This window comes from Salvelinus alpinus, chromosome 35, assembly GCF_045679555.1.
Source record: "Salvelinus alpinus chromosome 35, SLU_Salpinus.1, whole genome shotgun sequence".
NCBI lineage: Eukaryota > Metazoa > Chordata > Actinopteri > Salmoniformes > Salmonidae > Salvelinus > Salvelinus alpinus.
Window position 1 is genome coordinate 23,504,240 of NC_092120.1, and position 72,089 is coordinate 23,576,328.

General features: G+C 42.5%; 2 protein-coding genes across 13 annotated transcripts; one reads left to right on the forward strand and one right to left on the reverse strand.

Annotated features, from left to right (window-relative positions):
- The first annotated feature begins 2,088 nt into the window (after nt 1-2,088).
- On the forward strand, nt 2,089-42,509 carry LOC139563915 (polycomb protein SCMH1-like). Of its 11 annotated transcripts, none has more exons than XM_071382927.1 (18): nt 2,089-2,200; nt 2,701-2,774; nt 3,523-3,749; nt 6,390-6,457; nt 6,719-6,799; nt 8,290-8,360; nt 10,544-10,778; nt 11,434-11,522; nt 20,179-20,425; nt 35,681-35,916; nt 36,177-36,353; nt 36,498-36,624; nt 36,891-37,091; nt 37,391-37,558; nt 37,738-37,863; nt 38,456-38,587; nt 38,807-38,940; nt 40,168-42,509. In XM_071382927.1, the coding sequence occupies exons 4-18, from the start codon at nt 6,433-6,435 to the stop codon at nt 40,294-40,296; spliced, it is 2,178 nt and encodes a 725-aa protein (XP_071239028.1). In that variant the 5' UTR covers nt 2,089-2,200; nt 2,701-2,774; nt 3,523-3,749; nt 6,390-6,432; the 3' UTR covers nt 40,297-42,509. The 11 variants fall into 11 exon arrangements, with proteins under 11 accessions (XP_071239028.1, XP_071239036.1, XP_071239037.1 ...); XM_071382935.1 differs by having other exon boundaries at nt 35,684-35,916; XM_071382936.1 differs by having other exon boundaries at nt 20,182-20,425.
- A 13,323-nt stretch (nt 42,510-55,832) lies between these two features.
- Nucleotides 55,833-58,627, reverse strand: cited4b (Cbp/p300-interacting transactivator, with Glu/Asp-rich carboxy-terminal domain, 4b). 2 transcript variants are annotated; one of them, XM_071383670.1, is made up of 2 exons: nt 58,432-58,627; nt 55,833-57,465 (listed from the first exon to the last, which is right to left on the reverse strand). In XM_071383670.1, exon 2 carries the CDS (start codon nt 57,454-57,456, stop codon nt 56,707-56,709), a length of 750 nt encoding a protein of 249 aa, XP_071239771.1. In that variant the 5' UTR covers nt 57,457-57,465; nt 58,432-58,627; the 3' UTR covers nt 55,833-56,706. The 2 variants fall into 2 exon arrangements, with proteins under 2 accessions (XP_071239771.1, XP_071239772.1); XM_071383671.1 differs by having other exon boundaries at nt 55,833-57,461; nt 58,432-58,610.
- Nucleotides 58,628-72,089: the final 13,462 nt, after the last annotated feature.

Genomic DNA, 72,089 nt, shown 5'->3' on the forward strand with positions numbered 1-72,089 from the left:
TCCAGCCAACAGCAGGCCAGTGGTAAAAAATAGGTCACTGATGAAAGAGGACAAAGGAGGCTGACACGAATTGTGCAGAGAAACATACGGGCTACAGTTAGTCAACTGACAGGCCAGTACAACATTGGTGCCCAAAGGCCTATAAAAGAATGGACAACTTGTCGTACCTTGACACGAATGGGGTATGACAGCCGAAGACCTTACAGAGTTACACTTTTTTCAATAAAAAACAAGAAACTGCAGTTGCAGTGGGCAAAGGAAAGAAAACACTGGAGCATTGGAGAAACATTGCCTGGTCTGATGAATCATGGCCAACATTTTTGAGAATGACACAAATATTAATTTCCACAAAGTTTGCTGCTTCATTGTCTTTAGATATTTTTGTCAGATGTTACTATGGAATACTGAAGTATAATTAGTACAAGCATTTCATAAGTGTCAAAGGCTTTTATTGACAATTACATAAAGTTGATGCAAAGAGTCAATATTTGCAGTGTTGACCCTTCTTTTTCAAGACCTCTGCAATCCGCCCTGGCATGCTGTCAATTAACTTCTGGGCCACATCCTGACTGATGGCAGCCCATTCTTGCATAATCAATGCTTGGAGTTTGTCAGAATTTGTGTGTGTTTGTTTGTCCACCCGCCTCTTGAGGACTGACCACAAGTTCACAATGGGTTTAAGGTCTGGGGAGATTCCTGGCCATGGACCCAAAATATCGATGTTTTGTTCCCCCGAGCCACTTAGTTATCACTTTGCCTTATGGCAAGGTGCTCCATCATGCTGGAAAAGGCATTGTTCGTCACCAAACTGTTCCTGGATGGTTGGCAGAAGTTGCTTTTGGAGGATGTGTTGGTACCATTCTTTGTTCATGGCTGTGTTCTTAGGCAAAATTGTGAGTGAGCCCACTCTCTTGAATGAGAAGCAACCCCACACATAAATGGTCTCAGGATGCTCTACTGTTGGCATGACACAGGACCGATGGTAGCGCTCACCTTGTCTTCTCCGGACAAGCTTTTTTCCGGATGCCCCAAACAATCAGAAAAGGGATTCATCAGAGAAAATGACTTTACCCCAGTCCTCAGCAGTCCAATCCCTGTACCTTTTGCAGAATATCAGTCTGTCCCTGATGTTTTTCCTGGAGAGAAGTGGCTTCTTTGCAAGGCAGAGGCAAAAAGCCTGATATGGGCAGTGATGGTGCAGAGATGGCAGGAGCAGTGGAAAAGAGATACTAAGGTCAGGCATTTATTTCAAGTACATAAGAAAGCAAGGGAGGGGAGGACGGCAGGAAGGGACAGAAGAGAGGAGGCTATTTTTACAAGATTAAGGGTGTGTAATAAGCCTGTGTGTAGCTGGTGTAGAGGAGTCAGGTGCAGAACAACAGATATGAGTAATAAACGTAATTTACTCAAAGAATCAATAATACAACGCAATAATCTAGCCAACAATAACGGCCCGTATTACATACAAACAATCACTCACAAACAAACATGGGGGAACAGAGGGTTAAATAATGAACCAGTAATTGGGGGAGTGAAACCAGGTGTGTAAGACAAGGACAAAACAAATGGAAAATGAAAAGTGGATCGGCGATGGCTAGAAGGCCGGTGACGTCGACCCCCGAACGCCGCCCGAACAAGGAGAGGGACCGACTTCGACGGAAGTCGTGACAGGGTGGGACACAGCCAGTTGAATAAGTCCTTAAATGTGATAGGAAAGCATCCAATGGGAAAGTGTGATTATTGACAAGAAACAGAGACTGTGGAGCATGTAAGCATTCTACACCTGTTGTATTTGGCGCATGTGACAAATTAAATTTGATTTGATTTGATGTATTGCTACAGTGTGGGCAGTATCAGGGGAAAGAGAGAGGCTGAGATCTAGTATGAGGGAGAAGGGGATACATGAAATTAGTTTAAAGAGTATATTGTTATCTTTTTTAAGAGCAACGGGGCTGGCAGGTAGGATTTAGTTTCTCCCTGTCTCTGGCCCACACTCCAGTACAGTAGGTGGAGGTAATGCACCATCACGTTGGATGCCAACCGCTGATATATCCCACAGACGAAGAAGAAACCTCACACTGCAGTACAGTAGGTGGCGGTGTATGCATCCGCCAATATAAATTTAAAGAAGAAGAAAAAAAATGGCGGACAGCCACTAGCTCAATCCACATAAAAAAATACACAAACATTTCAAAGCAAGGTAAACAGACTCGAATATATTGTTTCACGCTGTCCTCTTTTTAACAAACACCCTTTTTAGCCGGTAATTTATCTAGCATTTATTGATTTATTTAACGATAGATAGCTAACATAAAGCCTGCACGTTAGCATGCTGTGTTGACGGTGCTAGCTAGCGGTTGTTCGAGCATGCCCATGTTTTTAGGTTGGAGGTAGGTACCGCTTCATATCCTCACTCTTAAATGCACATATTTGCTGGCTGAATTTCTAGCTAACGTGATGCATTGCTTGGCTTTTGCCCCTGAGGGGAGTCCCGTGTGTTGGCTTTGTGTGGAACCTTGATATCTTATGCTAGCTAGGCTAACTTAACAATTGGTATTTTAATCATATTACACGGACTAATGATGGTAGCTCATTTTCCTTATAGCTAGTACAGCATTGACGTGGGTCATTGTCAATAATAGTGGTCGTAGAAGCGAGCTGGTCTAGTAGTTAATCCCGCTGTCATTTTTTTCTTGGAAGGAAAAAGGAGGGAGCTGGGAAAAAGGCGCACTTCTATTCAGAGAACCAACTGAAGACTGTTATGATCTTTTAAGGTTTTTTTATTGCATATTATGATTATTGTTTTTGTGTCTCCTCCATTGCTATAGTCTAGTATTGCATGTTTGAAACCGTTATTTATGACCACTTGTTAGCCCAATGTAAATTTAGCTAATGGTAGCTAGCATGCAAATTTACAGTAACTGAGTTTAAGGCTAGCTTGATTTAAAAGTCTATTTGATTGCCAGCTGAAATTATGTAGCTACCTAGTTTGCTAGCTTGATACAGTTACTGATGCACTGCTGCTGGTGTTTATGAATAATCATCTGTTATTCTAAACCAGTTAGGAGAAAAAACAGTAAGGCTGCAAGGTTACTTTGTTGTTGATATATTTTTAAATGGTTGGTGTGATTAGCGTGGCTACTTGGTAAATATGCATTAATTAGGCAATTTGTCTTTATCTGCTATTCATTTCAATGTCTTGGCTGCATGCATTTGATAAACAATGGATTTGTGAGTAGCTGTGACTGCTGTGTCTTGATGTTAAACAAATCTAGTCAACTTTGAGGACCAATATAATTTCCGCCACTTGTTTGTCTGACCTAATGACCTGTGTCTTGTAGCCAACTGGTAATTATCCTAGGCTCAGGGTTAGGGGCCAAAGCCCCTCAAGTCCAGGATTGCCAGCCAGACATCCCCAGCCTGGTCATCATTGTACATAGGAATTTGTTCTTAACTTACTTGCCTAGTTAAATAAATTAATACCCTATATTGGCTATAATGTTACCCATTCTGTTTCTCCAGTCTGGGTCCTCTTGTTTCGTCAATACCCCAACAGGGATGAGTTGTCTGTGTCAACAGTGAGCCCTGAGTGTGTTTGGGTGGGTGACTGAGGTCTGCTGACAGCTGGGGCCACCTCTTTGTTGTACCCTGTCGTCTGCCTCCAACGCCGACCCCCTGCCTGGCCGACAGAAGGGGAGAGTGTTGAGAGCGAATCCGTGGGAAAGTCAACCTGAGCATCCAAAAATAAAGTTAGTCATTTCCAAATGAAACACATCCATAATTATCCTTACGGTCTATATGTTGGAGTTCATGCTTTTTGAAAATTATAAGTAGGAAATTGTATGAATTTTGACTATTACAGGTGGCCAAGTCTCAAAGATATTTCAGTCGTCGTATTTCATGGCTTTTCGAAAGGGCTCACTGTCAGTGTTTCCCCTATATGTATTCAGCAGCGACGCAACACTGCTGCTAAATCGTTGGCGCCAGTGGGGAAAACACTTTTATTTATTTACTGAACCAAAAATATGTTTCATGAGGTGAAATAAAAGATCCCAGAAATGTTCCATACGCACAAAAAGCTTATTTCTCTAAAATGTAATGGACAAATTTGTTTATATCCCTGTTAGTCAGCATTTCTCCTTTGCCAAGATAATCCATCCACCTGACAGGTGTGGCATATCAAGAAGCTTGCAGTACGTCCAACCAGCCTCAACTGCAGGCCACGTGTATTGCGCCGTGTGGGTGAGCAGTTTACTGATGTCAAAGTTGTGAACAGAGTGCCTCATGGTAGCGGTGAGGTTATGGTATGGGCAGGCATAAGCTACGGACAAAAAACACAATTGCATTTTATCGATGGCAATTTGAATACAGAGAGACACTGATGAGATTGTGAGGGCCATTGTCATGCCATTCATCCGTCACCATCCTCTCATGTTTCAGCATAATGCACGGCCCCATGTCGTAAGGATCTGTACACAATCCCTGGAAGCTGAAAATGTCCCAGTTCTTCCATGGCCTGCGTACTCGCAGGACATGTCATCTATTGAGCATGTTTGGGGTGCTCTGGAACGTGTACGACAGCGTGTTCCAGTTCCTGCCAATATCCAGCAACTTCACACAGACATTGAAGGGGAGTGGGACAACATTCCACAGGCCACAATCAACAGCTTGATCAACTCTATGCGAAGGCGATGTGTCGCGCTGCACACCAGATACTGACAGGTTCTGACCCACGCCCCTACCTTTTTTTAAAAGTATCTGTGACCAAAATATGCATATCTGTATTCCCCGTTATGTGAAATTCATAATTTATTTCAATTGACATATTTACTTAGAAACTGTAACTCAGTAAAATCTTTGAAATGGTTGCATTTATATTTTTGTAGCTTATGCCTTCCCATACCATAACCCCACCGCCACCTTCGGGCACTCTGTTCACAACGTTGACATCTGCTAACTGCTCACCCACACATCCGTAAAGAGCACACTTCTCCAGCGTGCCAGTGGCCATCGAAGGTGAGCATTTGCCCACTGAAGTCGGTTACGACGCCGAACTGCAGTCAGGTCAAGACCCTAGTGAGGACGACGAGCATGCAGATGAGCTTCCCTGAGACGGTTTCTGACAGTTTTCGCAGAAATGTTTTGGTTGTGCAAACCCAGAGTTTCACCAGCTGTCCGGGTGGCTGGTTTCAGACGATCCCACAGGTGAAGAAGCCAGATGTGGAGATCCTGGGCTAGCGTGGTTACACGTGGTCTGTGATTGTGAGGCCGGTTGGACGTACTGCCAAACTCTCTAAAACAATGTTGAAGGCGGCTTATGGTAGAGAAATGAACATGAAATTATCTGGCAACAGCTCTGGTGGACATTCCTGCAGTCAGCATTCCAATTGCACACTCCGTCAACTTGAGACATCTGTGGCATTGTGTTGTGACAAAACTGCACATTTTAGAATGGCCTTTTATTGTCCCCAGCACAAGGTGCACCTGTGTAATGACCATACTGTTTAATCAGCTTCTTGATATGCCACCCCTGTCAGCTGGATGGATTATTTTAGCCAAGTAGAACAGCTTTTTGTGCGTATGGATCATTTCTGGGGTTCTTTTATTTCCGCTCATGAAACATGGGACCAACACTTTACAAGTTGCATTTATATTTTTGTTCAGTATACATGTCATGTCTCAAAATCGATATCTATCTTACCTCTATATTGTTTTATGTCCTCCGGATTTGAGAAGAAAGATAAGTTCAACAGTGAGCCTGTCAGTTTGCCTTAGTTCTCGCACAGCATCCAGCCTAGCTGACGCTATGCTGTTTTCCAGATTTTTGACCACATTTCTTCTCTAGCCTCCGTTGAGTCACCCAAATCTTGGCCAACCTGCAAGAGTAAGAACTCCAATAAACTTTTCATGGATTATGATAGAGACATGTGGACCATTGGCTTTCTTAGAGGAGTAACTACACAGGTAACATACCTGTTGGTCAAAATAAAATAAAAATATTGGATACCGTAGACTCTAACATCCATGACGGTAATTTTTGCTTTATTTCTCCAACATGCCAATATTTAGAAGTCAGTTATTTTGGGGGTATACGCTTCCCTTAAGGGGTACGACAGACATACACATATATTATATTTTGTTTGTCCATTCTGTTAGAAATTAAAGTTTTGATTTTGCGTGCAAATGTAATGTCCATAATGCTGGAATCAACCTTAAAAGGCTAACCAGGCTAGCACTAGTATAGGCTACATCAGACTGGCTTCTTGAACACAACAATGTAGAATAAAGGTCCAAATTGGACCTAAATTCTGACCTAACATGAAGGGGGAAGTATCAAATGGTTTGTGTTTACTTCAATGTTGTTTCCCCCTCTCGTTTCCCTTCTTTAGAGAGTGGACTATTGTGTCTTGAACTTAGTCAGTATTACTGGACATGAGGAAGCCAGTGCCACAAAAAGGTAATGTCATGTTAAGAAATGGAATGCAATTGTCCATTTGAAAAGCATAATGTACATCTTCTAATGATGCTGCTCAAGAAGGGTCCTATATTTAGGCTACTTTAATGTGTGTATAAAAGTCTCAGATGCTGATGTGATAGTTTGGACTCACACATCTCATTGACAGTTGCTAAAGATCAAGTGAATTTCTTCTAGTTATGAATAGATAGTTGATTAATGGAATGGTGTCTCTGAAACGTTGTGCCCTGCTCTCTCCTCTAGCTATTGAGTGGAAAGATGGCAGGCAGATCAAGCATGCCCGAAGTGGCCGTCCCTCCCGGGTCCCATCGCAGTACCAAGGAGGTACATTACCACACACACCAACTTTCTCAGATGAATCACTGCTAAATGAAAACAACATCCTTACTCAAACGCATTCATATTCAGTTATAACCAGGGGTTGGAACCCAAATTATTTTCCAATTGTTTCATTCTGAACAGAAACCGAATTTTTGTTTGTTTCGTTCCACTGTTCCCGACCAGCAAAATAAAGTTCTGAACCGGTTCGAATCCCCAAAAAGTACTGGTTCATATTTTCTGTTCCTTTTTTAACCTGTTAAATCAACTGTTTATTTTTACATTTAGCTCATTATATTATTGCGACTAAAATTTTACGGGGTGGGAAGAGAGCAAGAGAGAGTTGAGGAGGAGGCTTGAAGCACTGAGCATCTTATGACATGCATTATCTGGGTCCCCAGAATTATACCTAGGAGGAGCGGCTTCTATAGAGGAACTTTGACTGTCCTTTGACCTATATGGCTAACAAGCTTGAGCTAGATAATTAACAAGCTTGTGTGTGCAGAGCGGCACCAGAATTAAAAACATGTCTTACCTTTTTGTAGTTAATAAATTCAACGCGAAACGTGATAACTACTACTATAGTATCCTTAACAAGCATTGGAAAAAGCTAATCTATTCTTCTCTAGCTAATACAAAATCTGTCTCCACATCTTCTGAATCACACTTGTAACGTCAGTACAGTAGCCTATGCTTCGGAGGGGGAGGGGCAGGTAGGCTAAACACATACCCTGGCAAAGATTTTCAGCTTGCAAGCAGACACTGGAATATGTTTCTGAGTGAGGGCTTTGTTTTTTTTTGTGGGACTACAAAAAAATGCCTGTTCCCTGAACCAGTTCCAACCCCTGGCTATAACACTGTTCTAAAGGCGTCAGGCAAAAGTCGGCTAGGCAAACCGAACAAGCATTCTACCTTAAAATACATTCGCTTGAAAAATGAGAAAAAAGCGGTAATAGTACTGTTTGTCCATTTTGAGACGCTGTAGCCAGTATACACTTCCTCAAAATAGTCAGAATTAATCTAAGATAATTCAAGAAATCTGTAATTAATTTTGAAGTTTTTGCAGAGGAGATTTTAGTCGTGCAATTTTACATCTAACGTAAGATGTTTGGTGCAGTATTTCTCAATGAAAAATGTGCATGAAAATGAGTCATCTCTCGTTGAATGACAGCAAAGACTTTACTGGAGAATCTTTACTGTTGACCAACGAAGGGGGCGTAGACTTCGGCTACCGACTTCGGCTTGCCTCAAGAAAAAAATGTGTGTCCGAACAACAGAAAAAAATAAACCTTACCGAAGTTCAAAACGAACAAACACGTCCCAAAATGTTGTCATAATTTATGCACAAACTCTTCCGAACGGTTTCGGCTGGGAGGCATGGGGACACCTTAACACTAGCACATACCACAACACTGAACCCCAAAACCACACACATTCACACAAAAACATAACAGCAGACAACAAAAATCAGCCATTGTGCTTTTTCTGTCCCACAGGGCACTTCAGTTGGGACAAATACCTGAAGGAAACGGGTGCGAGTGCTGCACCTGCGCACTGCTTCAGACAGGTAAGCCCCCTTAATCAGACTACAGTATATCCTCCTCACCAAAATGTCAGGGCATGCTACTATCCTATGTGAGCAGCATCTACAGTTGAAGTCGGAAGTTTACATACACCTTAGCCGAATACATTTAAACTCCGTTTTTCACAATTCCTGACATTTAATCCAAGTGAAAATTCCCTGTCTTAGGTCAGTTAGGATCACCACTTTATTTTAAGAACGTGAAATGTCAGAATAATAATAGAGAATTATTCATTTAAGCGTTTATTAATTTCATCACATTCCCAGTGGGTCAGAAGTTTACATACACTCAATTAGTATTAGAACATAGAACATTTATGGGCAAAACTGAAAAGCGTGTGCGAGCAAGGAGGCTTTAAAAACCTGACTCAGTTACAACAGCTCTGTCAGGAGGAATGGGCCAAAATTCACCCAACTTATTGTGTGGAGCTTGTGGAAGGCTACCCAAAACGTTTGACCCAAGTTAAACTATTTAAAGGCAATGCTACCAAATACTAATTGAGTGTATGTAAACTTCTGACCCACTGGGAATATGATGAAAGAAATAAAAGCTGAAATAAATCATTCTCTCTACTATTATTCTGACATTTCACATTCTTAAAATAAAGTGGTGATCCTAACATAAGACAGGGAATTTTTACTAGGATTAAATGTCAGGAATTGTGAAAAACTGAGTTTAAATGTATTTGGCTGAGGTGTATGTAAACTTCTGACTTCAAGTGTATATGTATGTATGTATGTATATACATATATATATCCTCACACACACTACCATTCAAAAGTTTGACGTCACTTTGAAATGTCCCTGTTTTTGAAAGAAAAGCAAGTTTTTTTTGTCCATTAAAATAACATCAAATTGATCAGAAATACAGGGTAGACATTGTTAATGTTGTATATTACTATTGTAGCTGGAAACGGCTGAATACATTTTTTATTGAATTGTACGCCTATGTAGATGAGACCCATTATCAACAACCAGCACTCCTGTGTTCCAAGGGCACGTTGTGTTAGCTAATCCAAGTTTATCATTTTAAAAGGCTAATTGATCGTTTGAAAACCCTTTTGCAATTGTTAGCACAGCTGAAAACTGTTGCTCTGATTAAAGATGGAATAAAACTGGCCTTATTTAGACTAGTTGAGTATCTGGAGCATCAGCATTTGTGGGTTCGATTACAGGCTCAAAATGGCCAGAAACAAAGACTTTCTACTGAAACTTGTCAGTCTATTCTTGTTCTGAGAAATGAAGGTTATTCCATGAGAGAAATTGCCAAGAACCTGAAGATCTCGTACTGGCAAACTGGCTCTAACTAGAATATAAACTGGAGTGGGAGGCCCCGGTGCACAACTGAGCAAGAGGACAAGTACATTAGAGTGTCTAGTTTGAAAAACAAACGCCTCACAAGTCCTCAACTAGCAGCTTCATTAAATAGTACCCGCAAAACACAAGTCTGAACGTCAACAGTGAAGAGGCGACTCCGGGATGCTGGCCTTCTAGGCAGCTCCTCTTACTGATAATGGGCCTCTGTATGCCTATGTAGATATTCCATAAAGAATCTGCCGATTCCAGTTACTATAGTCATTTACAACATTAACATTGTCTACACTGTATTTCTGATCAATTTGCTGTTATTTTAATGGACAGAAAATAGGCTTTTCTTTCAAAAACAAGGACATTTCTAGGTGACCCCAAACTTTTGAACGGTAGTGTATATAATAGAAATCATTAGCTATTTCCATGTGAACATTTTATGGGATGCATTTGCTCCATTGGTTTTGTTTGTAGAACTTTTTGATAGGCCTATATTATACCCTAATAGCCTGCTTGGCCACTGACTAAAACTATCATTAAAGCGGGTACAGCCAGTGTTCACAGTAAACGTGTGCAAGTTGCACAGAATGCTCACAACATTCAAATTTCCACTCACAAGACCTGAAATTTGCTAAGTGGCGGGATTTTTTTGTAGGGAACCATTAGGCTGAGAAGAAATTCCCTCTTGGGTCGAGGGGTGACACTGATTTCAAGTTGCGTGCGGGGCTACCTCGTCACCACAGCGTGAGTTCAACTCACCTTCGATACATAGTCTTGCTTGATGCCGTCTTCCTGTCTCAGCATGTTGAATCTGTCCAGCATCATTGCGTGCCTCTCTGACCTTCCCCTACCTCTCCAGGGCGCAACGCCTCCAGTGAACGAGTTCAAGGCGGGCATGAAGCTGGAGGCGCAGGACCCTCGGAACACAACGTCCACCTGCATTGCTACAGTGGTGGGCCTGACGGGATCGCGGCTGCGCCTGCGCCTCGACGGCTCCGACAACAAGAACGACTTCTGGCGCCTGGTGGACTCGTCGGAGATCCAGCCTATCGGCAACTGCGAGAAGAACGCGGGAATGCTGCAGCCGCCATTGGGTGAGGAGGAGAGAGAAACACACAGTCTCACGCTCCGATACTACATATCCATTATGGATATGATGTGCCCTATTATTATTTTTAAATCTTGGATCATTAAATTGTTTGCTGTCACACAGTGCTACTTACCTTCCTCAATTAGATTTACACCAGACTGATGTATACTGGGGTCTATTAATTAGTGCACACTAGCAAAACGTGCAACGGAAAATATTTTTGTAATGAAAACGAGAGTTTCTTATTGGACAAATTTAATGTAAGTCCCTCACTGTTATCGGCCCATTTGCGTCAGTTTGTTTTCTTGGCTGTATTCTAGGCTGTATCACAACCGGCCGTGATTGGGAGTCCCATAGGGCGGCGCACAATTGGCCCAGCGTTGTCCGGGTTTGGCCGTTGTAGGCCGTCATTGTAAATAAGAATTTGTTCTTAACTGACTTGCCTAGTTAAATTAAGGTAATTAAAAAGAAAAGAAATGCAAATACATACACCTGTGTGTAATAGTGTGATTTGGTGCAATTCCCTAAATGTCCACTAGGTGTCAGCTAATATCAAAAGATGTCTATGGCCCCACCCCCCCATGCACATTAATGAAGGGTCTCGTCTACTGTGCATGGATGAGTTTTTTTTTTTTTAAGTGTCTGTACTTCTCCCACAGGCTTCCGTCTGAACGCATCATCCTGGCCCATGTTCCTTCTAAAAACACTCAACGGTGCCGAAATGGCCCCAGCACGCATCTTTCACAAGGTACCTGTCACAAAGCAGCACACGCTCTCGATATAGACCAGTTTATAAAGCATACCTGTACACATATACACACTCCCTTTCCCAACATATACACCTATGTAGCTAAACTTTCCATTGATGGCCATTTGTATTTATTATGGTTGCAGAAAAACTGATTAAAGTTAACGGTAGAACTAACACCACTGGCTTATGGATCCACTTCTCTAAAAAATAAGTATATTAAATATTTCTATTTAAGCTATTTATGCTACCTTTTATTGATCCTAATGATATAGGCCTAGGTGTAAACGAGGTGATAGCGCAACGATACTGGAATAAAAATCAAAATGTGTATGGATGGAGAGAGGGTTGGTTTTACAGGTTTACTCGTTCTGGTTTCTCAGTACTGCATGTATTCTTGGCTATCATGCTATGGCTGTGTCAGAGTCAATTGTAAGTTTAACTTGTTGTATTCCTTTAAGGGTAGTGTGATGCCTAAGATACGTTTTTACTTGCAGTCATTAGCGGCCGTTAGAATCTGTTTCTTTTTCCTTCGTTTTTTTTGCCTGAATAAAACATGATTTCATGAGGACTACATGAAATATGTCTTGCATGTAATGGAAATAAAGAACTTGTAACGCTCAAAGAGTGAATGGTTGTGGAGTCAGGCGCAGAGAGCAGAGGTTACGGGGAAAAACGCGCTTTAATGTCCAACCAAAAAACGTACAATAGGTAACGCCGAACATAGGCGTAATCCACTCCACCTAAGTACACACTGGTATCTAACCGGACAGCGGAAAACCCATATAAATAAAGAACACCTCTCACATAACACAAACAAGTCCGCACAAACACAAGCGGGCTAATCGAACTTAAATAACACCAACCCAAAAACCACAACAAGGAACAGGTGAAAACAATTAGACAAAAACAAACGAAAAGGGAAAAAGGGATCGGTGGCAGCTAGTAGACCGGTGATGACGACCGCCGAGCGCCACCCGAACGGGAAGGGGAGCCACCTTCGGTGATATTCGTGACAGAACTGGTCTTGCGATATATATACAGTGGCAAGAAAAAGTATGTGAACCCTTTGGATATTCCTGGATTTCTGCATAAATTTGACCTTCATCTAAATCACAACAATAGACACACAGTGTGCTTAAACTAATAACACAAATTATTGTATTTTTCCTGTCTATATTGAATACATAATTTAAACATTCACAGTATAGGTTGGGGAAAGTATGTGAGAGATTTTGGTTAGAGTTGCCCTGCCCCATTAAAAAACACTCACAAAATTTGAGTTTGCTATTCACAAGCAGCATTGCCTGATGTGAACCATGCCTCGAACAAATCTCAGAAGACCTAAGATTAAGAATGGTTACCTTGCATAAAGCTGGAAAGGGTTACAAAAGTATCTCTAAAAGTCAGTCCACGGAAAGACAAATTGTCTATAAATTGAGAAATTTCAGCACTATATATAATTAGCACTATACTATAATTATATATTATAATTCAGAAATGTTCACAAGTTGTTCACTGCTTTCACAAGAGACGGACTGACACACATTTTCTGTTTTGACTGACTTAATAAACACACTTTCCTCAGTCATCAAACCTGATAAAAGAACCAACACATCACTTTATCAACCTCATGGAAATGTGATCAGAAGAGAGGGGTGAGGGAGAAAAATAAAATATTTTTACTACTTTACAATACTACTCACCCTAGGAGTGGCTGTCCTGCAAAGATGACTGCAAGAGCACAGTGCAGAATGCTCAATGAGGTTAAGAGGAATCCTAGAGTGTCAGCTAAAGACTTACAGACATCTCTGGAAGATGCTATCATCTCTGTTGACGAGTCTACAATACGTAAAACACTAAACAAGAATAAAGAAGCCAATGCTGTCCAAAACAAACATTGCTGCACATCTGAAGTTCGCAAAAGAGCACCTGGATGTTCCACAGCGCTACTGGCAAAATATTTTGTGGACAGATGAAACTAAAGATGTGTTTGGAAGGAGCACACAACACTATGTGTGGAGAAAACAAGGCCCAGCACACCAACATCAAAACCTCATCCCAACTGTGAAACTATGGTGCAGGGAGCATCATAGTTTGCGGCTGCCTCAGGGCCTTGACAGCTTGCTATCATCGACAGAAAAATTAATTCCCAAGTTCTATCAAGACATTTTGCAGGAGAATGTAAGGCTATCTGTCCGCCAATTGAAGCGCAACAGAAGTTAGGTGATGCTACAGGACGACAAGACAGAAGTAAATCAACAACAGAATGGCTTGAACAGAAGAAAATACGCCTTCTGGAGTGGCCCAGTCAGAGTCCTGACCTCAACCCGATTTGAGAGGCTGTGGCATGACCTCAGGAGAGCGGTTCACACCAGATATCCCAAGAATATTGCTGAATTGAAACAGTTTTGTAAAGAGGAATGGTCCAAAATTCCTCCTGACCGTTGTGCAGGTCTGATCCGCAACTACAGAAAACGTTTGGTTGAGGTTATTGCTGCCAAAGGAGGGTCAACCAGTTACTAAATCCAAGGGTTCACATACTTTTTCCAACCTGCACTGGGAATGTTTACACGGTGTGTTCAAAAAAGACACGAACAATTATAATTGTTTGTGTGTTATTAGTTTAAGAAGACTGTGTTTGTCTATTGTTGTGACTTAGATGAAGATCAAATTTTATGACCAATTTATGCAGAAATCCAGGTGATTCTAATGGGTTCACATTCAACTGTATCCAGTGAACTAAGCAGGCTGGGCTGACATGCTTATAGCCTTTGCTAGGACTTTCTAAATATGAGCATTATATAAGATTGTGCTGTTATTAATTCTATCAATATTGTCTATTGTTACTATTTTGGGGGGACTGTTTACCTGTGTGTTATTTGGTTAGTTCTCTTAAAAAGCATCATTATGGTAAGTGGGGAAATAAGTATAGCCAGTTATAATTGTAATGGCTTAGCTGATCATAAAAAAATGACATTTTTACGAGGCTAAAAAAGAAAGAATAAAATATATATTGTTTACAGGAAACTCATCTTACAAATATAGATGAGGTTGGGTGGAAAAAGGACCGGGCGGGAGAAATATATTTTTGTCATGGGCAAAGAAACTCAAAAGGGGTGATTAAACTAATTAATGCACATTTTGATCCGATTGTGCAAACAGATCCGCAAGGAAGATTATTATTATTATTTTAAATATTCTATTGGACCAAAAACAGATATGGTTAATTCATCTATATGTGCCAAATAATGATGATCCACACTTCTTTGAAAATGTATATAATAATCTATTGAGATCACAAGCAACGAATCCATCTATTATTATGGTGGGAGATTATAATACGGTTTTAAGTACCTCAATGGATCGTAAAGGAAATCACACTACAAACTATCCCCCTCAAGCACTTAAGGAAATCATGAATACATTAGAACTAGTGGATATATGGAGGCTGTAAAACCCTTAACTAGTGAGATACACATGGAGGAGGCTTCTTGCTGGCATCAAAGTAAAAAAAAAAAAAAAAGTGTTAATAGGAGACCGAATGCGATCGGACCACCATCTAATTGACCTCCTTATAACTCTTATAGAATTTCCACATGGACGGGGATATTGTACATTTTATAAAGCCCTTATTGGATCACAATTTGTTCTTAACTAAGACAAAATAATTCATACATTTTTTGCACCTCATAGGTACAGCAGTTCCCTTATTGTATGGGACACTTTTAAATGTACTTTTAAATGTGCCATTCAATACAATACTCTTCATTAAACAAAAGAAGTTTAGGTCAAAAGAGATGAGACTAATAAAGGAAATAGAGGAAGTAACAGCGCAGGTAGATGTTAATAGAAACTGTACTATAGAGGCACAAAATAGGTTAGAGGAAAAACAAAAAGAAATGGAGGTACTTATTCAAGAACGATCAAGTGTAATGTATTACAAAAATGTATAGCGAATTGGATGGAACATTTGGAAATAGTTTGTTTTTTAAAATCTTGAATCTTCAACATAGAAATGCTACCAAAAAGAATTTACAGAAACTCGTTACAAATGGAGTCATCCATGATTCACCAAATCATATTTTGCAAGCGGAAGCAAATATTTTAGGCAAATGTTTTATTTTCTGTCAACTCCATTTCCACTGAATGATGTTAACTGTAATGATTTCTATAATAATAATAAAAAGTATGTAAAATTAACACATTTACAGAAAGACCTGTGTAAAGGCCAACTTACAGAAGAGGAACTTTCTGAGGCAATAAAATCTTTTCAGTCAGGAAAAACACCAGGGCTTGATGGCATACCAGTAGAGGTACAGTTGAAGTCGGAAGTTTACATACACCTTAGCCAAATACATTTAAACTCAGTTTTTCACAATTCCTGACATTTAATCAGAGTAAATATTCCCTGTTTTAGGTCAGTTAGGATCAACACTTTATTTTAAGAATGTGAAATGTCAGAATAATAGTAAAGAGAATGATTTATTGCAGCTTTTATTTCTTTCATCACATTCCCAGTGGGTCCGAAGTTTACATACACTCAATTAGTATTTGGTAGCATTGCCTTTAAATTGTTTAACTTGGGTCAAATGTTTCTGGTAGCCTTTCCCAAGCTTCCCAAAGATTGGAAAGCAGCTGGGGTCATCCCCATCTTCAAAGCGGGGGGACACTCTTGACCCAAACTGCTACAGACCTATATCTATCTTACCCTGCCTTTCTAAGGTCTTCGAAAGCCAAGTTAACAAACAGATTACCGACCATTTCGAATCCCACCGTACCTTCTCCGCTATGCAATCTGGTTTCAGAGCTGGTCATGGGTGCACCTCAGGCACGCTCAAGGTCCTAAACGATATCTTAACCGCCATCAATAAGAGACATTACTGTGCAGCCGTATTCATCGACCTGGCCAAGGCTTTCGACTCTGTCAATCACCACATCCTCATCGGCAGACTCAACAGCCTTGGTTTCGTAAATGATTGCCTCGCCTGATTCACCAACTACTTCTCTGATAGAGTTCAGTGTGTCAAATCGGAGGGCCTGTTGTCCGGGCCTCTGGCAGTCTGTATGGGGGTGCCACAGGGTTAAATTCTTGGGCCGACTCTCTTCTCGGTATACATCGATGATGTCGCTCTTGCTGCTGGTGATTCTCTGATCCACCTCTACGCAGACGACACCATTCTGTATACTTCTGGCCCTTCTTTGGAGACTGTGTTAACTAACCTCCAGACGAGCTTCAATGCCATACAACTCTCCTTCCGTGGCCTCCAACTGCTCTTAAATACAAGTAAAACTAAATGCATGCTCTTCAACCGATCGCTGCCTGCACCTCCCCGCCCGTCCAGCATCACTACTCTAGACGGTTCTGACTTAGAATATGTGGACATCTACAAATACCTAGGTGTCTGGTTAGACTGTAAACTCTCCTTCCAGACTCACATCAAACATGTCCAATCCAAAGTTAAATCTTGAATTGGCTTCCTATTTCGCAACAAAGCATCCTTCACTCATGCTGCCAAACATACCCTCGTAAAACTGATTATCCTACCGATCCTCGACTTCGGAGATGTCATTTACAAAATAGCCTCCAATACCCTACTCAATAAATTGGATGCAGTCTATTACAGTGCCATCCGTTTTGTCACCAAAGCCTCATATACTACCCACCACTGCGACCTGTACACTCTCGTTGGCTGGCCCTCGCTTCATACTCGTCGCCAAACCCACTGGCTCCAGGTCATCTACAAGACCCTGCTAGGTAAAGTCCCCCCTTATCTCAGCTCGCTGGTCACCATAGCAGCCCCCACCCGTAGCACGCGCTCCAGCAGGTATATCTCACTGGTCACCGCCAAAGCCAATTCCTCCTTTGGCCGCCTCTCCTTCCAGTTCTCTGCTGCCAATGACTGGAACGAACTACACAAATCTCTGATACTGGAAACACTTAACTCCCTCACTAGCTTTAAGCACCAGCTGTCAGAGCAGCTCACAGATCACTGCACCTATACATAGCCCATTATAATTTAGCCCAAACAACTACCTCTTCCCCTACTGTATTTATATATGTTGCTCCTTTGCACCCCAGTATTTCTACTTTGCACATTCATCCACTGCAAATCTACCATTCCAGTGTTTTAATTGCTATATTCTATTTACTTTGCCACCATGGCCTATTTATTGCCTTTACCTCCCTTCTCACCTCATTTGCTCACATTGTATATAGACTTATTTTTCTACTGTATTATTGACTGTATGTGTCGAACAGCTTTGCTTTATCTTGGCCAGGTCGCAGTTGTAAATGAAAACTTGTTCTCAACTTGCCTACCTGGTTAAATAAAGGTTAAATAAAGTAAAATAAAAAAAATCCCACAATAAGTTGGGTGAATTTTGGCCCATTCCTCATGCCAGAGCTGGTGTAACTGAGTCAGGTTTGTAGGCCTCCTTGCTTGCACCCGCTTTTTCAGTTCTGCCCACAAATGTTCTATAGGATTGAGGTCAGGGCTTTGTGATGGCCACTCAATATATTGTCCTTAAGCCATTTTGCCACAACTTTGGAAGTATGCTTGGGGTCATTGTCCAGTTGGAAAACCCATTTGCGACCAAGCTTTAACTTCCTGACTGATGTCTTGAGATGTTGATTCAATATATCCACATAATTTAAATGCAAATGAATTACTTAAAAATCATAGAATGTGATTTTCTGGATTTTTGTTTTAGATTCCGTCTCTCACAGTTGAAGTGTACCTATGATAAAAATTACAGACCTCTACATGCTTTGTAAGTAGGAAAACCTGCAAAATCGGCAGTGTATCAAATACTTGTTCTCCCCACTGTATATGGGGCATACAACAATCTCAGCTCTGTAGATTTTGCTGCGAAGAGACAGAATCAATAGATAATTTATTCTGGTATTGCCCCTATGTTTCTGGTCACAGGTTCAGGAATGGTTAAAAAAATCACAACATGCACTTTGGGCGATTTGGAAAGCCATAGTTAGTCAATAAATAATATAATACTTGTAGGAAAGGTTTTCATCTTTAGCTCACAATCTGTGGATACTATACAATTTAGAGAGGTAAAAACATGATGTAAAACAGCACAATTGAAAAATGTATGGCACACAAACGAGGGTGGTCTATGGTGATAGGTGGGATGGGCTGAGGGTTGGAATTAAAGTGCCTATGTTTGGTAATCTATTATTGTTATGTGACTGCTTTATATAAAAGTACCATGTATGCAAAATATGTATGTAAAATGTACATGTAGCAGAAAAGCTGTAAAAAAGAAAAGTGTGTATATATATATAGATTATTTTTTTTTTTATCTGTGCCTATGTTTGTGTTGCTTCACAGTCCCTGCTGATCCTTAAGGTGTATTTTTATCTGTTTTTTAATTCTGATTCTACTGCTTGCATCAGTTACCTGATGTGGAATAGAGTTCCATGTAGTCATGGCTCTATGTAGTACTATGCACCTCCCATAGTCTGTTCTGGAGTTGGGGCTGTGAAGAGACCTCTGGTGGCATGTCTTATGGGGTATGCATGGGTGTCTGAGCTGTGTGCTAGTCGTTTAAACAGACAGCTCGGTGCTTTCAACATGTCAATACCTCTCACACATATAAGTAGTGATGAAGTCAATCTCCTCTACTTTGAGCCAGGAGAGATTGACATGGACATTATTCATTTTTGCTCTCTGTGTACGTCCAAGGGCCAGCTGTGCTGCCCTGTTCTGAGACAATTGCAATTTTCCTAAGTCCCTCTGTGGCACCTGACCACACGACTGAACAGTTGTCCAGGTGCGACAAAACTAGTGCCTGTAGGACCTGCCTTGTTGATAGTGCTGTTAAGAAGGTAGAGCAGTGCTTTATTATGGACAGACTTCTTCTCAGCTAAGCTAGTGTTGTATCAATATGTTTTGACCATGACAGTTTACAATCCAGGGTTACTCCAAGCAGTTTAGTCTCTTCCACTTGCTCAATGTCCACATTATTTATTACAAGATTTAGTTGAGGTTTAGGGTTTAGTGAATGATTTGTCCCAAGTATAATGCTTTTAGTTTTTGAAATATTTAGGACTAACTTATTCCTTGCCACCCATTCTAACTGCAGCTCATTAAGTGTTGCAGTCATTTCAGTTGCTGTAATAGCTGACGTGTATAGTGTTGAGTCATCCGCATACATAGACACACTGGCTTTACTCAAAGCAATAGCATTGTGTTTGGTCAAACCTATTTTTTCCCGTAACTTTACTAAGTGTTGGTAACAGGCTGATTGGTTGGCTATTTGAGCCAGTAAGGGGGGCTTTACTATTCTTAGGTAGCGGAATTACTTTTGCTTCCCTCCAGGCCTGAGGGCACATAATTTCTAGTAGGCTTAAATTGAAGATATGGCAAATAGGAGTGGCAATATCGACCTCTATCGTCAGTAATCCATCCAAGTTGTCAGATCCTGGTGGCTTGTCATTGTTGATAGACAACAATAATTTTTTTACCTCTTCCACACTCACCATTGGGATCACAACATCATACGTGATCATATACATTTTCCAACTAAATAAAGCTTCCGAACTATTTCACATTTCATCTGGATAATCCCACATTTACCTACTCCCTTGTCACTGACCTCTCCCGTCCCTGCCAACTCCCTTTCCCTCGTACCCCAGCAGGAGCCCCCAGCCCCAGAGCAGAACTCCTTCCAGGTGGGCATGAAGCTGGAGGCGGTGGACCGCAAGAACCCCCACTTCATCTGTCCGGCCACGGTGGGGGCGCTGCGTGGCGTGGAGGTGCTGGTCACCTTCGACGGCTGGCGGGGTGCTTTCGACTACTACTGCCGCTACGACTCCCGGGACATCTTCCCCGTGGGCTGGTGCTCTCTCACCGGGGACAACCTGCAGCCGCCAGGCACCAAAGGTCTGTGCGAGTCTGTGTGTATGTATGGTATGTGTGTTTGTTTGTCAGTCACCCTGTAGACTTGTCAGCTATTTATATTGTGGTCATCGATGTGGTCTAATACCTGTGGTATTGACTTTAACATTATTGATTCATGTAAAATCACATTTTACAGAAACTGAAAGAGTTCAAATCTGAAGTTAAAGGCTCTGAAATGTCCTTTGAATGAGATGAGTGGTTTATTAGGTCAATAGAAGGCACCTTTGAAATTCCTTATCTTGTGTTGGAGGAAGACATAATGTGAGTGAATGAGTGAGGAAGAACAGAAGGGAGAGAAAGAGACTGGGTCACCTTTTGTAAGAGTGTGTTTTATGAGACCTTGGCAAAGGACTGTGAAGGGGGGGATCAGGCAAAGCTATGTGTGTGTATGCCCCACTGTGGGCCTCATGCTGGCACTAAAAGGGGCCAAGGCAAAGGGGGAATCCAGGATAACCAGAGACTGAGAGAAAGTAGGAGAAAAACCGATAGTGAAAAGGTGCTGTCCGTGAAAGGCGTGCTGTTTACATTGTCTTGTCAGCAGAGGGGAGGAGAGTAGGAAAGGAGAGTAGAAGAGTAGGAGTTCGAAAAGAGTAGAGGGTGAAGGAGAGGACAGCAGCACAGCAGATTGAGGCAGGGTTTTACACTGTTGAAGGGTAAGTTGAAATGAATAAAGGGCAATCTAAAAATTTTAGAGGCCCACCTGTTGGCCACAGTGACAAAAATGTGCTGTTTTAAAGCAAATTTCCTGCAATTCTACACATTTTGCCATGGCTTATGCTATCGGAGGGACTAACATGTAATCGAACCCACAAATGCTGATGCTCCAGAAACTCAACTAGTCTAAAGAAGGACAGTTTTATTTCTTCTTTAATCATAACAACATTTTTCAGCTGTGCTAACGTAATTTCAAAAGGGTTTTCTAATGATTAAGTAGCCTTTTAAAATGATAGACTTGGATTAGCTAACAACGTGCCATTGGAACACAGGAGTGATGGTTGCTGATAATGAGCCTCTGTACGCCTATGTAGATATTACATAAAGAATCAGCCGTTTCCAGCTACAATAGTCATTTACAACATTAACAATGTCTACACTGTATTTCTGATCAATTTGATGTTATTTTAATGGACGAAAAATGTGCTTTTCTTTCATAAACAAGGACATTTCTAAGTGACCCCAAACTTTTGAATGGTAGTGTACATTTGCTAACATTTCTAAAAGCCTGTTTTCGCTTTGTCATTATGTGGTATTGTGTGTAGATTTCTGAGAATTTTTATTTAATCAATTTTTAGAATAAGGCTGTAACATTTCCACAATGTGGAAAAAGTCAAGGGGTCTGTATACATTCCGAATGCGCTGTAGTTTATATCTAGTTTTAGTCGTTTAATAAGTTTACACTGAAAACGTTTTTTCAATCCCGAAAATTATATAAGCAATATACAGTACCAGTCAAAAGTTTGGACGCACCTACTCATTCAAGGGTTTTTCTTAATTTTTTTACTATTTTCTACATTGTAGAATAATAGTGAAGACATCAAGACTATGAAATAACACATATGGAATCATGTAGTAACCAAAAAAGTGTTAAACAAATCCATATATGTTTTAGATTTTAGATTCTTCAAAGTAGCCACCCTTTGCCTTGATGACAGCATTGCATCCTCTTGGCATTATCTCAACCAGCTTCACCTGGAATGCTTTTCCAACAGTCTTGAAGGAGTTCCCACATATGCTGCGCACTTCTTGGCTGCTTTTCCTTCACTCTGTGGTCCAACTCATCCTAAACCATCTCAATTGGGTTGAGGTCAGGTGATTATGGAGGCCAGGTCATCTGATGCAGCACTCCATCACTCTCCTTCTTAGTAAAATAGCCCTTACACAGCCTGGAGGTCCTATTGTCCTGTTGAAAAACAAATGATAGTCCCACTAAGCACAAAACAGATGGGATGCGGTATCGCTGCAGAATGTTGTGGTAGCCATGCTGGTTAACTTCTTATGGCTGCAATCCCGTTAACGGGATGATATGACAACAGCCAGTGAAAGTGCAGGGCGCCAAATTCAAACAACAGAAATCTCATAATTAAAATTCCTCAAACATACATGTATCTTATATCATTTTAAAGGTAATCTTGTTGTTAATCCCACCACGGTGTCCGATTTCAAATAGGCTTTTCAGCGAAAGCACCACAAACGATTGTTAGGTCACCGCAAAATCACAGACAAACAGTCATTTTTCCAGCCTAAGACAGGAGTCACAAAAAGCAAAAATAGAGATAAAATGAATCACTAACCTTTGATGATCTTCATCAGATGACACTCATAGGACTTCATGTTACACAATACATATATGTTTTGTTCGATAAAGTTAATATTTATATCCAAAAACCTCAGTTTACATTGGCACCATGTTCAGAAATGCCTCCAAAATATCCGGAGAAATTGCAGAGAGCCACGTCAAATAACATAAATACTCATCATAAACTTTGATGAAATACATGTTTTACATAGAATTAAAGATACACTTGTTCTTAATGCAACCGCTGTGTCAGATTTCAAAAAGCTTTACGGCAAAAGCACAATATTCAATAATCTGAGAACAGCGTTCAGCCACAAAAGCAAGCCATACAGTTACCCGTCAAATTGTGCAGTGAACAAAACTCATAAAAAGCATTAGAAATCTTCACTTACCTTTGCTGATCTTCGTCGGAATGCACTCCCAGGACTCCCACTTCCACAAGAAATGTTTGTTTTGTTCGGTAATGTCCATCATTTATGTCCAAATTAGCTATTTTTGTTAGCATGTTTGGTAAACAAATCCAAGGTCAGGAAGCGCGTTCACTAAAAGCAGACTAAATTTCAAAAAGTTCCGTAACAGTCAGTAGAAACATGTAAAACGATGTATTGAATCAATCTTTAGAATGTTTTTAACATAAATCTTGAATAACGTTCCAACCGGAGAATTACATTGACTTCAGATGTGCGATGGAACATAGCTCCCTCTCATGTTAACGCGCATGGTCAGAGCATGGTCAGGTCATGATAGACCTGACTAATTCTGGGTCTCCTTCGGCCCCACTTCACAGTAGAGGCATCAGACAAGGTTCTACAGACTGTTGACATCTAGTGGAAGCCGTAGGAAGTGCAAACCCATCCATATCTCACTGTGAATTCAATAGGGTCTTGGTTGAAAATCGACCAGCCTCAGAATTCCCACTTCCTGTTTGGATTTTTTCTCAGGTCTTTGCCTGCCATATGAGTTATGTTATACTCACAGACATCACTCAAACAGTTTTAGAAACTTCAGAGTGTTTTCTATCCAATATGAATAATAATATGCATATATTAGCAACTGGGACTGAGGAGCAGGCAGTTTACTATGGGCACCTCTGGGCACCTTTCATCCAAGCTACTCAATACTGCCCCTGCAGCCATAAGAAGTTAAGTGTGCCTTGAATTCTAAATAAATCACAGACAGTATCACAGCACCCCCACACCATCACACCTCCTCCTCAATGCTTCACGGTGGGAACTACACATGTGGAGATCATCCGTTCACCTACCCTGCGTCTCACAAAGACACGGCGGTTGGAACCAAAAATCTCAAATTTGCTCGTGTTTTTTGGCGCCCTTTAGTAGTGGTTTCTTTGCAGCAGTTCGACCATGAAGGCCTGATTCACGCAGTCTCGTCTGAACAGATGTTGAGATGTGTCTGTTACTTGAGCTCTGTGATACATTTATTTGGGCTGCAATTTCTGAGGCTGGTAACTCTAATGAACTTATCCTCTGCAGCAGAACAAACCCTGCGATCTGAGGATTAGAAAAAGAAAGTAATTTGAGGGGTGTCTGACTGCACTGAGCTCCTTCACAATGTTGAGTCCATGGCAGGTGTGGCGATAGTGAGCTCTTTAGTGTTTAGGAGGTAAAATAGCTATGTTTGACATTGTGTATCTTTATGTATTGTTAGTTGTGTGTTATGAGTATGTGTGTGTTTGTATGTACGTATTTTGTTTTTTAACACGATCTCTCTTGCTGCTTTATGTAAAGTGCCTATCATAAGTATTCACCCTCCTTGTATTTCTTCACATTAAAGTGGGATTAAAATGGTTTTAATTGTCATTATTTGTCAACAAAATACTTTGTCAAAGTTGAAGAAAATTCCCCAAAATGTATGAAACATAAAACACTAATGTATCTTGATTAGGGGGTATTCACTGCATTGCAGTTGCCATACTAGGCGGTGATACAGCCCGACAGAATGCTCTCAATGGTGCATCTGATTGACCAAAATTATTATTTTTGTTTGTTATTAAATTGAGTATATTATGGATTATAAAGGGAAAGCCAGCCGTGTCACACGGACACCAATGCCTTGCTCCCGGACAAGCTAAACACCTTCACGTTTAAGCGTGTTAACATGTGCAGACCAGTGCATGTGTGGACAAGAGGAATACCTATGTAAGAATGTTGTTCATCAACTACAGCTCAGCCTTCAACACCATAGTCCCCTCCAAGTTCATCACTAAGCTCAGGGGCCCTGGGTCTGAACCCCGCCCTGTGTAACTGGGTCCTGGACTTCCTGACGAGCCAACCCCAGGTGGTAGAGGTAGGCAACAACACCTCTGCTACACTGATCCTCAACACAGGTGCCCCACAAGGGTGCGTTTTTAGTCCCCACCGATACTCCCTGTTCACCCATGACTGAGTGGCCACGCATGTCTCCAACTCAATCATCAAGTTTGAAGACGACACAGCAATAGTAGGCCTGATTTCCAACAACAACGAGACAGCCTACAGTGAGGAGGTGAGGACCTTGGCGGAGTGGTGCCTGGAAAATAACCTCTCCATCCACATCGACGGGGTGAAAACCATCTGGTTCCTTGGTGTGCACATCACTGACAGCATAAAATGGTCCATCCAAACAGACAGTGTGTTGAAGAAGGTGCAACAGCACATCTTCAACCTCAGGAGACTGAAGAAATTTGGCCTGGTCCCTCAAACCCTTACAAACCTCTACAGATGCACCTCTGAGAGCATCCTGTCGGGCTGTATCACCGCCTGGTACAGCAATTGCACTGTCTGCAACTGCATGGCTGTCCAGAGGGTGGTGCGGTCAGTCCAAGGCATCACTGGGGACACACTGACATCTACAGCACCTGGTGTCACAGGAAGGCCAAGAAGATCATCAAAGACCTCAGCCACCCAAGCCACGGCCTGTTCACCCTGCTACCATCTAGAAGGCAGAGACCGTACAGGTGCATCAAAGCTGGGACCGAGAGACTGAAAAACAGCTTCTATCTCCATGCCATCAGACTATTGAATAGTCAGCACTAGCCGGCCTCCACCCATTACCCTGCCCTGAACTTAGTCACTGTTACTAGCTGGCTACCACCCGGTACTCTACCCTGCACCTTAAAGACTGCTGCCCTATGTATATAGTCAATGAACACTGATCACTTTTTTAAAATAATGCTTACATACTGTTTTACCAACTTCATAAGTACACTCAGTGGACAGTTCATTAGGTACACCACCCTGTTCATGAAAATGGTTCGCTCCTACAGACAGTGAGTCACGTGGCCATGGCTTGCTATATACTGTAAAGCAGACATGCATTGAGGCATTCAGTTACTGTTAGACTGAACGTTAGTATGTTCAAAACGAGTGACCTAAGCAACTTTGAGCGTAGTGTGATTGACGGTGCCAGGCGCACCGGTTCCAGTATCTCGGAAATGTCCGGTCTCCTGGGCTTTTCACGCACGACAGGGCAGGGTTTCCCAAACTCTGGGCTCGGGACCCCAAGCGGTGCACGTTTAGTTTTTTGCCCTAGCACTACACCGCTGACTCAAATATTCAACTAATCATCAAAATTGGATCATTTTAATCGGCTGTGTAGTGTTTAGCAAAAACCAAAACGTGAACCCCATGGGGTCCGAGTTTGAGAAACACTTGTCTAGGGTTTACCGAGAATGGTGCAACAAACAAAAAACATCCAGTCAGCGGCAGTTCTGTTGGCAAAAAAACTGCTCATTGATGAGAGGTCGAAGGAAAATGGCAAAAATCCTGCAGGCTAACAGTCGGGCCAAAAACAGGCAAATAACAGCGCAGTACAACAGTTGTTTTCGGAATGGCGTCTCGGAATGCACAACTCGTCGGCCCTTGTCACGGATGGGCTATTGCAGCAGACGACCACACCGGGTTCCACTCCTATCGCCTAAAAACAAGAAGAAGCGGCTCCAGTGGGCACGCGATCACCAACACTGGACAATTGAGTGGAAAAACATTGCCTGGTCTGACGAGTCCCGGTTCCTGTTGAGTCATACTGATGGCAGAGTCAGGATTTGGCGTAAGCAGCATGAGTCCATGGTTCCGTCATGCCTGGTGTCAACAGCACAGGCTGGTGGTGTAATGGTGTGGGGAATGTATTCCTGGCACACGTATGATTCCTTGATACCAATTGAGCAATGTTTCCATGCCTCAAAGAATTCAGACTGGTACTAGATGGGTGTACCTAAGAAACTGGCCACTGAGTGAATATTCTGTATTCTAGTCAAGGCTCATACTCAGTGTATATATTTATATTCCGGACTCTGACATTGCTCGGTCTGATATTTCTCAATTCCTTTCTTTTTATTTTTGGAATTTGTGTGTATTGTTAGGTATTACTGCACTGTTGGAGCTAGAAACATAAGTACTTTTCCACACCTGCGATAACGTCTGCAAAATATGTGTACGTGTCCAATAACATTTGATTTGGATAGCATAATTGCAGCTGCTTTCACGGATTCCCACCCGATGTACACGCCACCTGGGACATCATATTCACAAAGCTGTAAGAAAAGCTGAAAAGCTGTAAGAATTGTTTACGCAGCATGCCTGCCATTCGAAAAAGTAAATATTGTGGTTACCGACTGGGCTCCTTTTATGGTGGGCAGACACATCCTGGTCAGCAGGTTGAAGGAAATCGCCCCCCAAACATCAGTGTGCTGTGTGCCAGACTAAATGTTGAGCTTAAAGATGTAATGGATAACGTAATGTGCATAATCAACTTTGTCAGGGAGACATCAAATTGTATTGGTCAGCAGATGTTAATGCGAGTGTAGCGAAATGCTTGTGCTTCTAGTTCCGACAGTGCAGTAATATCTAACAGGTAATCTAACAATTCCACAACAACTACCTAATACACACAAATCTAAGTAAAAGGATAGAGTAAGAATATATACATATAAATATATGGATGAACGAGCGGCATAGGCAAGATGCAATAGATGGTATAAAATACAGTATATACATATGAGATGAGTAATGCAAGATATGTAAACATCGTTATTAAAGTGGCATTATTAAAGTGACTAGTGATCCATTTATTAGTGTCCATTTATTAGTCTTTCTGGATGGTAGCGGGGTGAACAGGCAGTGGCTCGGGTGGCTGTTGTCCCTGATGATCTGTTTGGCTTTCCTATGACATCGGGTGCTGTATGTGCCTTGGAGGGCAGGTAGTTTTCCCCCGGTGATGTGTTGTGCAGACCACACCACCCTCTGGAGAGCCTTGCGGTTGTGGGCGGTGCAGTTGCCGTACCAGGCGGTGATACAGCCCGACAGAATGCCCTCAATTATGCATCTGTAAAAGTTTGTGAGGGTTTTAGGTGACAAGCCAAATTTCTTTAGCCTCCTGAGGTTGAAGAGGTGCTGTTGCCTTCTTCACCATATTGTCTGTGTGGGTGGACCATTTCAGTTTGTCTGTGATGTGTACGCCAAAGAACTTCAGACTTTCCACCTTTTCAACTGCGGGCCCGTCGATGTGAATAGGGGGGATGCTCCCTCTGCTGTTTCCTGAAGTCCACGATCATCTCCTTTGTTTTGTTGACGTTGAGTGTGAGGTTGTTTTCCTTACACCACATTCCGAGTGCCCTCACCTCCTCCCTGTAGGCTGTCTTGTCGTTGTTGGTAATCAAGCCGACTACTTTTGTGTCGTCTGCAAACTTGATGATTGAGTTGGAGGAGTGCGTCGCCACACAGTCGCGGGTGAACAGTGAGTACAGGAGGGGGCTGAGCACGCACCCTTGTGGGGCCCCAGTGTTGAGGATCAGAGGTTGTTTCTTACCTTCAACACCTGGGGCGGCCCGTCAGGAAGTCCAGGACCCAATTGCACAGGGCGGGGTTGAGACCCAGGGCCTCAAGCTTAATGATGAGCTTGGAGGGTACTATGGTGTTGAATGCTAAGCTGTAGTCAATGAACAGCATTCTTATATAGCTATTCCTTTTGTCCAAATGGGGTAGGGCAGTGTGATGGCGATTGCATCGTCTGGATCTATTGGGGCGGTATGCAAATTGAAGTCTAGGGTGTCAGGTCGGGTGGAGGTGATATGATCCTTGACTAGTCTCTCAAAGCACTTCATGATGACAGAAGTGAGTGCTACGGTGCGATAGTCATTTAGTTCAGTTACCTTTGCCTTCTTGGGTACAGGAACAATGGTGGCCATCTTAAAGCATGTGTGGACAGCAGACTGGGATAGGGAGCGATTGAATATGTCTGTAAACACGCGTGCAAGCTGGTCTGCGCATGCTCTGAGGACGCGGCTAGGGATGCTGTCTGGGCCAGCAGCCTTGCGAGGGTTAACACATTTAAATGTCTTACTCACGTCGGCCACGGAGAAGGAGAGGAGGGGCCCGCAGTCCTTGGTAGCGGGCTGCATCGGTGGCACTGTATTATCCTCAAAGCGGGCAAAGAAGGTGTTTTGTTTGTCTGGAAGTAAGCATCCAACACCGTCTTTTCCGCAAGCTTGTGACAGAATCGCTGGCTGAGTAAAGGAAAAGCGCTGGAGCGGTTCTGTGAGCTGCATGACCAGGTTGTCGATTTTCTCAGAAAAAGCTAAATATGTGCAGCAGCTGACCACCTTCACATTCTGGAAAAAAATTATCCTCTGTTCTTTTTTGGGCTGATCTGTTCTGTCACTTTAAACGGGTTAAAGCTGCAGTTACGAGGAAGATGGAAAACAGTCGTGGACATGGTGGAAAAACTTGAGGTCTTTACTAGGAAGCTTGAGTAGATCGATTTGGACTTTTCATCTGGAAGGCTGCGCTTACGCACGTTGAAGAATCAGGAGTACCGAGTCCCTGAGTGCGTTTTGGTTGGCAAGCTCAGAGGAGTACAGCACAATAAATAAACTTGCATTTTATGTGCTAACAATGTTTGGATCAACTTACACTTGTGAGTCCTTCTATGAACGCAATCTAGACTCACGACAGAAACCGGCTTTCACACAAGTCAATCGAGGACTGCCTGCGCATCAAAATCACATTAATCTCACATTCATTCACATTCATTCATCAACAAGATCGTGTCCGAGGAGAAATGCAACTTTTCCCATTGAGTAAGTAACTTAGTAGCCTATATGACTCAGCAAATACTAAATACTTAGGCTATTTAGGTCTCATACTGACAGTATTTTCTGTTCTGTCATTACAGGAGCAGGCTATCCCGAGACTCCTGATAGACATTCAGACACAGACATTTGGAGACATCACCTTTTTTTTTCTTTACATGATTGTTTTATGTAGGATGCTACATTTTTGTAAAGTTGCCATTGTAAGCAGGCCTAATTGGAAAAACTCCCACTTCAATTTTCTTCTGAAAGATGCAGTTAAGCCATAGTCTACCTCAGCCAAGTTATTTTATGTAAGGCTCGGAAGAAATAGGCTGCAATTAAACCCTCTTGTTTATAAAGTCAAATTAAATTGAAGATTATCTATTCCTGTGAGCCACTTGCAGAACAAGTTAGCTAGGCTATAATTTCAACACCAGGCGCTGTTCACCTCCTATTGATTGCGCTGCGGTCGCAGCTTTACGCTTCAGCACCACAAAATTGTCCGCTGCCTGCTTTATCAGTCGACTGTCTTTTCTCATGAATGTTAAAATGTAACTTTTGCATTATTTAGGTGGGGTAACTTCCTTCTTTTTGCATTGGGGGTCTGATGGGGGTGTGTGGGGTAAGGTGGAGGTGATATTATCCTTAACTAGCCTCTCAAAGCACTTCATGATGACGTAAGTGCTACTGAGCGATAGTCATTCAGTTCAGTTACCTTCACTTTCTTGGGAACAGGAACAATGGTGGACATCTTGAAGCAAGTGTGGGCAACAGACTGGGATAGGGAGAGATTGAATATGTCTGTAAACACTCCAGCCAGCTGGTCTGCACATGTTCTGGGTGTATTGATACACCATCCAAAGCCTATTTAATAACTTCACCATGCTCAAAGGGATATTCAGACTTTGCTTTGTAAAAAAGTGGTCCCTAGTCTTTTGGTTGAATCTATGCTTAGAATTCACTACTCAACGGCGGGACCTTAAAGATAATTGAGTGTGTGAGGTACATTCACTATATATACAAAAGTATGTGGACACCCCTTCAAATTAGGGGATTCGGCTATTTCAGCCACACCCGTTGTTGCCAGATTTATAATATCGAGCACACAGCCATGTAATCTCCATACACAAACATTGGCAGTAGAATGGCCTTACTGAAGAGCTCAGTTACTTTCAACGTGGCACCGGCATAGGATGCCACATTTCCAACAAGTCAGTACGTCAAATTTCTACCCTGCTAGAGCTGCCCCGGTCAACTGTAAGTGCTGTTATTGTGAAGTGGAAATGTCTAGGAGCAACAACGGCTCAGCCACGAAGTGGTAGGCCACACAAGCTCACAGAACAGGACTGCCGAGTACTGAAGCGCATAGCACGTAAAAACCGTCTGTCCTCGGTGGCAACACTCACTACCGAGTTCCAAAAGTGCCTCTGTTCGTCGGGAGCTTCATGAAATGGGTTTCCATGGCAGAGCAGCCGTACACAAGCCTAAGATCACCATGCGCAATGCCAAGCGTCCTGCTGGAGAGGTGTAAGCTCGCCGCCATTGGACTCTGGAGCAGTGGAAACGGATTCTCTGGAGTAATGAATCACGCTTCACCATCTGGCAGTCCGAAGGATGAATCTGGGTTTGGCGGATGCCAGGAGAACGCTACCTGCCCCAATTTATAGTGCCAACTGTAAAGTTTGGTGGAGGAGGAATAATGGTCTGGGGCTGTTTTTCAAAGGTTCGAGATAGACCCCTTAGTTCCAGTGAAGGGAAATCTTCACGCTACAGCATACAATGACATTCTAGACAATTCTGTGCTTCCAACTTTGTGTCAACAGTTTGGGGAATACCCTTTCCTGTTTCAGCATGACAATGCCACCATGCACAAAGCGAGGTCCATACACTTGGTTTGTCGATCGGTGTGGAAGAACTTGACTGCCTGCACAGAGCTCTGACCTCAACCCCATCAAACACCTTTGGGATGAATTCGAGCGCCGAATCGCCCAACATCAGTGCCCGACCTCACTAATGCTCTTGTGGCTTAATGGAAGCAAGTCCCCGCAGCAATATACCAAGATCTAGTGGAAAGCCTTTGGAAGAAAAGTGGAAGCTGTTATAGCAACTCCATATTAATGCCCATGATTTTCGAATGAGATGTTCGACGAGTTTGTGTCCACATACTATTGGTTATGTAGTGTACATGGTGTAGTCATTCAAAAAATCATGTTACCCCCTATTATTGCACAAAGAATGAGTCTGCGCAACCTATTATGTGATTTGTTAAGCACATTTTTACTCCTGAACATATTTAGGCTTGCCATAACAAATTAATGCTTGTATAACCAAGATGTTTTTGTAATTATTTTTCATTCATTTGTAAACATTTATAGAATTTTTTTTTCACTTTGACATTAATGAGTATTTTGTGTAGATCGTGACAAAAGAAATCCATTTTAATCCCACTTTGTAACGCAACAAAATGTGAAGAAAATCCAAGTAGGGGTGAATACTTATGAAAGGCACTGTATCTGATACTGATGTGTACATGAGTATAATTGTAACCTGCAGACGTTTTCGGTGCGTGCCATTTATGGGTGTGTGTATTTTACAAACCTGGGTTCAAATACCATTTCAAATGTCTCAATTACTTTCACATACATTCGATGTACCTCTGGTCTCTTGGCAGCCCCCACCAGCCCAGTCCAAGCTCTTCTCTGTCCTTGCACCACAATGGTGGAACCAGCTTCCCCCTGAACCTAGAACAGCATTGTATTTTCTTCCGTAAACATGTGAAACCCTACCTCTTCAAAGAGTATCTGCTAAATGACTCAAATGTAAGTGAATTAAGTATTCTAATATATTATATTTGAAAAGACAAGTTGAATATTTTAATGTATTTGGAAATACTCTTGGAAAGTATTTGAAAATACACTCCCATGCTTTTAACCCAGGTATTTGAAAATAGTGTTTGAAATAAGTATTTGGAAATACTATCAATTACAATTTGGTAGAGTATTTTTTTTTTGTGCAAATAACCGTTCAAATACTCAAATAAAAGTACTTGTTTTAAGCTGTGTATTTGAAAATACTCAAATACACAGAAAAGGTATTTTAAATAACAGATAGTCAAATACACATGTATTTGAACCCAAGTCTGGTATATTGCCCCACAGGCCAAGTCATGTGTTAGTGCGAGTGTCCGCATTCATGTGTAACTTTGCACGCTGCACATATTGTCATCGTCGTTGCTTCGTACACTTTAGGCAGTGTGTGATTTAGACTTGGCCTGGCCCCTAAGAACGGAAGGGTGTGTACTACAAGGAGCCTCTCTGTTGTGCAAGGTCTGTATTTGTTTGTCTCGCCCTTTTATTGTGTGTGTGTGAACTGAGTTGTTTGCTTTGTATCACTCATTGCAAGTTGGGCCATTGATATCTATATTTATTGGCATGGGAAACGTACTGTATGTTTACATTGCCAATGCAAGTGAATAGATAATAAACAAAAGTAAAATAAACAATCAGATAAGAACAGTAAATATTAAACACACAAAAGTTTCAAAAGAGTAGAGACATTTAAAATGTTATATTATGGCTATGTACAGAGTTGTAACAATGTTCAAAAGGGAACATAGATCAACAGAAATATGGGTTATATTTACATTGGTGTTTTGTGTTTTACTGGTTGCCCTTTTTCTTGTGGCAACAGGTCACACATCTTGCTGCTGTGATGGCACACTGGTATTTCACTTAATAGATATGGGAGTTTATAAATATTTAATAGATATGGGAGTTTATAAATATTTAATAGATATGGGAGTTCATAAATACGTAATAGATATGGGAGTTTATAAATATGTAATAGATATGGGAGTTTATAAATATGTAATAGATATGGGAGTTTATAAATATTTAATAGATATGGGAGTTTATAAATATGTAATAGATATGGGAGTTTATAAATATGTAATAGATATGGGAGTTTATAAATATGTAATAGATATGGGAGTTTATAAATATGTAATAGATATGGGAGTTTATAAATATGTAATAGATATGGGAGTTTATAAATATGTAATAGATATGGGAGTTTATAAAAAACGTATAAAAACGTTTTTTTATAAACGTTTTTTTTTTTAATGTATACAAATGTGATTTGTTTTTTAGTTCTTCAGAGGTCTGTGTAATCTGAGGGAAATATGTGTCTTTAATATGATCATACATTTGGCAGGAGGCTGGGAAGTGCAGCTCGGTTTCCACCTCATTTTGTGGGCAGTGTGAACATAGCCTTTCTTCTCTCGAGGGCCAGGTCTGCCTACGGTAGCCTCTCAATAGCAAGGCTATGCTCACTGAGTCTGTACATAGTCAAAGCTTTCCTTAATTTTGGGTCAGTCTCAGTGGTCAGGTATTCTGGGCCAAATAGCATTGTAGTTTGCTCAGTTTTTTGGTAAATTCTTTCCAATGTGTCAAGTAATTATCTTTTTGTTTTCTCATGATTTGGTTGGGTCTAACTGTGTTGCTGTCCAGGGGCTCTGTGTGTGAACATAGCCCCAGGACCAGCTTGCTGAGTGGACTCTTCTCTAGGTTCATCTCTCTCTAGGTGATGGTTTTGTTATGGAAGGTTTGAAAATCGTGACTGGGGATATTGATACGCCATCCAAAGTGTAATTAATAACTTCACCATGCTCAAAGGAATATTTAAAAAATAATAATAATAATGTTTTACCCATCTACCAATAGGTGCCCTTTGAGGCATTGGAAAATCTCAGTGGTCTTTATAGTTGAATCTTCGTTTTGAAATTCACTGCTCGACTGAGGGACCGTACAATTATCTGTATGTGTGGGGCACAGAGATGATATCGTCTATTAAAATCATGTTACACTATTATTGCACACATGCAACTTATTATGTGACTTGTTAAGGACATTTTTCCTCCTGAACTGATTTAGGCTTGCCATAACAAAGGGGTTGAATACTTACTGACTCAAGACATTTCAGCTTTTCATTTTTGTAATAATTAGTACAAATTTAGCAAAACATAATTCCACTTTGACATTATGGGGTATTGTGTGTGGGCCAGTGACAGAACATCTAAATGTAATCCATTTTAAATTCAGGCTGTAACACAACAGCGTTTGGAATATGTCATGAGGTGTGAATACTTTCTGAAGGCACTGTATAACTGCTTCAAAATTTTTAGCCAGATTCTAATTGGTATGTTGAATTTTGTGTCTTTTTGATTGCGTAGAAGGCCCTTCTTGCCTCTCAGATTGTTCACAGCTTTATGGAAGTTGCCTGTGGTGCTGATGTTTAAGCCAAGACAGGAATAGTTTGTTGTGTGCTCTCGGGCAACGGTGTCTAGATGGAATTTGTATTTGTGGTCCTGGCAACACTCTTTCTCTGTCTGTCTCTCATCCTTCTCTATGAAGGCAGGGCAGTAAGAGTGCATAACACTCTTTGTTCCGCAGCTGAACGCAAACTGGGTCACCATGGCCTTCCTTAACACAAAAGCTGTCTAGGTCTATGTGCACTTGTGTGTGTGTGGCCGGGTCTACCACTCCTGCTGTGTTGTGTTGTTAGAGGAATTATTGCCTATCACTTGATCACTGGCTGTTTATGTCATTGAGTCTGTCATGATTTTGATTAAGTCGCTGCTCTTTCCTGGTCGGTTATGTGTTACTTTGATGCTACTTCCTGAATCTGACATTCATTGTTTCCTGTCAGGCTGCATTTTAATGAATGAAGGAAATAATGAATGACATATAACTTCAATGAATATATTGATCTCTAGGCTAGAGGATAAATTGCATTTGTTTGATTCCTTAACATCCTATTTGAACCTTATTTTTTTTTACACTTCCCCTATCGCTCTTTCTGTCTCTGGGGACAGCAGTGCTACCCAAGACCCTCGGTTGCCTTTCAGACGGTAGCGAGGGAACAGCCATGCACCCCATGCCAGGACAGCCGCCTGGCCAACGGGGACGCAAGCCAGGCCGCAGAAAAGCCAAGCTGACAGGGCCCTGGGGCCAGAAGGGGGCCGGAGTAGGAACACAGGCCCCCCTGCCCGGAAAGGGACTGGAGCATATCAAGGTCCCCAAGAAGAGAGGCCCCAAACCGGGGAGTAAGGTACAGAACAAGGACCCGGGTTGGGGAGTGATGGTTGGGAAGGGTGGATGGAGTAGGGTTGGATGTTTAATCCTGTGTCGCAGCACCCAAACACTATTTTCTAATAATGACCTTATTGGTCAAAAGTTGAACTAAAGTCAAGAATTTGCTTATATTCTAATTCCACTGCTACTGAGAAAAGTCATGTTTGCCCTCTAATTGACATCTAGAGGGGTTGACCTAAGCCTAACATTGTCCTCTCGCTCCTCCTCTGTGTTTAGATGGGCTGGGCGAAGAGAGCAGGCTGGCTGGAGGGTGTCATGGCAGGCCCAGGGCGACCCATGTCCCGGCCCAGAGGGAGGCTGCCAGCCAACTGGGCCCAGAGGATGGCCCTGCAGGAGGGTCAAGTGGAGTCCATCAAGATCCCCAAAAAGAGAGGGCCCAAGCCCGGCAGCAAGGTAACCACACACACACACACAATTTTATTTGTTTAGGTACAATGTAACTAATCCAGCACCTGGGACAAGTGTTTTTTTATTTTTATGGATGAGCGCATACCACCCCACTAAACGTTGTGTATATGTGTGTGTCTGTGTGAACAGAGAAAACCGCGGGTGGTGCCCAACCCCGTGCCCGTTTCCCCCAACAGCAGTATGCCAGAGCCAGACACCAGCACGGTGCCCCTGGACAACGCCACAATCCCCAGCGCGGCCTTGCATGCTGCAACAGGTACACGCACACAAAGTAGTACTTCATCACTACAATTAACACTCGTATGGATTTCTGTGGAGCGCAATGCAACTTTTATTATGAATACTTGTAATGCCTTCGGTCATCCTTGTGAGTCAATCATTGATGAAAATGTAATATTGTTAAATATGTTTGGAGCATTAAGTCAAATCTGCCTTTTTCAGCCAGAGTGGTATACACGCTGAATGTTAGATGCCTCTGTGTTTGTGTGCGTGACTGCCTGCATCTACCTACGTGTCCCACAGTGTGTGTATACCTGAACAAGTATGGGAAGGTGGGACCCCACTTGGACGGGCGGCGGGTGCAGCAGCTGCCCGACCACTTTGGTCCTGGCCGGGCTTCCTCGGTGCTACAGCAGTGTGTCCAGGCCTGTGTGGACTGTGCCCACAACCAGAGCTCTGTCTTCTCCTGCCTCAAGCCAGGTCACGGAGGAGAGGTCATATCAGGTAAGGACAGGTACCTGCTTTCTGTATGGGCTATGCTCTCTATAAGCTTTATTAGAAGTTTAGTTCTAGAGATAATCAAAGAGTCTTTGCATTTCCTTAAGAAATATGATTTTTCTTTCATTTATTTCAAGCCTCCCTGTGCACTACATCAGGACCAGTTGTTAAAACAGACTGGTAGATCCTTTTTTTCCTGTAATTGATCAAACCAAAGCTCTATATCTCCTATTCACTTGGCGTTGCTGCTAAATGTGAGGAATTGGCTGTCTGAGCCGAACCCTTGCCCTCTGTGTCCCATGCAGCCCACTTTGACCAGCAGCACCATACCCTCACCCTGCCCACGTTCAACAGCGTCACGTACGTCCTGCGCTTCCTGGCGAAACTCTGTCACAACCTCTACTGTGACCCTCTGTTTGGCAGCCAGCCCGTCCCCCGAGGGGGCCTGCATTACGACAGCCACGCCTACCCGGGTCAGCACACACACTGTACTGGGGCATAACCTTGACTTTACTGTTGGTTCAGGACAGAAAAGGGTTGCCTGTTTCTTTTTGACCTTTTCACCGTTGTAACCGTGTCGGTTTGAGTCAAGTATGTAGGTATTTGCTTTTCACTCCTCACTGTTTTTCTTTTCTGTTACGACTCTCGCCAGAAAGGAGAAGTTTTAGGGAGGGCCTCACGACGGGCCCAGGCAGAGGCTCCAAGCGGTTCCTTCAAGACTCCTACTACAGCCCCCTCCCCCACAAGCTGGCCAAAAACCTCTGCCTCTCCTCGGAAGGTACAGCCCCTTGGGAAATCCTTAACGCTTCGTTTGAAATAACTTGATTGATAAAAATAGAAACATGCACCTTTAATGGGACAAAGAAATGGGAAAACATTTGTGTACAAACAAAAACTCTTATTTTAGGGTGTAGCTAGGACTGGAGGTCAGCCTGTTTTTGTAATGCAAAAGTCTGCCGGTCTCACGGTAATTAAGAGAAACACGTTTAGCACTTCCAGGCCTCCACGAATACAAATTGCATACAAGCCACATACAAGCTGCTGAGTCTAAGATTAGACTATTTTAAATGTAGTTGTCCCAAAGGCACGCTCATCAGCAGCTTGTATCATGTCAGCTAAGTGAACGAAACTACGGCCTATGGCATGGAGCATAGCCAGATAACATACAGTATGCCGACTCGTATTCCGTTCTTCTGAAATACATTTTCTTCCAATCATGTTTCTTTAGACTTCAGACTCAACCAACGGTCACCGCCAACAGCCCAAGGTGTAGCCAGTAATGTCCCGCGAAGCAAACTGTTTGACTACAGTTAAGCTACAGGTGTGTCACTTGGGCCTTGTCATTGACTCGCCTGTCCATGTTGTTCCAGGTGAGCCCTTCCTCGTGGTGAACGGTGTAGGGGGGTCGGAGCACTTAAAGAAGAGCCCCCTGTCCCCGGGTTCGACAGGGCAGCCTCTGGGCCTGCGGTCCCCCACCAAGTTGCTACATCTCAACTCTTCAGGTAGGGGATTATCTTTAATGCAGTGCATGTCATTAAAGGCAAAAATGATATTGTCCAGTGGATTTGATTTGATTTTTAGCCAAGCTAATTTATGGATTGTGTATGGCTTTTCGGTAACACTTTAGATGGAGTTGCTCATCATTCCCATAATAACAAACCCCACTGGTGATTGGTGACTAATGTTCCTCTGTATCTCTACTCTGACCCGCCATCCGACAGGCTCTGAGCGTTTCAGAGAGAGCCCTCGGCCCAGTGGCCAGGACCCCAACCTGTGGACGGTGAAGGACGTCATGCAGTTCATCAGAGACATAGACCCCCTACTGGCCCCCCACGCAAATCTCTTCAGAAAACACGTACGTATCGACAGAATTTAATAGAACAGTACTATCCTATTGTATCTTTATGTACGTATCAGCCTGACAGAACACTCAGCATAGAGGGACACTTACAGTGCATTCGGAAAGTATTCACACCCCTTGACTTTTTCCACATTTTGTGACGTTACAGCTTTATTCTAAAATGTATTAAATTGTTTTTTCCCCCCTCAATCTACACACAATACCCCATAATGACAAAGCAGAAACAGGTTTTTATAAACATTTTGCAAATTTATAAAAAATATTTTAAAAAACACATTTACATATGTTTTCAGACCCTTTACTCAGTACTTTGTTGAAGCACCTTTAGCAATGATTAGAGTCTTCCCAAGAGTCTTGGGTATGATGCTACAAGCTTGGCACACCTGTATTTAGGGAGTTTCTCCCATTCTTCTCTGCAGATCCTCTCAAGCTCTGTCAGGTTGGATGGGGAGCGTCGCTGCACAGCTATTTTCAGGTCTCTCCAGGGATGTTTGATTGGGTTCAAGTCCGGGCTCTTGCTGGGCAGCTCAAGGACATTCAGAGACTTGTGTCGAAGCCACTCCTGAGTCTTGGTGGTTCCAAACTTCTTTCTTTTAAGAATGACAGAGGCCGCTGTGTTCTTGGGGACCAGAATTGTTTTGGTAGCCGTCCCCAGATCTGTGCCTTGACACAATCCTGTCTCGGAGCTCTACGGACAATTCCTTCGAACTCATGGCTTGGTTTTTGCTCTGACATGCACTGTCAACTGTGGGACCTTATATAGACAGGTGTGTGCCTTTCCAAATCATGTACAATCAAGTGAATTTACCACAGGTGGACTCCAATCAAGTTGTAGAAACATCAAGGATGATCAATGGAAACAGGATGCACCTGAGCTCAATTTCGAGTCTTATAAGCAAAGGGTCTGAATACTTATGTAAATAAGGTATTTCTGTTTTTGTCTTTAATACATTTGCAAACATTTATAAAAAACAGTTTTCACTTTGTCATTATGGGGTATTGTGTGTACATTGATGAGTGAAAGAAATGATTTAATCCCTTTTAGAATAAGGCTGTAACATAACAACATGTGGAAAAAGTCAAGGGGTGTGAATACTTTCCCAGTGCACTGTATGTTTTGCCATTGTTTTTAGTGGAAGGATTTTTTAATTCTTAAGTGTTTTGTTGAGTTTCTAACCTTCATAGCAAATGAAAATGTTATCCCACTCCTATGTGTTGCAGGAGATTGATGGCAAAGCCCTCTTGTTACTACGCAGCGACATGATGATGAAATACATGGGCTTGAAGCTCGGGCCTGCCCTCAAACTCACGTTCCACATCGACAAGCTCAAACATGGACGCCCTAATTGAGCTCATCAGCGCCCCCCCCCACCCCGCAACCCTACTACTACTACTCACCCCCCCTCCCCTCTACAGGATATAATGCACTGCATACTACTGGACTGACCATCACATGTAGCTTCCGCCACTAGGCTACGATACCTGGTGTCATATATCCCCCCTCCCTTTCTCTGCCGCATCTAAGAAGCCCTGTGGCGAACTTCTCTTATTTACATTTGATTTCTGTTGTGTGGCACAATCGGCAGCATTGGATATGCAGACTGACTGACTCGCCCACATCTCCTCCTCATCCATCATGTTACTTGCCTGTTTTTCTATTCCATATTCTCTTACAACAACCTCTACCAATGATGCCCTCCCTGTGTGTAGACATTTTTTTTACTGTAATGGCCATTTTAGGCCAGAGTTTTTAATTACATTGTTTTTGATGGCTTTCTTTTTGTTTGATCAAGTACATTTCTTTTTTTGTACCCTCCCTGAAAATATGGACTTGCATTAAGCCATTTTGGCTGTTTTTGTATGAAATAAGTATACTGAACATAAATACAAATGCAACATGTAAAGTGTTGGTCCCAAGTTTCATGAGCTGAAATAAAAGATCCCAGAAATGTTCCATACGCACAAAAAGCTTATTTCTCTCAAATGTTGTGCACAAATTTGTTTACATCCTTGTTAGTGAGCATTTTTCATTTGCCAAGATAATCCATCCACTTGACAGGTGTAGCATATCAAGAAGCTGATTAAACAGCATGATTATTACACAGGTGCACCTTGTGCTGGGTACAATAAAAGGCCACTAAAATGTGCTGTTTTGCCACAGATGTCTCAAGTTTTGAGGGAGCGTTCAATTGGCATGCTGACTGCAGGAATGTCCACCAGAGCTGTTGCCAGAGAATTGAATGTTCATTTCTCTACCATACGTCGCCTCCAACGTCATTTTAGAGAATTTGGCATTACTTCCAACCGGCCTCACAACCACAGACCACGTGTAACCACGCCAGCCCAGGACCTCCACATCTGGCTTCTTCACCTGCGGGATCGTTTGAGACCAGCCACCCGAACAGTTGATGAAACTGTGGGTTTACTGTGAATGTCTGCACAAACTGTTAGAAACCGTCTCAGGGAAGCTCATCTTTGTGCTCATCGTCCTCACCAGTGTCTTGACCTGACAGCAGTTCGGCGCCGCATCCGACTTCAGTAGGAAAATGCTCACCTTCGATGGCCAGTAGCACGCTATAGAAGTGTGCACTTCACAGATGAATCCCGGGTTTCAACTACCGGGCAGATGGCAGATAGCGTGTATGGTGTCGTGTGGGCGAGCAGTTTGCTGATGTCAATGTGAACAGAGTGCCCCATGGTAGCGGTGGGGTTATGGTATGGGCAGGCATAAGCTACGGACAACGAAGACAATTGCCTTTTATCATGACGAGATCCTGAGGCCCATTGTCGCGCCATTCATCCGCCGTCATCACGATAATGCACGGCCCCATGTCGCAAGGATCTGTACACAGTTCCTGGAAGATGAAAATGTCCCAGTTCTTCCATGGCCTGCATACTCACCAGACATTTCACCCATTGAGCATATTTGGGATGCTCTGGATTGACGTGTACGACAGCGTGTTCCAGTTCCCACCAATATCCAGCAACGTCGCACAGCCATTGAAAGTGGGACAACATTCCACAGGCCATAATCAACAGCCTGATCAACTCCTTGCGAAAGAGATGAGGCAAATGGTGGTCACACCAGATACTGACTGGTTTTCTGATCCACGCCCCTACTTTTCTTTTTAAAGATATCTGTGACCAACATATGCATATCTGTATTGCCAGTCATGTGAAATCCATAGATTAGGGCTTTTCTGTATATGAACTGTAACTTAGTAAAGTCTTTTAAATTGTTGCACATTGCGTTTTATATTTTTGTTCAGTGTAATTAATTCCAGGGGGGAAAAAACAAGGTTTTTCCCAGCTGTTTGGGATTTGTTCTGAATTGTATTTTTGTTTGGAGGCATGGTTTTCAAACAGTATGACACACTACATTATCAAAACACATTATACTGTGCTGAAGAAATATTGACATGATAAACTGTTGCTTTTATCTTGTTATGGATGTTTACAATGACTTATTTGTACTTTTTTAATTTTTATACTATATTATTAGAGTTCATACATTGAGAGCTTTATCATAGGCATTAATGTTCAATAAAGATACAATAACTGTTTATCTGTCAGTCATACTTTCTTCATTTGTAAACAGTATGGGCATAGCGTGAAGTTATTTAGCCGACATCCACATAGCGGTTTTTGGGTGGTCCAACTGTGTTAGAGTTGTCAAATCCACATACCTAAAGCGGACGTTGTCATTGAGATAAATCCCCATGAAGCCTTGTTTACAAGTTCGAACACTGGAATGTGAGATGTAATTTACACCTCGACTAGGCTGATAGAAGTCCTCATTTTGTTTAATGATTTTCATTTGGAGTGTAATTTCCATATGGCCCACACTTTCTCGTTCTGAACTTCTAACACAAGTGGGACGGGTGTGGCTTCATGAAAATGATCTAGAACAGCCGCTCACCGATTTGACATCTCCAACACAAGTTACACCTCGGTTATCGACATTAACGCTTGATCTGATTGAATCTCGGCCAAAGTCTCAAGATGAGTGAATAGCATGAAGAGTTATGCAGTAATTGTGTTTGTACATTTTCAGTTTTGGTATAGTGGCTCAAGATCGAGTAAATACTGAAATCATACTCTTTATTGCTCCAGGAAATTTTAGATGACCGACAGTTGACCAACAGAGGGCAGGTGAGCTCCATCCATCCAGATTTACTCAGTCCTGTCTCCTTGACTCCTCTCCTTGAGGCTCAGGCACATGTTCTGCCGTGAGTCAGTCACAATTAAGTCACAATCATGTTATTTGCGGAGGACATACTGCTTGCGTACGGTTTTTGCCTTTGAGGTGTCCCAAGTGATGCTACAACTTAATTAGCCCATATGTTGCGTAACACCTGGGTGCTTATTGAATTTAGTACCTCTTTTCTGACTGGTGAGCGAGATTCTCCAAAGCAAATTTGAACAATGCTTACGTCAAAGGTAGCCTATTATTTTCACGTTTCCCTGACAAAATAGCTTACCAGGAAAGTGATATTGATTTGAAGTGATAGTTATTCCAATTAATTAAAGTGTGAATGAGAGTTAGGCCTGTGTGCGTGACGTGTATTGATTGCAGCAGAAGCATTAAAAGTGCGGATGTCACCACATCCTCACAGCAAAAACAGGAAAGTGCATGCGAGGGTTACCTGGACCAAACCCACTGATCAGTGCCGATTAGGGCGGTGTGTGTGTATGCGTGCGTGTCAGTTAGACTTGTTCCTGTGTGTGTGTATTTATGTGCCTGTGTGCAAGACGCTTGTGACTTATGGTCAGGGCCCATCCAAGGGTATAGGCTATGTTTGTTGATGTCTAATAGTAGCCACAGTGTCATTCATGAAAAAAATTGCTATTTATAGACCTCCCGGCTCCTTGCTCTTTATGTTGCGCTCGCATCATGTGAGTTTCACAAACACTGAACAAACATGAATGAGTCAGGTTTAAACTGCTGACAGGGAGGCGAGCAGAGACTGTGGCGTTAATAGAAAGCCCACAGGTTTAGCTAACTGATGGTGATATTCTAGTGGGGATGCCAGAGACTTGTAGGAAAGACCCGACTAGGAAATTCTCTACCCATTGAGCAAAATCACATTGAAAATATGTATTTTAGACATATTTTCTAGACGTTAATCAGGTTAATTTTCAGTTCTGATGAAAGATGAAAATATGTATTTTCCAAACATTGAAAATATGTATTTTCCCGTCATTGAAAACGGATGCAGAACGCATCGGAGTAGGATTTTATTGCATTGACACACACTACTCAGCCCATACTCCACACAGACCTGTGTGGCATAAACAATCTGCAGTACACCTACATACAAATAGACCATTGTCGTGACGTTGGATTGATTAATGTGACGACTGCTGTTCATCGAATTATTGACTGTTTATAATTACTTGATTAAATTAATCATTATTATTATTAACTCAATAACCTGGGGCACCATGGGAAAGTTTGGCTTTATTGAGTTTCTATTTCCCAAATTAACTCAAAGAATACCAGAATATCGATTTTAGAACGGTCGCTAATAAATTAATTTCCTCTACAGTGTCATTCTGAACGTCGCATATTCCGTGAATCTGCACAAACCCGAGTCCCACTAAATAAGTCCGTACCACACCAATTGAGTTGATTATTTATTTACTAACAAGCTAAAATGATAATATAAGATACACATACACACAGTCCGGGCTATTGATTAAAACTTCCTACAATGAAACAGGTCACTAGCGGGCCAACACAATATGACACGTGTTTTCGAATTTCGATTTCGAAAGAGAGTGCACGAGAGAAAAGCACACTTGTGTACATTTGTAAACTATGCTTAGTTCAACTCTAACCTTGCCCCAAACTGCTGCTCTTATGGGTCAGAATATAATGATGTAATTATGTGTTGAAGGTCTCCAATGGGGTGTCTCTTCATGGACCGAGTTCCGAGATCTCCTCTGATGGCGACACTTCTGTTGTTACCGGGTGTAACTCTCTGATTGTGCACACGATGTCAGTGTCCTTTCTCTTAGTGGTCTGTTTCTTTGTCCGTTTTCTGATAGAGGGGTCTTCTGAGGACGGCTAATCAGCCATTTAGGTGCTTCCAGCGGGGGAATGAAAGCAGTGTAGACACACGATTCCTTGGAGAGAATAACCGGGTGGTTCTGCTTGAATTCACCTTCTTAGACACAGCTACTCATCCGTAGCATAGATTGTTAAAAGGTTCCTTTGTCTTCTTCAACCCCGGGTTGCGTTTTGGGGTTGCTGACTACTCAGACCTTGGCTACAGCGCTTGGTCACCTAGTCTGATATGTTAATTCTTCTTAACTCACATGTTTTATACCCTCAGGTCAGAAATGGGCGTTTCTGCCTTTAGGGCAAGTTCTCTGGGCGTAAGGTCTGGATTTTACTCATCCAATTTAGACAACTATAACTACATTTCATCTTTACAAAAACATTCTCTTTGATCTGAACATTTTCCACACAACGTACAGTATGCAAACTTCGGGTACATATTATGAAAATTCTTCAAGTTACAATGTTTTCGTTATAATGTCGTTATTTAACTTTTAATAGCATAACAAAAACGACATTCATTTTCATATTCCATCTATCGTCATTACTACCATTTTGGCTGATGAAACATATTGTCCCAAAGTCCATTTATTGCATGTTACTGTTCTGAGGTAGGTTCTCCATAGGCGCATCATACATTCCATTACTCCACAGTGAGAGGACAAAGGGATTTTGTCTGCTGCCTTAAGATTTACAGTGGACGTGAGGTGTCAACAAAACAAAACACCTCTCTGGTGGGTGTGAGAGATGTCTCTTGTAGGAGTGTGATCCACGGTAACCTGACCCGAACAGGCCAGTCATGACAGTCCCCCTCTGGTGGGTTAAACTTGGAAGGATTCTGCATGTTGCATCCCACCATAAGAATGACCATCGGATGTCCTGGTTTGTGGATCATCGTAGCAGTCCCCCCCTGGTGGTTTAACCTGGTATGATTTCTGAAAGCTGCAGATCACCACCAGAATGGACATGGGAGGTCCGGTGGTGGCTCTGTGTTCCGGCCCGTCGTCCGGTTGTCCCGGCTAGTGGATCTAGGCAGTAACTTGGGCAGACGTTAATAACGCACAACACTCAGGCAATACATCATTACATTTCTTCCCCAAATGAGCGGCGTTGTGGCTCTAATTGGTGGTTGTATGGGGAGCTTGCCTATGGCTCTATCACTTCCTAAGTATCAAAGGAAATGAAACAAAAATGAATAAAAACCCCCATCCCTTGCGGTTAGTTTGGCTCAACAGTGTTCTTCGCTGGTGATAGGTTTAAGACCACAAAGGCGCTCAGTGTTATCCCGATGAACGGTTTGCTAGGACAGAGGTAGTGGACGTCTTTGGTTAGAGTACACATTAACAGGTTAGGGGTGAGATAGAAATCTGGATTGTTTTCCTGATAAGCTACGACTGGTGTGGCAATTTTCACGTGGGTATTGTTGCGCCAATATCCAACATTTAGAACAGTTTTCAATCTATAGATATTCTCCAGTTCAACAAGCGGCAGCGTCAGTAAAAATCCCACTTCATTACGATCAACATCAATGTGTATTGAGATTGCCAAATGTAACCTTATCGTGGTTGTAGTAGCTGAGGTCAAAATGTTGTGCACCATTGACCATTTTATTAATGGCCAAGTGGTCCACAGAAGAGCTAACTTCACAGTTAAAAATCCTCCAATAACAATCAAACCAATTGGACATGGGCATAGTCATGGTTCATGACCTCTACTAGCATTCCTACAGACAGGAGGGTTTTGTTCAGGAGTGTAGCGTGTGTGTTTACCACCAGAATAGTGTCCTGGAGAGACTTTCCCACATGTTGCAACCTGAGTGCCTGTGCTTTCATCTGTTGCTGGATAAGTGGCATCTCTTCAGTAATCTCCCAAACATTTCTCTTGACTGTGGCTAGACTGACTGCGTTGACGGCAGTGGTACCTAGGGCAAATAGTGACCCTACGGTTGCACCTATCGAGAGTAGAGGCCCGAGGAATCGTTTTTCTCGCCTGAGCTCTGCTAGTTCTGACTGGGTGACTGGGAACATTTGGAGTTGGGCCAACATATGGGCAGTGGCCAGTCAACCCCGGCCCAACTCAAATGTGCCGCAGGTGGAATGTGTTGGTGGTACACGTTCTCCGCATCTCAGCAGACGTACACCCTCTGCGTGTGTACTCTGCAGTTAGTTATAAGGAGTCCTGGATCATCGTGGAGAACGATTCCCGTAGGGGGTCTGCTCATGATCACATCTGCTGGGGTGGTTTTGTCAGGATCAGCAGAGTGTCAGGATCAGCCAAAGGAACTCCATCCTATAGAAACGCATAATCAGAGATATTGTTTGATTATTTCAGTTATTTGCTTTTGTAAACGAAAATGTTTTGACAACAGTTTTTCAGATTTTCCTATTTTGGATAGCACAGGACAATATCAATAGTGACAACACGTATATCTTGTAGCTGGGAAGAGAAGAAAAGATGTTCGGTGCAATGTACTGATCTCCTGGAAGGGATCAGCTGAGGCTACTGAAGAATTTTCTTCGTACCTCTGACTAGATTTCTGTCTATTTGGTGCTGGCTAGCACCCCTTCTATTCCCATGGGGGGAGTGTACAACTTGATTTGGTTCCTGTGGACTCACTTTAATGTGGTGTTTTGTCGACCTTTGCTGATTCTGATTAAATAAGCTACAGGGGACAGCTTCACCACAATCTCGTGTGGCCCCGTCCAGTGGGGTAGGAACTTTGTCGCAACGCCTGCGGGTTTGGTGTATAGGTAGTACCACACCTTATCCCCGACCTTGAACACCTGGTGTGAGACCTTTTTGTCGTAATAGGTCTTGTCACCTTCTGCACTTCTCTCCAACTTTCCTTGAGCGTACGCAAAAGTAGTCTGGAGGTGGTTTCGTAAGTCCATCACGTATTGATGAGCCGTGGCTGTGGCGACATCTCCCGGTCGGTACAGGAGATGCAGTGGAAGTGTCATTTGCCGGCCCGTCATCATCTCGAATAGTGTTATTCCCGTAGACCCGTTGCGTGTGGCTCTGATCGCCATCAGTACCAGTGGGAGTTTGAGGTCCCAATCTTTGTGGTTGCCTGCCACATATTTCCTCAGGATTCTGACGACTATCTGATTGTTCCTTTCTACCCTGCCGGAGCTCCTAGAGTTGACATGTACTTTAGTAAATAGTAAATATTTTCTTAACTCTATTTCTTGAACTGCATTGTTGGTTAAGGGCTTGTAATTATTTCACAGTAAGGTCTACACCTGTTGTATTTGGCGCATGTGACAAATACAATTTGATTTGATCCCTTAAAATTAGTGGATTTGGCTATTTCAGCCACACCTGTTGCTGACAGGTGTATAAAATCGAGCACACAGCCATGCAATCTCCATAGACAAAAATTGGCAGTAGAATAGCCTTACTGATGAGCTCAGTGACTTTCAACATGGCACCGTAATAGGATGCCACCTTTCCAACAAGTCAGTTCTTAGAATTCCTGCCCTGCTAGAGCTGCCCCGGTCAACTGTAAGTGTTGTTATTGTGAAGTGGAAAATGTCTATGAGGAACAACGGCTCAGCTGCGAAGTGGTAGGCCACACAAGCTCACAGAACGGGACCGCCGAGTGCTGAAGTGCGTAAAAATCGTCTGTCCTCGGTTGCAACACTCACTACTGAGTTTCAAACTGCCTCTGGAAGCAACATTAGCACAATAACTGTTTGTCTGGAGCTTCATGAAATGGGTTTCCATGGCCGAGCAGCCGCACACATGCCTAAGATCACCATGTGCAATGCCAGGCGTCGGCTGGAGTGGTGTAAAGATCGCCGCCATTGGACTCTGGAACAGTGGAAAAGTATTCTCTGGAGTGATGAATCACTCTTCACCACTTGGCAGTCTGATGGACGAATCTGGGCTTGGCGGATGCCAGGAGAACGCTACCTGCCCGAATGCATAGTTTGGTGGAGGAATAATGATCTGGGGCTGTTTTTCATGGTTCGGGCTAGACCCCTTAGTTCCAGTGAAGGGAAATCTTAACGCTACATCATACAGTGACATTCTAGAGAATTCTGTGCTTTCAACTTCGTGGCAACAGTTTGGGGACATCCCTTTCCTGTTTCAGCATGACAATGCACACAAATGTACACAAAGCAAGGTGGATACATAAATGGTTTGTCGAGATTGGTGTGGAATAACTTGAACTCCTTGCACAGAGCCCTGACCTCAACACCATTAAACACCTTTGGGATGAATTCGAACACTGACTGCGAGTCAGGCCTAATCGCTCAACATCAGTGCTCGACCTCACTGCTCTTGTGGCTGAATGGAAGTAAGTCCCCGCAGCAATGTTCCAACATCTAGTGGAAAGCCTTCCCAGAAGAGTAGAGGCTGTTATAGCAGCAAAGGTGGGACCACCTCCATATTAATGCCGATGATTTGTGTATCATACAAATTGTAATTCGTAACATTTCATACGAAATGGATGGTGGACATCCAAAAAGTAATACATACCATACGTAACATATCATACTAATAGTTCTGGATCTTTGTTTACTATGTTACGTTTACCCCTGAGTCCAGGTTGAGGGCAGTGGTTCTAGCCAGGTGGTGTAGCGAGACAGGTGTGAACACAGCCAGAGGTTGACCAAAGGGATAAAGTGTTCGGGCCACCTTTACTTCTCTGGCGTCCCCGAATTCCCGAATTCCCAGAATGCTTTCACTGTCAGCAGAATGGATGTGCTGTAGGGTCCTTCTCTAATTGCCTCAGGTCTTGGTATGCATGCTGAATGGAGAGCAGCCCTCTCCATGGGCTCCTGCGACCTTGTTTGTGAGACAATCGTAGCTGAAAAGCCCCGTCTCAGCACCCCCAGGTCTCTGCAGATGGTGCCGGCTAATGTCAGGAAATGTAGCAGCAATAGTTGCAGGAACGTGGCTGATCGGTCACATGTCAGCAAGTGTATTATCTCTCAAGGGGAAAAGAAAATCTCTCACACACACATACAAACACACTCACATGGCTTCCTCAGTCAGTGAAAACATTGCTGTAAAAGTATAGAAACATGAACAAGAATACTGTGTGGAGCGTGATGGAGTGTATTTCAAAGCATGAGCATTGCAAGTAATGGGCAAGTAATAGGCTCCCTGCCATGCAGGACCTCTATACCAGGCGGTGTCAGAAGAAGGCCGTAAAAATTGTCAGACTCCAGCCACCCAAGTCATAGAATGTTCTCTCTGCTTCCGCCTGGCAAGCGGTACCGAGTCTAGAACCAACAGGACCCTGAACAGCTTCTACCCCCAAGCCATAAGACTGCTATGTAGTTAGTTACAGTAAATAGTTTACCAATAGCTACCCGTACTATTTGCATTGACCCTTTTTGCACTAACTCTTTTGACTCATCACATACAGTGCATTCGGAAAGTATTCAGACCCCTTGACTTTTTCACGCATTTTGTTACGTTACAGCCTTATTCAAAAAAATATGTTTTAAATGTCCTCATCAATCTACACACTATAATTACACCATAATTACAAAGCAAAAACAGTGTTTGATAAATGTTTGCAAATTTCTAAAAAATAAAACATTGAAATATAACATTTACATAAGTATTCAGACCCTTTACGCAGTACTTTGTTGAAGTACCTTTGGCAGCGATTAAAGCCTTGATTCTTCTTGGATATGACGCTACAAGCTTGGCACACCTGTATTTGGGGAGTTTCTCCCATTCTTCTCTGCAGATCATCTCAACCTCTGTTGGATGGGGAGCGTCACTGCACAGCTACTTTCAGGTCTCTCCAGAGATGTTTGATTGGGTTCAAGTCCGGGCTCTTGCTGGGCAGCTCAAGGACATTCAGAGACTTGTGTCGAAGCCACTCCTGAGTCTTGGTGGTTCCAAACTTCTTTCTTTTAAGAATGACAGAGGCCGCTGTGTTCTTGGGGACCAGAATTGTTTTGGTAGCCGTCCCCAGATTCAAGGTTCAAGTCTGGGCTCTGGCATTCAGATATTTGTCCCAAAGCCACTCTTGCGTTTTCTTGGCTGTGTGCTTAGGGACATCATCCTGTAGGAAGGTGATCTTTCGCCCCAGTCTGAGGTCCTGAGCGCTCTGGAGCAGGTTTTCATCAAGGATCTCTGTACTTTGATCCATTCATCTTTCCTCGGTCCTGACTAGTCTCCCAATCCCTGCCACTTAAAAACATTCCCACAGCATGATGCTACAACCACCATGCTTCACCATAGGGATAGTGCCAGGTTTCCTCCAGACATGATGCTTGGCATTCAGCCAAAGAGTTCAATCTTGGTTTCATCAGACCAGAGAATCTTGTTTCTCATGGTCTGAGAGTCCTTTAGGTGCCTTTGGCAAACTCCAAGCGGGCTATCATGTGTCTTTTACTGGGGAGTGGCTTCCATCTAGCCACTCTACCATAAAAGCCAGACTGGTGGAATGCTGCAGAGATGGTTGTCCTTCTAGAAGGTTCTCCCATCTCCACAGAGGACCTCGGGAGCTCTGTCAGAGTGACCGTTGGGTTCTTGGTCACCTTCCTGACCAAGGCCCTTCTCCCCCGATTGCACAGTTTGGCCGAGCGGCCAGCTCTAGGAAGAGTCTTGGTGGTTCCAAACTTCTTCCATTTAAGAATGATGGAGGCCACTGTGTTCTTGAGGGCCGTCAAGGCTGGAGAAATGTTTTGGTACCCTTCCCCAGATCTGTGCCTCGACACAATCCTGTCTCGGAGCTCTACGGACAATTCCTTCGAACTTCATGGCTTGGTTTTTGTTCTGACATGTACTGTCAACTGTGGGACCTTATATAGACAGGTGTGTGCCTTTCCAAATCATGTCCAATCAATAGAATGTACCACAGGTGGACTCCAGGTTGTAGAAACATCTCAAAGATGATCAATGGAAACAGGATGCACCTGAGCTCAATTTTGAGTCACATAGCAAAGGGTCTGAACACTTATGTAAATAAGATGTTTCAGATTTTATTTTTTATAAATTGGCAAACATTTCTAAAAACCTGTTTTCACTTTGTCATTATGGAGTATTGTGTGTAGATTGATGAGAAATGTATTTAATACATTTTAGAATAAACCGGTAATGTAACAAAATGTGGAAAAAGTGGAGGTGTCTCAATACTTTCCAAATGCACTGTATGCTGCTGTTACTGCTTATTATGTATCCTTTTGCCTATTCACTTTATCGCTACCTATATGTACATATCTACCTCAATTACCTTGTAACCCTGCACATAGACTCAGTACTGGTACCCCGTGTATATAGCCAAGTTATCACTACTCATTGTGTATTTATTCCTCATGTTATTATTTTTCTATTATGTAACAAAACAAATCTCTCTGCATTGTTGGGAAGTGTCTGTAAATAAGCATTTCACTAGAAGTCTACACCTGTTCGTAAGAAAGCATGTGACAAATACAATTTGATTTGATGTCATCTGAATTATCTCACACCATTGAAGCTGCAGTTTGTTTATTTACCTTCTAGATGGAGAGAGGTAAATTCAGATTTAGGTCCTAAAACAACCCTAAAACAACCATTCTCTGCAAATAGTCAGAATTCAGGCATGCAGGATAATGCAACCTCCCACATTCGACCAGGCTTTCAGGAACCTGCTCCTGCTATCAATAAATAACTCAGCAGCTGATCCTGTGTTAGTTCTGTCCTAATTCCCGTGAGGCTTCTACTTAGTCATCAAATAATCAACTAAACTACAAACTTTAGGGTCAACGTTTTTCTGAATAATATAGTGATAATATAGTCATATAGTAACAATGGGCACTAGTTCCACAACTAATTTATGTTTGGATAGTGTTATGTAAGAATCTAATGTATAACATTGTAGTAAAATGGTCCAATCACTACTACATAGTTGAAATCCCTGAATAGGATATTTTAGTGGTACAGAGAGAAGCTTACTCAATGTCATATTTACAAAGGGAATAGCCTACAGCATGAGATGCAACTGCAAATAAGGGCGGGTAGACGAGAGCCAATGCAATGATTAAAAAAACATGACAAAAAACTTTTTGCACAGAATTGCTCGCACTTTATGAGACAGATAATTCATAGCAAAATACTAGTGTTATCCAGTTAGCATGTTTGATCATTCCTGCAGGCCTGGACAGCTTGCTTTATCAGAGAGGGGTTGGGGGTGGGGAACACAGCCCATGCGTGACTAGGAATGGCCACTGTGCCCTCATTGGTGCAGGGCCCTGAGATTACACTGAGCTCATGGGAAGCCTCGACACCAGCTGTAGTACCTGGAAATAGAATGCTTGGGCCTGTTCAGGGGGTAGAGATGTAAAGTGTATATAGAATTGACTACCATGTGTAACAGAGAATGAGAGGAATATTAACATTACGCAATATATTTCCAGATGCAACAATCTGATCTTTCAGCCCCAGTGTGATCTCTCAGCCCCAGTGTGGTCTCTCAGCCCCAGTGTGATCTCTCAGCCCCAGTGTGGGGGTGCTGAAGCTAGGAGCTGTTAGAGATACAAATGGATAGGCTTGTGTAGAATGGACCATGTGTAACAGAGTGAGAGGAATATTAGCACTATACTTGTTTCCATATGCAGTGCGATCCGTCTGCCCAAGTGAGGGTGCTGAACACTGTTTAGGGGTGGTCTTTGTCAGGAATCCTAGGGCCTCTTAGGGGTAAATCCCACAGAGAAATCCCCATGCACCAAAAACTCTGTCCACGTAATTTCAAGAAGTCGTTTTTAATGTAACTTTTTTTCACATTGGAGAATTTCCTTGTTCACATGCAGAATTTTGTTTCTATCGGTCTTTCTCTCCATGTGGGTTTTGAGCTTTGACAGAGGAAACCGCAAGCCGACACAAGAAGAAAACAAGTTGCGTAGCTAGCAGTTGTTGTGGGTGGGCTGCCTTGTCTGAGAGAAAGAGAAAAACAAGAAACAGGCTAACTGTAAACGTCTTCCAGTCACACCCCGATTAACCTATGTCTACACTGGCCCCTCTGTAGGTAACAAACATAAGGGATTGAGTGAGCAAACACTCAAACACTCAATTGTAGCTTATGCATTTGGGACAGAATCCCATTTAACTCTGGATGCACAATGCTTAAGAAACCACCTCTTTTTTATTGACTCTAAAGAGGGACCTTGCAAGGCAGTGTTTTCAGATATAGTGTGAGGAGCCAGTGATCTGCCAGTTAGTCCTCCTGCCTCAGCACAACCTGCACTGTCCTGGCAGTTTCCAGGAAGACCCTGTAGACTGGGCAGGGACCCCGCAACCATTACTAAGGATGGTGCCATGAGGTGCAGCACAATTGTATCTTATGCCCCAGCCTTTCTCATGACAACCCAAGTAAAACCCACATGCCCTCGGCTGAATCTAGAGTTGTTGTGTTTGGCAAACACAAATGTAAGTTACATTAAGATCAAGTGAGTTTCAATTAGAGCAAGCCACCCGTGGATTCCATGTTTCAATTTGGCAGTAAGGGCTGACTTGTTCTACACAATTGAACTACTGAAAATAGATGTCTATTTTAGAATGAGTTAAGACAAAAGCGAGGACTTGTTCCTCATCAAGTTGCAAAAAAATATCTTAAACTGGCAATTTGTAACTTTTTGGGCAACCTGACCAAATGCACATATATATGTGAGTTATAGATGATCATTCTACTGGAAAGCAAGTCTAAGAAGCAGTATATCTGTCCTATGTGCGCTATTTCTATGCTTCCCGTTCTTCCCGTTTTGTTTTTGCGTCTTTTACTTTCGGTTTTGTACACCGTCGTCAAACAGCTGAAACAATATTTTTGGTTATGTAAAATATATTTCACAGCAGCTTAGACGGTACAATGACTCTCTACACTATACTAGCTTATTTTGTCACTAGCTGAAATTAGGCGAACTATGAGTTTTAGCAACCAGGAAATGGCAGAGCGATTTCTGCATAATGCACCTTTAACTGTTAGATGTGGAGGTGATATTCCCATAACATGACATCAATCAAGCATTCCATGCCCTGAGGCGAAAAGCATACCCCAACCCCATAGAATACGAAGAAACTCATTAGAATTGATATCAGGTGGCTATAACATTGCAAAAGGCATGGGATATTTATACAGATATTTTTTAAGGAAGCCATGCTTGTATATGCCATTTGTTATTGGCACAAACCTATATTAATTTTGCTTCCCCAACCACCCATTAAGTGCATTCTCTGTCACTAAAGGTGTGCCATACTTCTCTTTGGCCGTGGGGGTAGTAATTTACATGGGATGAATTCAGTTAAACCCCCATCAAGTTAAGCGTAGATTAACCCTGGCCCGCTCCACCTCCCCCGCCATACACATGCCTAGATCTCACCTACTTTTTTACCCAACAACAGATATGAGTTATGGTAACTTCTAGGAACCAGGAAATTCATTCCTCAATCGATTTTTTTTAATGGGAGTCAGGATGATCAGGAATGCAATGACTAAAACCACAATGTGGGTCCTTCTCCATATCAAAGGTCAAGAATTCAGATTAGAAATTCAGCTTTTTGGTGTATAGCAGTGCACCTTTGAGTTTGATTTTAACACACCAGTCATAATTTTCCATGACAAGATTGAAGGCAATTTGCTGCTTACAGCAGTAAATGTCTCAGTCATCATAAGACTGTGCATACTTTGAGGGAAATAAAGATATTCCTAAGAAACAGGGACACCTTTGAGATAAATTAATTCAGTATTAAGTTATTTAATATCCTGGACCCTGCAGGCTGGAAAGCCCTGAAGTGGCATATTCCCTTTAGCCCCAAGGTTACCTTTAATGCTCTCCTCTGCCTGAGGGAGTTGTGCAATGAATGTAAAAGCAGGCCACAATTATATCCAGGCCATTTTTATTGATCCTCAAAACCCCTTTACACCCCCCCCCCCCCCCCCCCCCCGTCTTGACCGCAAAGGGAAGATAAAAAAAAAACACCAATAAAGTAAAGAAAATAATAATAAATTGGCATAATTAAGGCAGTTCTACATCTTACATAGACGTTCCTGTAGTAACACAGATGTATACAGTACAAGCAGAAGGTTTGAGAACATCACAGCTAAAAGCAATACTTGCCAAAAGTGAGCTATTCAATTATGATGGACTTCCATTTAAATCCATGAAATTACATTCTACTTGTACTGCAGTCTCCATTCTTGGAGAGAAATCCAAGCTCTTGGAAGATCAAAAATTAATTTGAGGGGCTTACTTCCCCTAATCTTACCCAAAACACCAAAAGCACTTGATCCTCTCTCTGGAAGATCTGTCGGTCTCTGGTTTGTTCTATATTAATTTCTCTGAGAGAGTAATAAATAAATACATCTTACTACTAAACTGCCATTGAGTCCAAGGTAGGAGGCAAGTGTCTTAACATTTTTCAGAGTGGCTTCTCAAATTTAGCAGTTTTGTTTACATTCATCTCTGGAGAGAAGAGATGCGGGTGGACGATGTCCCTACACAGGTGAGCTGCGACCCAACACAGAACCACACCTCTGGTCACTTCACAAATGACACCATAGCACTGTGGTTATCCAGGCCAGCATCTCTCGCTCACTCTTCTCTGCCTTTCACGGCGACCTAGCACAGTTACAGTGAAAGGCACAACACAAAAAGCGGAGTTGTCTCCAGTGGGCAACACTCTACTCAAGTCTTTCCAAACTCTCCACCCTTCCAGGCCCCTTCACAGCACCATTGACTCAGGTCCTCTCTCACTCAGCAGCTGACGGTGCTGGGCAGCTGTTTGCTCACAAAGTCTGAGATGAAGTCAAACTCGTTCTGGCCCAGGAAGAGTTCGGGCAGCTCCTGAATGCGGTCCAGGCCCAGCTCCATGACCAGGGATGTCAAAACCTCCTCGTCAATCATGTCTGCGTCCATGCCATTCAAGGCCAGTGCCGGCCCGGCCATCTGCTGCATGTTAGCCAGCTGGGCCGGGCCAATGCAGTACTGGGCTGCCCCGTTGCCCATGTGGTTGCTGTTCATGGGCCCCAGTGGATGTCCGTGATACTGGGTGTTGAGTTTTTGCAGATGCATGCTGGCCATGAGCTGCTGGGACGTGAGACCACCGTTCATATACTGCTGTTGTTGCTGTGGGTGCTGCTGGACCTGCTGTTGCTGGCTCATGTGGTGGTGCTGGGGGTGGTGTTGCTGCTGGGCCTGCCCGTTGTTGTACATTATGTTACCAGACGTCATCTGGTGGTGGCCCATCTGAACCCCGTTGAGCTGTCCGTTCACGGGCCCCACCATGCCTTGCCGCTGCCTCATGGCCACCTCCATGGTGGCCTGCTGCTGAGGTCCCCCGCCGTAGTGCATCATCTGGCCATTGGGCAGGGCTCGGAGGCCAGGCTGAGGCACGGCGTGCTGCTGGTGGCCTGCCTGCAGGCCTCCGTTCATGCCCATTCTGTAGCCGTGGAGGCCCCCGCCCACGGAGCTGTGGTTCATGGGCATCATTAGATGATCCGCCATGGCTCCTGTCTTTGAGCATAGAGGAAACACAGTTAAAGCGATATAATTGATTTTCAACCCCTCATGTAGGTAGGTAGAAGTTCAATGAGCATGCAGTAGCCTACATTTGGCACGATTGAAACCAATTAGTGAATAGGTGACATGCCATGGACATATGACTTGGCTGCACTAGAGGAACCTGTCTGTTTGGATGCATAAGGGCAGTTTATGGCAGTTCATGTGGAAAAAAAGGTTGATTTGTCAACAAGACAATTTATTTCGATATATTTCTGAAACCTAAAATATTATTACGCAATATTATTTCCTGGAAGAATGTAGCCTACAATGTTCTAAACTGGCAGAGTGAAACCACAGGAGACGCTTCCTATTCAAGAATCCGCTGGGTTTGTGCTCTTTTCGCGAACACTAGAAAGCCTTTCCATGTCTTCCTCATTGTCACTGCAAATACTCCTTTGTGCCTTGCCGATTGAAACACAGGTAGGCTAACTATCAACCTTGTTACCTTTACAACTGGATATTCGATTGATTTAATAGATTATAAAATGCGTCTCGGTTAGTGATGATGCATTAAATGCATTAACTATAATTTGGTTTATATTCCCTCTCCACAGTGCACATCAAACACAATGAAACCAGCTCGGTTATTTTATGCACGTTGCAACAAAGAGGCGATATATTGGCATTATGCATTTTCCAACAGCTGTAGCCTATATTATATGGGTTGTTCAAATTTAGGATTGCTTCCCAAATTCAATTCATAACATCCATAACGTCTACGACCTCCTCCCTTTGTTAAAATACACACCACTATTTTATTTCAGTCAAATATGTCTAGCCTACAATTTCATTGCCGATTAATTATTCCCATACTCCTAAAAACAACGAAAAGGCAAACAATGGATCACCAACCCCAAGACCTTCACACAAACGCCAGACAGCGAATTCTACAATAAATTCATTAAAACAAACACGTACCCGTATCTACTCGGATTAAAGTTCAGGGATTTTGCTACTGCTACGTTTTATTTTAGTTTTGCACTGCAAAGCGAGGTGTCTTCAGATTACAGTATGTATTCCACAGGGTTACGCTTCATGCTCAAGCAGGGCCGATGCTCAGATTGCCGCATCAGATCTTGAAACAACTGCCTATTTTCTGGGTCAACTCAGGGATTATACATCTAAAAAAAACTCAGGGGGAAGGCATGGGGGGAGAGAGGTGGAGCTACGGTTGCCTCTCCTTTGTTCCGATTGGTCTTTACTTAATATAGTTGTGCATGTGCATAGAAAAAAGGAGCGGAGTACTGTGACACACTAGCCAATTTGAAAACCCCCTCTGTATTTTTTTTTAAATAATCAAGGATTCTCCCATAGAGAATGACAGAGGCCTTTAGTGGCCAGTTTTAGTGTGGGCAATGACATTGAGGACGTCCATGCTTCTGCCATTTTAAAGTAGTCAACTTTTTATTTAACTAGGCAAGTCAGTTAAGAACAAATTCTTATTTACAATGACAGACTACCCCGGCCAAACCAGTACTACATTGGGCCAATTGTGCGCCACCCTATGGGACTCCCAATCACGGCCAGATGTGATACAGCCTGGATTCGAACCAGGGACTGCAGTGACACCTCTTGCACTGAGATGCAGTGCCTAAGACTGCTGCACCACTCTGGAGCCTATCGCTATGGTTTCTCCCCTTCTCTGATAAATGTGGACAACAATGTGTTTTAATAAAATGATCTTGTTTCTAAGATGTTGCTGGGTTTTGTTTAACACACAAATACTATGTAATTCATAAGAGTTACAGTGGAAAATGTGTTTAATTATAATAGATAGGTAGGTGGTGTGTGTGTCTGTTTGTTTATACCTACTGGAGTGTGTGAGTGCATGAGTGCATGAGTGTGTATGCATATGTGTGTGTGTGTGTGTGTGTTTCATCTCGAAGATCACTGCCTGAGTGTGGACGGGGAGGGGCAGTGGAATGCCTGTGCTATTCTAGGCCACTGGCTTCAGTGGCTGTTGTGATAGTGTGCTCTGACTGCAGATGCACGTGCCTCATATCGCCTTTCACCACAAGGACCCTAGCCTGCAATTGCAATTGAATATAAACAACTTAGTATTTTGAGCAACCCATTGTGTAAAGCAGGTATTCCCAAACTGGGGTACGCGTACCCCTGGTAATGCCGTCGGAGGTACGCCAAATAAAAATGTGATTCACGTTAAAAATATATATATTTATTTTTTGTAAAAATAAAAAAATAATCAAATTTTCAAACAGTCCATTTATATTTTCCAAAGGGCTATACATTTGTGTACGTTTTTTTCTCTCGCCTAAGTAGCCTCGTTTCACTGCCAAAAATAAAATTAAACCATCTAGTGTTCAGCGAAATAACAACACAATGTCAAATACAGGTAGCCTAGTCAAATAATTAACATCCAATCACATTAACCGTTACTCTCTCACGGGAATTCCACTAAAGGTCTGTATGCAGCCAAACACATATGCTGCTCATTCCGTTTGCTCGAAAATTGATAAATGGTTAAAAAAGTATAAAAGCAACAGATACCATTAATAAGAAGGGGCTAGAAGCGTCTTATATTGTGAGCTACCGAGTGGCTAGGACAGGCAAGCCCCATACTATTGTGGAGAACTTAATTCTCCCTGCTGCCTCGGATATGGTTGGGACAATGCTGTGGGAAAAGGCCAACAAAACTATACAGACAATGCCTTCATCAAACAACACCGTTTCACGACGCATCAGTGACATGGCAGGAGATGTTTTGAAACAATTACTGCTTCGCATACAAACCAGTGAATTCTATGTGTTACAGCTGGATGAGTAAACAGACATGGCGGGCCTGGCACAGCTCCTGGTATATATCTGTTACGTTTATGGGGGGTCAATTAAGGAAGACATCCTCTTATGGAAACCAGGACAACAGGAATTTATATTTTTAAGTACTGGACAGCTTTGTGACATCAAATGGACTTTGGTGATCAAGATGTGTTTGTACTGATGGCACAAAGCCATGACATGGAGACATAGTGGAGTGGTAACGCGCGTGCAAGCAGTTGCTCCCGACGCCACTTGGGTACAATGCAGCCGCCACTGAGACGCTCTTGCTGCCAAAGATAATGTCTGACAGCTTGAAAGACATTTTGGACACTACAGTGAAAATGGTTAACTTCGTTAAAGCAAGGCTCCTGAACTCTTGTGTATTTTCTGCACTATGCAATGACATGGGCAGCGACCATGTAACGCAAGGGGCAAAGTATTGACATGTTTTTTTGAATGGAGAGATGAGCTTAAAGATTTCTTTACTGACCATCATTTTCACTTGTCTGACCGCTTCCACGATGATGAGTTTCTCACACGACTGACCTATCTGGGTGATGTTTTTTCTCGCCTGAATGTTCTGAATCTAGGATTACAGGGACTCACCGCAACTATATTCATTGTGCGGGACAAAATTGAGGTTATGATTAAGAAGTTGGAGCTCTTCTCTGTCTGCATTAACAAGGACAACACACAGGTCTTTCCACCATTGTATGATTTTTTTGTGTGCAAATGAACTCAAGCTTACAGACAATGTCAAATGTGATATAGCGAAGCACCTGAGTGAGTTGGGTGCGCAATTACACAGGTTACTTTCCCGAAACGGACGACACAAACAACCAAACAACAGCCCTGCCTCCAGTCCACTTACCGATATCTGAACAAGAGAGCCTCATCGAAATTGCAACAAGCGGTTCTGTGAAAATGTAATTTAATCAGAAGCCACTGCCAGATTTCTGGATTGGGCTGCGCTCAGAGTATCCTGCCTTGGCAAATCGCACTGTTAAGACACTGATGCCCTTTGCAACCACGTACCTATGTGAGAGTGGATTCTCGGCCCTCACTAGCATGAAAACTAAATACAGGCACAGACTGTGTGTGGGAAATGATTTAAGACTGAGACTCTCTCCGATACAACCCAACATTGCAGAGTTATGTGCATCCTTTCAAGCACACCCTTCTCATTAACCTGTTGTGAGTTATTCACAATTTTCGATGAACAAATAAAGTTTTATATGGAAGATGGCTAAATAAAAAGCTAAATTATTGATTATTATTGTATAATTATTTGTGCCCTGGTCCTATAAGAGCTCTTTGTCACTTCCCACGAGCCGGGTTGTGACAAACTCACACTCATTCTTATGTTTAATAAATGTATCGTAAAGTGTGTGTGTGGCAGGCTTACAATGATGACAAAAAAACAACATTTGAGAGTGCGCTGACCCTGCTGCTAGAAGGGGTACACAGCTGGACGTTGAATGTTTGAAGGGGTACGGGACTATAAAAAGTTTGGGAACCACTGGTGTAGAGCACATCTTTTATGGGTGAACCCTTGCCTAACGCTTGCCTTTGTCATCGTCACTTTAAGCAGGTGCTTATGACTTTTGGCCTCAGGTGTGTGGACTTTGAAAAACTCACAAATCCTGTCTGTTAGGCTTTACAGAGAATCCACATGGCTCTTTCTGTTTACTAACTGTCCCCATTCAACATGGCAATAGCTGTCTGACACAAATGTACATGTGTAGATGTACATGTTTTTTTACATTCACATGTGCATTGCCTAGTCATTGTTTTCTGGCAGGGCCTACATTTTTGCCCAAATTTGCATCAGAAATGGTTAGTGCCCTATTCAGGTCTATGATACGAATACACCAATCAAATCTGCACTGCCCACTCTGTTTTGATCTAGTGCAGAATGCAATCTGACTATCTTTGTATACATTAGTCATAGGGCTCCAGAGTGGCGCAGCGGTCTAAGGCACTGCATCTCAGTGATAGAGGCGTCACTACAGACCCTGGTTCGATTCCAGGCTGTATCACAACCGGCTGTGATTGGGAGTCCCATAGGGCGGCGCACAATTGGCCCAGCGTTGTCCGGTTTAGGGTTTGTCCGGGTTAGGGTTTGGACTTACCTAGTTAAATAAATATTATAATGCAAAGGAGAGTATGGTTGGTCTATATACATTTGAATACATCCTCTATATTGCTTGCCTGCAACATTTGAGGCATGTCGTAGACTATAGGATATACAGATACAGCAGTTTTGTGTCACAGGTATCTCAGAACCTAATTTTTGTTGTATGTTTCTCCACTGGTCTTTCATTCCCTCCCCTTGTAAACTGTGGCCTAAGGGATGGGGGAGGAGCTTCCGATGAGCCCTCAGCCATGTAGGCAAATATTTATTTATTTTATGTGTGTATGTGTCACAGGAGGTTGGTGGCACCTTAATTGGGGAGGACAGGCTTGTGGTACTGTCTGGAGTGGAATGGGTGGAAAGGTATCAGATACAGTAAACACATTCCATTTGCTCCGTTCCAGACATTATTCTGAATCGTCCTCCCCTCAGCAGCCTCCACTGTGTGTGTGTGTGTGTGTGTGTGTGTGTGTGTGTGTGTGTGTGTGTGTGTGTGTGCGTGCGTGCGTGCGTGCGTGCGTGCGTGCGTGCGTGCGTGCGTGCGTGCCTGTCTAAGCGTGTCATTGTTGTTTGGGAAAGATGTTAGCTTTAGTGGTGTTCATTACCTCGCATGCCAAAACTGGTTTTCTGAAGCTCTGATGCTTGCTGGACTGGAAAAGCAATCCAAAGCTTGAGTATGAGGACAATCAAATCCTTTCCATACTTGCTTCATCTAATATCATTTCATGAAAGTGCATCCCTTACAGTCAATTTAGATCAGGGCTCTCCAACCCTGTTCCTGAGGAGCAAACCTCCTGTAGGTTTTTTCTCCAACCCCAGTTGTAACTAACCTGATTTTGATGATCAACCAGCTAATTATTAGATTCAGGTGAGCTATATTAGGGTTGGAGCAAAAACCTACAGGATGGTACCTTTCTTACATTTGTGTCCTTTGAATTTGCGTAATGATCATCACCATGTGTACTTACCCACTGGGCACACATTGGTTGAATCAACGTTGTTTCCACGTCATCTCAGTTAAATTACATTGAACAAACGTGGAATAGACGTTGAATTGACGTCTGTGCCCAGTAGGTAGCTTTGTCTCTTGTGATTTTGTTGTTGTTGTTATTATTATTATTTATTTTATTTATTTGAGCTCCAGTAGTTGGCTACATGGCAAAAAAAGTGATTAACTATTGAAAAAACGACCAAGATTTTAATGTAGTACAACTACCACCAAGCTACAGACAAATGTAGTTAAATTACTAGTTGAACTATATGTAGTTTACTACTCCCCAACACTGCTGAAGACATTGTTATGCTGTGTGTTCTCCACTCTCATTTAGTTACTCTTTCCTACAATAGCAAAGTGGATACTCAATAAACTTTCTCCCTTCTTATACCGCCTCTTTTTTTTCAAGCCCTTGGTCATATTCATTATGCACCAAACAGAAGACAACTTAATCCGGAAGAGAATACCTGAACTTGTCCAATGAGAAACACACATTTTCAATTTCCGTTGCAAAATGTTTTTCTACTGTGCCATAATTCATATTATCATGGCACACACAGATCTGTGGGGCGACGCACAATTGGCATAGCGTCGTCCGGGTTAGGGAGGGTTTGGCCGGTAGGGAGGGTTTGGCCGGTAGGGATATCCTTGTCTCAGTATGTAAAAAAAAAAAAAAAATGTAATAAAATGTATGCACTCTACTGTAAGTCACTCTGGATAAGAGCGTCTGCTCTTGGCCGGTAGGGATATCCTTGTCTCAGTATGTAAAAATGTAATAAAATGTATGCACTCTACTGTAAGTCGCTCTGGATAAGAGCGTCTGCTAAATGACTAAAATGTAAATGTAAATGTAATGTAAATGCGACGGACACATAGTGCAATAAGGCCACCTTACACAAGTGATCTGCTTTCTGAAGAACAGGGTCAGCAGTCCAGAATGATGAGACAGTTGTTCACAATGTAGATCATGAGTCATTCACAGCCATGACAATGTGTGTGGTTGGATATTGCTTAACAGCCAGCCATGTCACTTATTGGCCCAAGCACTGAGAGGGCGTTGCAATCAGATGACTATATACAACAAAGCAGACCACTCTCTTGTTACGGGCATTATAACTACCTTTGTTACAGGTGTTAAAACTGAAACTTTTGGTGAAGGTAGGAAACAACACCTCCACTTCGCTGATCCTCAACACAGGGGCCCCACAGGGGTACGTGCTCAGCCCTCTCCTGTACTCCCTGTTCACCCATGACTGCGTGGCCACGCACGCCTCCAACTCAATCATCAAGTTTGCAGACGACACAACAGTGATAGGCCTGATCACCGACAACAACAAGACAGCCTATAGGGAGGAGGTCAGAGACCTGGCCGTGTGGTGCCAGGACAACAACCTCTCCGTCAACGTGATCAAGACAAGATGATTGGGGACTACAGGAAAAGGAGGACCGAGCATGCCCCCATTCTCGTTGACAGGGTTGTAGTAGAGCAGGTTGAGTTTCAAGTTCCTTGGTGTCCATATCACCAACAAACTAACATGGTCCAAACACACCAAGACAGTCGTGAAAAGGGCACGACAAAACCTATTCCCCCTCAGGAGAGGGCACGACAAAACCTATTCCCCCTCAGGAGAGGGCACAACAAAACCTATTCCCCCTCAGGAGAGGGCACGACAAAACCTATTCCCCCTCAGGATACTGAAAAGATTTGGCATGGGTCCTCAGATCCTCAAAAGGTTCTACAGCTGCACCATAGAGAGCATCCTGACTGGTTGCATCACTGCCTGGTATGGCAACTGCTCGGCCTCCAACCGCAAGTCACAACAGAGGGTAGTGTGTACGGCCCAGTACATCACTGGGGCCAAGCTTCCTGCCACCCAGGACCTCTATACCAGGCGGTGTCAGAGGAAGGACCTAAAAATTGTCAAAGACTCCATTCACCCTAGTCATAGACTGTTCTCTCTGCTACCGCACGGCAAGCGGTACCGGAGTGCCAAGTCTAGGTCCAAGAGGCTTCTAAACAGCTTCTACCCCCAAGCCATAAGACTCCTGAACATCTAATCAAATGGCTACCCAGACTATTTGCTGCTGCTGCTACTCTGTTTATTATTTATGCAAAGTCACTTTAATAACTCTACCTACATTTACGTCATTTAGCAGACGCTCTTATCCAGAGCAACTTACAAATTGGAAAGTTCATACATATTCATCCTGGTCCCCCCGTGGGGAATGAACCCACAACCCTGGCGTTGCAAGCGCCATGCTCTACCAACTGCGCCACACAGGACCTACATGTACATATTACCTCAATTACCTCGACTAACTGGTGACATTGACTCTGTACCGGTACCTCCGTATATAGCCTCGCTATTGTTATTTTACTGCTGCTCTTTAATTATTTGTTACTTTTATTTCTTATCTTTTTAGATATTTTCTTAAAACTGCATTGTTGGTTAATTAAGGTTTTGTAAACATTTCACTGTTGTATTCAGCGCATGTGACAAATACAATTTGATTTGATTTAATTACCAACAATGACAAGACAGCCTACAGGGAGGAGGTGATGGCCCTGGCAGAGTGGTGCCAGGAAAATAACCTCTCCCTCAACGTCAACAAAACGAAAGAGCTGATCGTGGATTTCAGGAAACAGCAGAGGGAGCACGCCCCTGTCCACATCGACGGGACCGCAGTGGAGAAGGTGGAAAACTTCAAGTTCCTCGGCATACACATCACTGACAATGTGAAATGGTTCACCCACATAGACAGTGTGGTGAAGAAGGCGCAAATTCGGCTTGGCCCCTAAGACCCTGAGAAACTTTTACATATCCACAATTGAGAGCATCCTGTCAGGCTGTATCACCGCCTGGTACAGCAACTGCACCGCCCTCAACCGCAGGGCTCTCCTGAGGGTGGTACGGTCTGCCCAACGAATCACCGGGGGCACACTGCCTGCCCTCCAGGACACCTACAGCACCCGATGTCACAGGAAGGCCAAAAAGATCATCAAGGACATCAACCACCCGAGCCACGGCCTGTTCACCCCGCTATCATCCAGAAGGCGAGGTCAGTACAGGTGCATCAAAGCTGGGACCGAGAGACTGAGAAACAGCTTCTATCTCAAGGCCATCAGACTGTTAAATAGCCATCACTAGCCGGCTACCACCCAGCTGCTAAACCCTGCACCTTAGAGGCTGCTGCCCTATATACATGGACATGGAATCACTGGCCACTTTGATAATGGAACACTAGTCACTTTAATAATATTTACATTCTGCTTTACTCATCTCATATGTATATAATGTATTCTATTCTACTGTATTTTAGTCAATGCCACTCCGACTTTGCTCGTCCAAATATTTATGTATTTCTTAATTCCATTTTTTTACTTTTAGACTTGTGTATTGTTGTGAATTGTTAGATACTACTTCAAGGTTGGAGCTAGGAACACAAGCATTTGGCTACTCCTGCAATAACATCTGCTTAATATGTGTATGTGACCAATAAGATTTGATTTGATTTTATATGTTACATATGTGGATTCTTTATTTAAGAAAGTTTTTTTTTTAGGCAAGTCAGTAAAGAACAAATTCGTATTTACAATGACTGCCTACCGGGGAACAGTGGGTTAACTGCCTTGTTCAGGGCAGAAGGACAGATTTTTACCTTGTCAGCTTGGGGATTCGATCCAGCAATCTTTCGGTTACTGGCCCAACGCTCTGATCACTGCCTCCCCGAACAATATCAATTGTTCTCCTGATATTTTGACGTGTTTCTTCTGAATAACGATATAGCTTTGACCCTGAATCCTTGATTGCTCGAGTTTGAATCTGACATTGAACAGCTGACAGAGCAGACAAGGCCTTGCCTGAATGAATCTTCTCCACAGTAACTAACTGACTCCCAGTGCTTGGTTTCATGGGCTCAGTCTGTGTGAGTTTCCTCATGTTTACAGTGAAGCAGGGGATTAGACAGGAAGCCTGATGGGAAACTATGCCGCACCACAGCATGAGCTAATCAGCTGGCCAGTGGACACTGATCTAGGAACAGGCAGTTCAACCTTCATTCTCACACACTCGCTCTCTCCGCCCGGCAATGAGCGCTAGCATTGAGCGGTATGGTTGCTCAGGAGCTGTAGCATTGAACCTTATGGTTGGTTGGGAGAGCTTGTGCTATCGTAGCAAGCCATATGGTGGAGTGGTTAGTTAAAAGCTTGCACATACTTCAACCTGAAAGGCCACTTCTTTCAGAGATCAGGGTACACACTATACACTGTGGGGTTATTCATCAAACTGTACCAGTACCACTGTTTTATTTAATTGGGAACCTGTTAAAGATATTGACAAAGCACAGAAGAGTGAATTGTTAGACAGTTAATTTTTTTATTGTGAATTGTTGAGAGTGAATTGAGTAAATGGGTTAAATTCTGGATACTGGGTATCTGGATAAACACAGGTGATACCACATTATTTTTTATTCCCTTTCAACATGTGCTATCATACTAACTTCATCTAAAAACATAGCTGGGAGAGTATAGATCTAGCCAGATGACCAATAATTATCCTACAGCTCTAGTCTTATATTTCTTGTCTTGTGTTCAAATCTCCAGTTGTGTTTTCTACAGGTTGTGAAAGGTTCATTCTTGAATTGTGGTGTCATTTACCTCCCTCGGAAAAACACTTTAAAATGACACATAGGTATATATCATAGATGTTTTTGATTATATTTAACTGTTTCTCAATGATAAAACATAATAAAAACTCCTTCATACTGCAAAACCTTACCTAAATGTATTGTTAAAAAAAAAAAAAGCAAATTGGCTTGCCACTGTAGTGATGAGTAGAGTTGTAGTGCCATGTTTTGGGGATTTAAAGATATCTATCTATTACTTTGAATGCTCGAAAGTATTTTATATATTGTACTGATCAATAAAAACAAAGAAGGCCACTAAAATACAAATATAATATGTATCCCTACTGCCTTGAAAATCACTAATTACAAATATATACATGGACCTTGAGCATTCCCTCCAGTGGAAAACTGTTATCGGGTGAGGGATCTATATTAAATAAAAATTATTAGCTAATCACACATTTTTAATATGTCATAAATTTGAGGATTCCATTGATAATGTGGTGTGTCTAAATAAAAGGTGTCTTGGTTTTTGTAATTTTAAATTAAGTGAAATTACATTCTTATCAAAATGATTAATTATATGACTTTAGTGAATTATTGTAACTTATTTTTAACCTTAGATTTGAACATATGGAGATTCTTATCTCCGTGTAAGAAAATCCTAAATTACCTCAAATTTGTCATTGGTGTTACCGTCATTGGTGTTACTACTCTGTGGCACAATGTTATCATAATGGTAAGCACATTTTAAAGTCATTAAGCTGCCGTATTAGTTTATTTAGAATCTACCCAAACACATTTAAATAAATATGAATCTAGAAAAGTTAACTTAATTTCCCCCAAAATTCCATGCTTCCGCAATTCAACAACAACCCAAAACTAAAAGTACTGTACATCCATGATATGCTCGCTCTTTCTTCATTTGGGGGTGGTGGTGTGGTTGGGGAATTGTTATTGTTCTGGTAAATGAGAGATGTCTATAAATACACTCAAGGGATCCTCTTGGACCCAGTGCCCAATCAGAAGTGAGTGTTGTGTACAGTGAGACAGCTCTGAGGGTGCAATTTGGCTAAATCAAGGCTGGGGGTGGGGGGGTGGGGGATGGGAGGGCCTGCCAGCATGCCTGCCTTGAGCACTGTGGTGGGGTGAGTTAGGGAAATTTGGATAGGGGGAAACCTGCTAAGCGTCACTTGATTAGGGACACACGTTAGGCATGTTTTCATTCAGTTCTATATTAGTATATATCTATATTACCATAGTCTGGAAAGCCCCATGAGCAACACTCTCAACATTACTACCCCCATAAAACAAAAACAAATGACTATCCAACTGATTGTGGTGACGCAAAGAGTTTGACTGAGTGGTTGAGGTGCTAAACATTCTTTGATTTATGTAGCTCATAATAATACATATAAGTTGTAAATAGAAAAATGCCATGGAATAGAATAAGAGATATAAATCTAATGTCAGTCCAGTGATCTTACCAACACTGTCCATACCTCAGCCATGAAGGTTGTGTTGATTTATGAATTCTGTAGGCAGAGTGATCGATCAAGCCAACCTCAATAGCTAAAGGGTATGAGCCAATCCCAGAGATCAATACTACAGGCTGGCCTCCATCCCTAAATGAAAACTGTGCCCTTGTCACGGATTCCCCCGGTACTGCTGCTCATTCCGTTCACCAGCTCTGGAGGTCTACATCACCGGCCTTCTAGGTGTCACTGAACTGGGTCATCACCACCAACCCTGCACTGTTTTGTCTCATTACGCACACCTGGTTCCCATTCTCCCTGATTAGTATGTGTATATATGTGCACTCTGTTCCCCATTGTCCTTGTCGATTATTATCCTATGTCCGTTGGTCTTGTGAGTACCTGTGCTCTGTTTTATTCTGTATTTTTGTGCACTTGTTGTTATTTCAGAGATTTAGACCTCGCTCTTTTGTTTTGGGTCAAGAATTTAAAAACCCTATTACGTATTCCTGCACCTGTCTCCCATCCTTATGCAACGGGACAGCCCCGGTCAGTAAGGAAAGCCTGGTACTGAATTAGATGATTTATTTGAGGCATTGGATATCTGTACATGAACAGGTCTATCCTAGAATATATATCAACGCTGAATCATTTATTTCATATTTTTTTATGATCAATGCCTGCCGGTTTCATTCTGTCTAGTGATGAGTTACTGTTTCTGGATGTGCATTGTATCTGTGACCAGTTTTCCCGGTCACTCTCCTATTGTCACTAGGCTCAGTTTAAAACGACACCATCTCTCTAGCCCTGTTGCTAACATGCGTCCATCATCCTTATCTTGCCTGTTTACACTTGTAAGATCTGCTCTAAATCAGTTCCCAATGCATATCTTAATCGTCTACACCTGTCTAAAAATGTGGGCACAATCAGAATGAGGACACAGGACAAAGATACATATTAGAACCAGGTATAAAGGTGGCTAGAGTCATACATTTTCCTCCCAACAATGTAGTGAAGACATTTCCACAATCCACACATTGTATTTTTGTGTTCCCTGCCCAGGGGGTCAGAGGGAAGACACACCTACAGTATCTCTCGGTCTTTTTCACTGCACTTCCTGCTCGGCATCCAGCCGCAACATTTCCACAGTCCTCATATTGAGTTTTTTTCAATTTTTGCCTAAAATGACATATCCAAATCTAACTGCCTGTAGCTCAGGCCCTGAAGCAGGGATATGCATATTCTTGGTACCATTTGAAAGGAAACAATTTGAAGTTTGTGTAAATGTGAATTGAATGTAGGAGAATAACACAATAGATCTGATCTCTACCACCATCTTTGAAATGCAACAGAAAGGTCCCACTTCTAGCCATCACTCTGGTTGTAATTCCGATAGTGTCCACAAGATGGCAGCAGTGTATGTGCAAAGTTTCAGATGAATAACTTGAAATATGAGCGAACTACATGACATTTAGTGTGAAGTCACCCAGGTACATTTGGGAAAATCGTGAAGGAGACATTTGCATTCATATTACATTTTTCTGCAAGAATATCGTCAAATCTGTATACTTGGACTTTGGTTTAGATTTTGGACAGTATTAGTAGCCATATTATAAGTTCAACATTTGCAAAACAACCAGTTTTCATAACTCTGAACATTCTTAATTTTTGTCCAAAAGGAAAAGGCACACAAGGTTAGCAGCTACATTTTTCGACAGATGCAGGGTTTCCGGATACTACCGTAAAGCCCAGCTCATTGGGTATCTAGCTTGACCCCGATTGGGCTAATGTTAGGGCGGCAGGTAGCCTAGTGGTTAGAGCGTTGGACTAGTAACCGAAAGGTTGCAAGATCAAATCGCAGAGCTGACAATGTATAAATCTGTTCTGCCCCTGAACAAGGCAGTTAACCCACTGTTCCTAGGCCATCCATGAATATAAGAATTTGTTCTTAACTAACTTGCCTAGTTAAATAAGGGTGCTTATTTGACAAAGTTAGAGTTGATCAAGTGAAGATTGGCGTGCCATGAAGGTGTTGCTCTCTGACCAAATTTGGTGTCCTATAGGATATACTACACCCCTAATGATATAGTGAAGTCTGGTTACATTCTAGGGAACCTCTGATGAATACATGACTGGTTGAAACAACGTTTAGGGTTAGATTTTCACAGATTCCTTTCTTTGCAAATTGAATGAGTGGAAATACAAAATCGATCTTGCATGCTATATGGACCTTTTTAGGATATGAAAAAGGATTTTATCTAACAAAAACGATTCTTCTTTTCTTCAAATTCTTCTTCATGTTATCTCTGGGACCCTTTGGATGATAAATCAGAGCAAGATTTCAAAATGTAAGTACACATTTCACCTTCAGAGGTGAGTTTATCAAACCTATCGCGTTGAAAAAAGTGTTTTGTTGTTAGGAGCTCTACTCAAACAATAGCATGGCATTTTTTCGCAGTAATAGCTACTGTAAATTGGACAGTGCAGTTATATTAACAAGAATTTAAGCTTTCAGCCGATATAAGACACTTATATGTACCGACATTTGTTGTTTCTCTAAAATCTGCCA

Coding starts and splice junctions, on each gene's coding strand:
- LOC139563915 (XM_071382927.1), top strand. CDS start 6,433: ATGAGGAAGCCAGTGCCACAAAAAG. Junction 38,588..38,806: donor GCTACATCTCAACTCTTCAG/GTAGGGGATTAT, acceptor GCCATCCGACAG/GCTCTGAGCGTTTCAGAGAG. Junction 38,941..40,167: donor CAAATCTCTTCAGAAAACAC/GTACGTATCGAC, acceptor TATGTGTTGCAG/GAGATTGATGGCAAAGCCCT.
- cited4b (XM_071383670.1), bottom strand. CDS start 57,456: ATGGCGGATCATCTAATGATGCCCATGAACCACAGCTCCGTGGGCGGG.